The sequence below is a fragment of the Gastrolobium bilobum genome, unplaced genomic scaffold (assembly GCF_033153095.1).
Source record: "Gastrolobium bilobum isolate Gb01-03AN ecotype WA unplaced genomic scaffold, APGP_CSIRO_Gbil_v1 utg2182, whole genome shotgun sequence".
Classification (NCBI taxonomy): domain Eukaryota; kingdom Viridiplantae; phylum Streptophyta; class Magnoliopsida; order Fabales; family Fabaceae; genus Gastrolobium; species Gastrolobium bilobum.
In genome coordinates this window covers 600,362-666,292 of record NW_026899651.1, presented here as the reverse complement: position 1 = coordinate 666,292, position 65,931 = coordinate 600,362, and the positions used below count along the sequence as shown (strand labels likewise).

At 32.7% G+C, this 65,931-nt stretch overlaps 5 protein-coding genes across 7 annotated transcripts; 4 read left to right on the top strand and 1 right to left on the bottom strand.

Annotated features, from left to right (window-relative positions):
- Window positions 1–21,094: 21,094 nt before the first annotated feature.
- LOC133292260 (uncharacterized) lies at window positions 21,095–22,938 on the bottom strand. The gene is made up of 2 exons (XM_061490655.1): window positions 22,834–22,938; window positions 21,095–22,528 (listed from the first exon to the last, which is right to left on the bottom strand). Exons 1-2 carry the CDS (start codon window positions 22,936–22,938, stop codon window positions 21,095–21,097), a joined length of 1,539 nt encoding a protein of 512 aa, XP_061346639.1.
- Window positions 22,939–29,915: 6,977 nt separating this feature from the next.
- On the top strand, window positions 29,916–31,749 carry LOC133292276 (uncharacterized protein At5g01610-like). Its single transcript, XM_061490676.1, has 3 exons — window positions 29,916–30,027; window positions 30,856–30,910; window positions 31,249–31,749. The coding sequence occupies exons 1-3, from the start codon at window positions 29,941–29,943 to the stop codon at window positions 31,629–31,631; spliced, it is 525 nt and encodes a 174-aa protein (XP_061346660.1). The 5' UTR covers window positions 29,916–29,940; the 3' UTR covers window positions 31,632–31,749.
- A 2,048-nt stretch (window positions 31,750–33,797) lies between these two features.
- On the top strand, window positions 33,798–35,356 carry LOC133292208 (eukaryotic translation initiation factor 5A-2-like). Of its 2 annotated transcripts, none has more exons than XM_061490586.1 (5): window positions 33,798–34,135; window positions 34,411–34,533; window positions 34,627–34,683; window positions 34,803–34,877; window positions 34,977–35,356. In XM_061490586.1, the coding sequence occupies exons 1-5, from the start codon at window positions 34,013–34,015 to the stop codon at window positions 35,121–35,123; spliced, it is 525 nt and encodes a 174-aa protein (XP_061346570.1). In that variant the 5' UTR covers window positions 33,798–34,012; the 3' UTR covers window positions 35,124–35,356. The 2 variants fall into 2 exon arrangements, with proteins under 2 accessions (XP_061346570.1, XP_061346571.1); XM_061490587.1 differs by having other exon boundaries at window positions 33,815–34,135; window positions 35,019–35,355.
- Window positions 35,357–37,813: 2,457 nt separating this feature from the next.
- LOC133292244 (uncharacterized) lies at window positions 37,814–40,287 on the top strand. 2 transcript variants are annotated; one of them, XM_061490638.1, is made up of 3 exons: window positions 37,814–38,139; window positions 38,627–38,749; window positions 39,873–40,287. In XM_061490638.1, the coding sequence occupies exons 1-3, from the start codon at window positions 37,902–37,904 to the stop codon at window positions 40,013–40,015; spliced, it is 504 nt and encodes a 167-aa protein (XP_061346622.1). In that variant the 5' UTR covers window positions 37,814–37,901; the 3' UTR covers window positions 40,016–40,287. The 2 variants fall into 2 exon arrangements, with proteins under 2 accessions (XP_061346622.1, XP_061346623.1); XM_061490639.1 differs by having other exon boundaries at window positions 37,827–38,139; window positions 39,876–40,287.
- A 12,422-nt stretch (window positions 40,288–52,709) lies between these two features.
- Window positions 52,710–57,686, top strand: LOC133292277 (protein IMPAIRED IN BABA-INDUCED STERILITY 1-like). Its single transcript, XM_061490677.1, has 9 exons — window positions 52,710–53,231; window positions 53,457–53,741; window positions 53,937–54,254; window positions 54,864–55,091; window positions 55,342–55,439; window positions 55,733–55,820; window positions 55,928–56,452; window positions 57,010–57,142; window positions 57,321–57,686. Exons 1-9 carry the CDS (start codon window positions 52,920–52,922, stop codon window positions 57,338–57,340), a joined length of 2,007 nt encoding a protein of 668 aa, XP_061346661.1. The 5' UTR covers window positions 52,710–52,919; the 3' UTR covers window positions 57,341–57,686.
- Window positions 57,687–65,931: the final 8,245 nt, after the last annotated feature.

Here is a 65,931-nt window from a genome sequence, read left to right as displayed (position 1 = left end):
CCGGTGTAAGTTGATCCTATCCCATATATATATATATATATATATATATATATATATATATATATATTATAGTTTACTAATGCTTTTGTATTTAATTTTTTTTTTTTACAAAGCCAATATATATAAAAGATGTTATTTGCACAATAATCATGAAATAAAATTTTAGGATTTTCAAAAACCAAAAATCTATCCAATCCAAATCGAAAAAAATTGGATTGGATCGGATCGAATTTGAAAAAAAATCCAAACCGAATAGAGGATTATATAATCAAACCGAAGGGATTGGATCCGATGATTTTTGCTTCTAAAACTGATCCAATTCAGACCTCGAACACCCCTAATATATACCTAAAAATATTAAATGTGGAGAATCATAACTATACACCTGTCATTGTTATATATCAAACAACTATAGAAATGATTATATATATATATATATGGCTTTAATGTTTCTAAAGTGAATGTAGATAAGTTATCTACATTCGCTTCCACAACAACGTCGTTTTGGATTGAAAATTAAAAAATTATAATGAAAAAGACTATTATAATCCTGAAATAAATTATAATTACAAAAATACCTTGATTTTCGCCTCAAAAGACGTCGTATTGGGCTCACTGTAGATAAGTTATAACCGTTATATTTATGAAATCAATGATTAAGATTTGATGTCAATTTTTTTAATTTGATATTGATGTCAAAGGATCTGATATATATATATATATATATATATATATATATATATATATATATAATAATAATTTTTTATTAAAATATGTGACTTACTGAACTTGAGTTTTATTGTTAAAACCTAATTGTTTTTTCATTTTAACTTGACTTTTTTTAAATTTGATAGATTATCAAAGTTGATTATTATTTTTTTTATCTCCCTTAAATGTTTTCTGAATCTGTCTCTAATTAAATATATTATAGTCTTTAAGTGAGAAACAAAATTACAAATCTTTGGTCTATTCATAATTCATGTTAACGTGAACATTTCTATATAATTCCTTTTATAAACGTTGCACATATAAATGGTTTCAGTGAGCAATATTGCGTTCTTACAAGGGCAAAACCAACTATGCTTTAGAATAATCCACATATTCACCTTATTTTTCTTTTTTTGAAAAAAAAAATCATGTAATACTTCTCACAAAATGTTGATGTACGTAGCATACACAATAAGCTTCCGTACGTGGATAATATCATTATTATCTTTTGCGGTTTTTCTTTTTTATTATTGCAATGTTAAGTGGTGAAAGAAATTGATGTCTGCTTCAGAGTTGTTAGATTACTTCTTCGTAATGTTTTCTCCTCCTCGTGGGCGTGGTCCAATAAATCATTGGTTTTAAAATCATAAATAAAATGGTCATTTTCAGCATCACGTTTCAAGAGGTTAATGAAATTCAGATTTGACAATGAAGCCATCATTGAACAAAGACCATTACTTATCAATGGTTGGTGGCTAACGACAAACGTGCCGGCCTCATCCGTCACACTCTTGGATTTGGCTTTACGGCAAAGTTTATTATATGCATCAATGGAGTGAGAGGGAGGACTATCTAATATCTGTGCGAGAATATAATTTTTCATATGTTACATGATATAAATTATTTTATGCACACATAGAAAAAAATTAAGATTCACTTTTTTTCACTTTTTTTTTAATGGATCTGATCCACTTTTTTGTGTGTGTATTGTCTTATACAATATGAAAAACTATATTCTCTATCTAGTAGTGTTAAAAATACAAGTGTGATAAATGGGGAGTCAAGATTTATTTATTTATTTTTGCTAGATAATATGTATTTAAAAATTTATAATTATAAATAATATAAAATATTCACAATATATAAATTATATTACATAAATCATATTATAATATAGCATAATATAAATAAAAATATTTGAATTAAATGGATTGACCATAAAATAAAATTACTTTTATTTATTATATGTTAACATTAATATTTAGATAAATATCAAGTATATTTGAGATTAATTAGAATATAAAAAAAATTATTATGTTTAAATTTATTTTGTATTCAATTTTTAAATTCTAATTCTATTATTTTTATCTTATTTACTTATTTATCATATATTAATATTTAGATAGATATCAAATCTATGTGAGATTGGTTAGAAAACAAAATCAATTTTATCATATTTAAATTTATTTTTTATCCCATTTTTATATTTTAACTCAACTTTTATTTAATTAGTATACATTGATATTTATATATACATTAAATATACTTGAGATTGACAAGAAAATAAAATCAAATAAATATATTTTTTGCCCAAGTTTACTTCTTCTATATTTTTCTAATATGTTTCAAATTTTATATCTGTAAAAAATAAAAGAACATAGAGATTTATCGTGGTTCAGTCATTAGGCCTATATCCACACTGATGACATTTCTCCCCTTCTCAGATATATATATATATATCTGGAGGGAGGTTTCCTTCAATATAAATAATAGGTGATACAATAATTGGGCCAAATTATTTTGCCCACAATCAAAGAAATCACATGATTTGTTTCCCTCTTTACGGGTTGTATTTGATACATGATTATAATCAATCAAATCCCCTAATTTATCTCCTCTGATATCTCTAACACTCCCCCTCTAAGTTGAGGCGAAGATGTCAATCAAGCCTAACTTGGTAATGATGTTTTGAAAGGAGCTCTCAGGGAGAGCTTTTGCGAACATGTCCGCAAGCTGATCTTCACTTCAGATATATGGTGTCTCGATTATCTTAGCTTGAACTTTTTCTCGAACAAAATGGCAATCCACTTCAATGTGTTTAGTTCTCTCGTGAAACACAGGATTAGATGTGATATGAATAGCTGCTTGGTTATCGCAGTACAACTTAATAGGGAACTCCATTTTCTTCAAGGTGAGGCGAATAGGAGATCTTTGAGCCAAATAAGCTCACTGGTGGCTGAGGCCATAACACAATATTCTGCTTCTGCACTGGAATGAGCTACTACACTCTGTTTTTACTTTTCCAAGTAACAAGGTTGCCTCCCACAAAGGTGCAGAAACCTGACGTGGATCGTCTGTCACAAGGGCTACCAGCCCAATCAGCATCAGCATACCCAATAATATCAGTGTGGTTGTTCTTTTTTAACCATATGCCTTTTCCTGGACATGACTTCAAGTAATTAAGTATCCGATATGCTAGATTCATGTGATCTTGTGTTGGTTTGTGTAGGAATTGACTAACGTAGCTCACCGGATAAGAGATATTTGGTCTGGTTATGGTGAGATAGATTTACTTGCCAATAAGTCTCTGAAATTGTCTTGCGTCAGATATAGGAGTGGAGTCATTTTCAAACTTCCCTTTGTATTCCATAGGAGTATCAATCGGTTTGGATGCCAACTTACTGGTCTCCTTCAAGAGATCCAATACATATTTTCTTTGTGAGATGAATAAGCCTTTATTAGATTCAGCAATTTCAATACGAGGAAATACTTTAAATGCAAGTCTTTAATGTCAAATGTCATATTGAGATGTTTCTTCAATTTATCTATCTCGATCATATTATTTTCGAAAATAATTATATCATCTACATAAATAAGGACCACAATAGTATTTCCAGCTCAGTGTTTGATAAATAAGGTATAGTTCGACTTACTTCTGAAGAACCCGAAAGCAGTGAGTGATTTGCTCAACTTTCCATACCAGGCGCGAGGAGATTGCTTTAGACCATATATTGCTCGCTTTAGTTTGCACACCTTACCAGGTTGAGATTCAAGAAGGTGACCTAGAGGTAGATCCATGTAGACCTCCTCTTCAAGTTCTCCATGCAAGAAGGCATTTTTAACATCCATTTGGAACAATGGCCATCCGTGATTGACAGCAACTGACTTAAGGACCCCCACAGTGTTCATTTTTGCTACTGGTGCAAAGGTCTCTGTGTAATCTACACCATAAGTCTGAGTGTACCCTTTAATGACACGCCGAGCTTTGTGTCGCTCAATGGACCCATCACTTTGATATTTGATTTTATAAGTCCACCTGCAACCAGCAGTATGTTTTCCTCTGGGAAGAGAAACAATTTCCCAAGTGTGGTTTTTATCGAGAGCAACAAGTTCATCGTTCATAGCTGCTTGCCATTCTGGAATTAGCTTTGCTTCTTTAAAGGTGGCAGGTTCATGATGCTTGTCAATGGCAGTCAGGAAGGCCTTATGTCCATTAGAAACATGGTCAAGACAAACATAATCTTGAATAGGGTAAGTGACAGCCGTAGAGACATAGTCCTTCAATTTAGTTGATGGTCTGATGGTTCTGGTTAACCTACACACGGACTGATCTTGCATTACTGGTGGATTAAAGGTGGATATCTCGGCTTCAGGAAAATCAAGAAGGGGTGGTGCTACATCTGGTACAACATCTGCTAGTGGTACTTCATCTGATACCACATTTCTAGTGGGACAACGTTTGGTGCCATATTTGTTGGTGGTATTGCATCAACTATATCTATTATTTCATAATAAGTTGGTCTGGGAGAAAAATCAAGTTGAGTTACAATTCCAATCTCCCCCTGATTTTTGTCCCTGGAAGAGAAGTACATGGACCTTTCATCGAAATAAACATTGCGAGAAATATATAACTTCCTGGCAACAAAATGATAACACTTGTAGCCCCTTTTGATAGGCGAGTACCCTAAGAAAATGTACTTAGTGGCACAAGGCTCGAGTTTGTGGGTATTTTACAGGTGAACAAAGCACACACAACCAAAGACTCGTAGATGAGAGAAATTAGTATCTCGACCATAGAGTACTGTCAATGGAGATTTGTACTGAAGTAGTTTACTGGGTGTTCGATTGATGAGGTAACAACTTATGAGTACTGCATAAGACCAACAATTAGAGGGAATATTGCCATGAAAAAGCAAGGACCGAGTGACCTCTAGTAGATGTCGATTCTTTCTCTCGGCAATGCCATTTTGCTGAGGGGTACCGACACAGGATAATTGATGAACAATTCCCATGGATTTAAGAAACGTCTACATGGAGTGCTTAACATATTCAGTACCATTGTCACTACGCAAAATTTTAATACTCACCCCAAATTGATTTTTAATCATTTGATAAAATTCCTGAAAAATATCACACACTTCAGACTTGGAGCGCAATAAGTAAAGCCACATGCAGCGAGATTTGTCATCAATAAAAGTAATAAACATTTGAAAACCATCACAAGAGTCAGCCGGGGTAGGCCCTCATACATCAGAGTGAACAAGTTCAAAACTAGTAGAAGAAACATGATCACTACTACCAAAGGGCAATCTATGAACTATAGAAAAACGACATGTATCACAATTCACTAGTGCTGGAATCAAGGAAAAATTTAGAATCAACATGATTCAAAATCTTATCAGAAGGGTGACCCATACGCCAATGCCATAGTTGGGATTCCCCCGCCATACAAGCAGCTGAAAGGCCCAAAGTTGACGTGGGGAGTAGGTAGAGACCATTCTGACAAAGACCTTCACCAATCTTCCTCCCGATGCGAGCATCCTGAAATATCACCTTTTTTGCAGAAAATATAACATTGCAATGCAGATCTTGTGTAAGTTTAGCAACTGATAGTAAATTAGCAGATAAAGATAGAACAAACAGTGTATCTGATCATTTGTCAAATAGATTAATTTTTCCCAAACTCATAACCGGGACTTTATTTCCATTTGCAACAGTTATAGGAGAAATGCGATCAGTATTAGATATATCATATAATAAGGAAGAATCATGGCACATATGCTCTGTAGCACCTGAATCAATAATAAAGGATCGAGGAAAATAACTAGTAAATGCAGAGGACATACCACTATGGACAAAGTGACTAGCATCAGAAGGTTTTCCAGTGGTGCCAAGGTTAAGGTATTCCTGTAGATGAACAACAAGTTTTCCCAATGTAGATTGGAGATCGCCAGGTAATTCCACTGAAGATGATTATGATATAGTACTATTTGCACCAATAATGTGCTCTCTTTTTAGGTGTGGGTGTAGTAGCCAGCATCGTTCACGGGAGTGACCATCTTTGTTGTAGTGATCACAGTGGTATCTGTTGCTACCACACCCTTTCCTTTTCCTTTTAGGACCTAAATGTCACATATGACATGTAGGTGTAGAAGTAGAAGTAGAGAAAGAGGAAGTACCTGCATTGGGTAACAAAATCTCCTGGGAAGGCAAGTGGTGAGCAGAATGGTCGATGCGATCACTGGTAGCGGGGGACATCAGCTTCATGGCACGACAATGTGTCTCTTCTTAATGAATGATGTTGCAAACAGATGAGAAGGAAGGAAAGGGAGAAGTCATTAAAATCTGACGCATGAGAGACTCATATTCTGGTCGGATGCCAGCTTGGAGAGTAAATACTCGATCTTGCTCTTCTCGGGTCACATAGTCAGTCACTGCCGCGGGACGATACTGTCGAAGCTCATCCCATTTTTTTTAATTGGCCAAGGTAATCAGTGAATGACTGGGAAGGGAGCTGGTGGGTCGTGTGGATTTCTTGTTGGAGCTCATAAATGCGAGAGGCGTTGTGTTCATGCCTGAAGTGTTGTGCCACCGACTCCCACAGATCCTTGGCAGTATCAAAATATGCAAAGAGTTCATAAACATCAAGCTCCATTGAGTTGAACAACCAAGTTAGTACTTGGTTGTCAGATGCTTTCCAAACCGTGTAGGAGACATCTATCTTGGTTGGAGCTCGATCAGTCAGGTGGGATTCTTTAGATCGTGCACCAAGTGCAATTGTGACAGCACGCTTCCATGGCATATAATCCCGGCCATTAAGAAGGATGACATTGAGTCGTCCGGTATCAGTAGTACTGGTCTTGTCGGAAGCAGCCATGAAACCAAACACAGACCAGAAAAATAAACCACCAAAGGAAAAAATAAAATCCAAATAAAATAGGAACCTGGTATGGTCACAAGGAAAAAAAAATACAAAATGACAGATAATGTTGATCCTCGTCAAACACAGAACTTTTCACATAGAACTCGGATCTAGGTCTGCTGGTAATCACCACCAGCATTGGTAGATCACAAGTACAAAGAACAACACTCCATGGCAGAGACAACCACGAACAGGTGCAATAGGGAACAAGCAGCACACGGGCGGCGGCCAACAAGGTGACGGCGCGACGGTAGGACTGTGGTCGACGACAGCACGCGCTTGAAGATGGCAATGAACAGGCGATTATGGCGGTGAGTTAAAATATGCTGCCTTTCTCTCGCAAGATGGCTTGGAGATTAAAAAAAAGAAAAGAAAAAAAATTAAAAGTCAAGTAACAGGGGAGAGGGAAGACACGTAGTGGAGCGGTGATACAAATTCGAGAATGGGAAAAGATTGTTACAGGGAAGGGAAGGGAAGGAATAAATCTTTGGTACTACTGCTGTACCAAAAATTCAATGTATCTCACTAATGAAAATATTACATGTCAGTTAAAATTCCTTTTTTTTTGTCAAATTTTTCTCTCTCCTTTGATGTGTAATGTTCTCATTGATGGGATACATTGAATCTAGATACAGCAGTAGTACCAAAGATTTATTCGTAGGGAAGGGTTTTTTTGTTTTTGAAACAAATTCTCTCTCTCTTTTTTTTTAAACAAAGAAAAAGTTTTGGGAAGGATTTTAACCCGCTCTTGATACCATGTATACCATGTAAAAAAGAAAAGAACACAGAGATTTATCGTGGTTCAGCCATTAGGCCTACATCCACACCGATGACATTTCTCCTTCTCTCAGATATATATCTGGAGGGAGGTTTCCTTCAATATAAATAATGGGAAAAAAGTTTCCGGTGTTACTTTAGATAACTTTATCTAATGTTCATCGAAACGACGTCGTTTTAGGGTTGAAAAATTAAAAAATTAGAGTGATAAAGACTATTATAACCCTGAAATAAATTAAAATTACAAAAACACCATGATTTCCGTCCCAAAACGACATCGTTTTGATGAAAATTAGATAAAGTTATCTAAAGTAACATCAGAAAAAACAAACCCATAAATAATAGGTGATACAATAATTGGGCCAAATTATTTTGCCCATAATCAAAGAAATCACATGATTTGTTTCCCTCTTTACGGACTGTATTTGATACATGATTACAATCAATCAAATCCCCTAATTTATCTCGTCTGATATCTCTGACAATATATTTTAAATTAATTCAAACAACATCACTTTTTATCAAAATAAGTGCAAAATAAGCCAATAAAAAACAAAAAATAGAGGAAAACATTGTTGGGTATGGCTCATACTTCGCATGCTGATGAGGACTCTTGTTGTGGGGTCAGCACCCCCAGGCCCGTAAAGGTTGGGGACTATTGTGAGCCTCTGATCTATTGTAATTTTTTCTTAGTAGTTTGAGCTTGGGCCTATGAAAGTTGCTATTAGGTTTTTTTTTCTAATCCTATTTATATTCTCTTTGTAAATCGAGTGACTTGTAACGAGTGGCGGTGAGGTGAATATAATACAGACAAGCTGGACGTAGCCTAAATTGAGTGAACCAGGATAAATCACTATGTCTATTCTCTCTCTTTCTCTTTTCGTTTGCGATTTGTGTGATTGTCGATTTTCAATATACATAACAAATAGCTCTTGTAAGAGCATGATGGATGGTGTTAAAGCAATATACATGCAATATTAATAAGTGAAAAACTATTCTCATGCTACATGATATAAGTTTTCCTTCCTACACAGCCATTGATAATCGTGCCACCTTTTTTTTTCTTTTTTATTTTTTATTTTTTCAGGTGGGGGAGCTCACAAATTTATCGTTATGACATAAGATAATTTATCTCCTTTAACATGAGATTAATAAAACCTATTAATAATAGTCGGTTTTGAAAAGTAAAGAGAGCAATCACCCTCTAGTCCTCTCTCGCTTCACCACTAAATATGAGAGATAAGTAATTAGGTTTTATATAATTTAAGAATATACTAATTATCATATAAATGAAAAGACTTAAAAATTTGGAAGGTTTCGAATTAAAATACCGTGTGAATCCCATTTATTATGATTTTAGTTTCCTACTTAATTCATTGGGTTTTATAACAGTTATGTTAGGAAAAATGATTGCGTAATGTTATAGAGATTCGTTTTGCGTGCCGTGTTTTTTTTTTTTTGCTTCAAAAAGTGTGCGCCCCACAAAATATTGTGTGTGTAGGAAACTTTTTTATATCATGTTAAATGATAAATGCAAATCCCTAATCCATTATAGATAATCTACCATGTTTGGCTCCCCACTCTCTGCTAGCCGCTAGCTTACGGAAAATTATATGAATTATTATATATGGATGCCAGGTCATGTTATGTTGGATTGTTCTTGTCATTATGATGCTTATGCTAAGATCATCTTGCCCAAGTTTTTTGGCAAAAGAAAGAAAGAAAAAATTAAGCGGAGTCAAACTACATGTTATTAATATCTCTAAAAATGATGAACTATTTGTTAATTGCCATTACGTGATCTTTTAAACTTGCATTAGAAATACTCAAAAGTTAATGATATGGACATGCAAGTTTATTTCCCAAAGATACTTCCGGTGAGCTAGGTTATAGAATAGAATGTTGATGATTATGTTACAGGTGTAATTTTCAGATCATATATATATATATATATATATAGGTAAAATCATTTCTGCAGCCGCTTTACATACAGCAGCAACATGTGTATGGTTATGATTCTCCACATTTAATGATTTCATCCTTTGAATGATATGATTTCTCACATTTAATGCTTTCAAGTATATATATGACAAGCATTTGATTGCTGCACATACAGCAGCTGCAGAAATGTAAACCCTATATATATATATATATGGAGAGAGATAATTTGACTCCAGAGTAAGACTTATATATAGATAAGTCTTACTCCCCATCTTAACCGTTGATTTTTGTCCATCCAACGATTATAGTTTAGGAAGTTATAATAATTAATTAATTATTAATTACACTATAAATGACAACTGTTGATTTTCATCTATCAACAGCTGAGATAGGAAATAAGACTTAAAAATCTTACTCTTGAGTCAAAAGAATCCTCTCCTGGCCATATATATATATATATATATGAAGGCATATGTCAACTTTTTCCCCCTTATAAGAAATCTTTCTTACTTTAAAAAAAAGAGAAAAATAAAGGATACGTGTCTGGGGAACAAATTTTTAGTGTAACAGTGATATTATAATTATATTTTCTGTGGAGTACATAGTTATAATATTAAAGTTATTTTTTTTTTCTTTCTATAGAAACTTGTCTACTATTGTGTAGAGAGAAAGAATAAATTTAATACTATAATTATGTATTCTTCGAAGTATATAATTATAAGTACTCAGTGCAACGATTGCACTAAAAATTTGTTCTATCTGGGGGAGGTGGGGATCAATTTGGTGTATGTTTCTTTGACATTTTTATTAATAATATGAATTTAATCGATTCGACCATTAAATCATGTGATATTATCTTAATAATCATGCATATCAACAAATTAAAAATTTAAGAGGATGTCATAAGCCTGCAATTAAGGATAGATAATTGGATTTGAATTCTCTCATGTGAAAATTCACATGACCATGTCATGTGCGAAATCATAACCATACAAAAGTGGATCAATGGTAATAAAGGAGGAGAGAAAAAAAATGCTAAAATAAATAGTTACAAAATCATAACCGTTGATTTACCTTTGAATGGTTGTGATCTTCCACCTTTGTAACTATGGCATAACTATGTCATAACCATGTCATAACTATAAAATTAAAATGAATAAAACTAAAACTAAAACGAATTAATTTATAAGCCAGCCAATTAAGCAAGAAATTAAGTGCGCCCAGTGGCTAACATCCAACTAATGTTTAAGCAAACCAATGCATAAAGTGAAGATTAGTCTTGCATTTAGGTTTGGAAACAAGTCAGCTCAGATCGGAATTTGGACTATTTTCTAAACACAAGGCTTATACAGAGCACATTTATCTGATATAGGTTTTTTTTTTATTTTCGATCATATATATAAAACCATTAATGCAGCTTCACCCAACAGCTTAAGCTTTTTGGTTGAATTGATTGTTTACATGGTATCAGAGCCTCAATGTATCGGGTTCGATCCTTACCGCCCCCACTTTCTTTCTAGTGAAATTTCTTTCTTCGCACAGGTAGGTGGGTCTGTGCATTGTCCATCCTTCAAGCTTAATGGACTCTCATGTGAGGGGGTGTGTTGAGATATTTATATATATATATATATATATATATATATATATATATATATATATATATATAACAACTTAAGTTTTGGGTTGAATTAGTTCTTTATAATTTTATTTTAGTATATCAACCTTAAGTACCTCATTAAGGAGAATCGGCTTCATAAATATGTCCACAAGCTTCAATTTTTTGAACTGATTATGAAACTAATTTCGAATTAAAAGTGATATGAGCTTTTTAAAAAGACATAGTTTAGCTTTTTTAAAAGTCTAACATGTTATGAAAACCTATTTGAAAGTCTATTTTGTAATGTGGTCATTAAACTTTTGAACAGGCCAATGAACTTTTAAATAAGTAACATGCCAAGATTTTAAAATAAGCTAACAAGTGATATATTTTTTTATTATTATTATTATTTAACTAACTAGGCTAGTCTGTTAGGTTTAGAAAAGCATTTTTTTGGCTTGCAGCATTATTTTTTTAATTAAATAATTGTTTTTTTAAGTTTATCTGACGTATTTATTAAATGGATTAAGTATAATATGAGCGACGTCGTAGGCACCTAAGAATCACCTAATATCTATTTATTTACATAGATACCGGAAACACCGCACTCTTACTTAAAAGAGTAAAATAAAATAAATTTGTCCTATTCCTTTTTATTCTTTAGGTCATTTTCTTTTTCTTGTAGTTTGTTTTAATAGGGCAGTGCACGCAAGTAACCCTCATCTCAATCCAACCAACTTTTCACAATTTATAAAATGCTAAATTATTTTTGCTACATGTTCATTTTGTCCTCTTCTTGATTAAAGAATTTCTGGTTTTTACCCAAAATCATAAGACAAGCGTTGAAAATTATTTGAGTAAATTGTATTAAGCTATGTGTTTAATTCATACCAATATATCCAAAAACATCCAATGACCTAACAGTTGATACGTATTCCTAACCATAACCCCCTAAATATATATCATAATCATGGAAACTAACAGCCATAGCAATCCTGACATAGCATTCAATTACTTAATTAGTTCATTTTCGTATGTCTCTCATGTTTTAAATAAACAAAAATTCACCCATTTCATCATAAACTTGTGCAAATTTTTAAAAGGTTTATTGTAAAGATTATATTAATAATTTGATATTATATTTCTCTAATATATTTTCTCATATAAGAATTCATTGATTTTGAATCGTCAACAATACATATGTTTATCTACTTATGTTAAAAAAAATTAATTAATTATTAATAGAATTGGATGATAAGTTTAAACTCATAATTATTTGACTATATTAATAATTTTATATAAAAAATTTAAATCAGAGAAGCAAAATCTGATTTGTTCACCTCGAGGTAGGGCAACCATAATTTGCATGATCAAATTTTCGTAGCACTAAACCAGGAGCTTTATTCCTGTGGGCTATGTATAATCTCAAATAGATTTGTGCACGTGTTCTTCCAATTTATAGATAATTGAATTACGTGTTAACTCACTACAACATAAATGCTTTTTAGCCACGATAAAGATCATGGCAAAATATGAATAAAACCGTGGCTAAAATTTTTTTCCACTGTTTGCAAAACCGTGGCTAAAATGGGCGTTGCATTATTTTAACCACGGTGTTTTTTGCATGTAAGCACGGGCAAAACGAGCGTGATAACATTGAATTAGCCACGGTTTCACTTATGTTAGCCACGTTATTTCGTGGCTAAATGATTTAGATCCCAATGATAAAAAGTTTTATTTTGCCACAAACAAAACCGTGGCTAAATATAAGGAATTTTTTTTAAATAAAAAATATTACAAATTATCCTTATCATATAAAAAACAAATAATAAAAATTGCATTTGATGCAAGAACCAAATTAAGGGAAGTAATCAAATAATAAAGTGGAGTACACAATTTAACAAAATACATTTTACAATATAGCCAAGGGTGTAAGCTTATAGATATTTGGTGGATCTTAAAGGACAGTATATGTATATAATTACAAAAGAGGTCTGTAATTAATTAAATAGATCCGTATTTATTGCTTGAATTCCTCTCAGTGTTACAATGTCAGTTACAAGGACATCATCCCAATAAAAAGTCAAAAAAGGTGAAGGAAAACTCGAAGATTAGAGGGGGAAGGGACACAGATTTTATAAGGCCATCGACATAATACAATAAAAGCCTAAAACAACTAAATGTGACAAAGGTTGTAACATTTTTTCAACCTGTCATTTTAGTAATCACAATTATTAAGGTGAACTCCAATACAAGTTGTGAACCATGATTTACGCAAGAAACATCTGAAGTGGTCAGTGGTCTATGATTCTACTAAATTTTGCTGAATGTGAGAATCTTTTATCTTGTAATTCCAGGCAACTTCCATTGTCCATCATACCTTGTTCAATCAGATCTAATTGGATTGCTAAACCTGAATTAATCCAAACTGAGATTCATGAACTTGAATCAGTAACATTCTTTAAATAAACAGAACAAAAACAACTTGACTAGGGGTTACAAGACTAACATTCTCATAATATTCATTATAGCAACACTAACTTATATTACTTTAGGTGATTAAAACATATTTCTAAAGTATAAGAGACCTGGGCTTCTGGTATTATCTTCAGTTTGTAGCCATTTGGAACTTCAAACACATGATTTTCCTGCATAGGTAAAACAACAACAAATATAAGCTTGTTAGTCGTTAGTTTATATGTATGAAATATCCACCAGAATTAACAAGTAAAATTATTTTATTTTATTTTTTAGGCTACATAATTAAAGGAGCGATTAACATCTTTGTTATGAGACTCTGCTGCTTTTCAAGATTCTATTTCAAATGACTACTGGGTTAGTTTGATGGTTAAGAATCTGCAACCATTGAAGAACTTCGAAGGAATTTTTAAGTCATAACTCAAGAAAATAAAGTGTACCAAAGAAAAAAAAGATAATAATGTTTTGGAACAATAGTAGTGGATGGGGAGGGGGAGAGGGGTCCATGAAGGGAATAAATCTACTGTGTTAAGCAATGCCAGGACGTTTTGGCCATCTTACCATCCACGTCCCTATCGTATATCAACTGGTCAATTGATTTGGGTCTATCACGAATCAATTATCTTAAAAATTTAAACTGATAGGTAACACGAACAATTTTATATTACATATGTTTTGGAGGTAAGATAAGGAGGGTACAAGATCACGACAGTTCTTATTGGTACATGCATTATAGTACCTTTGCCCATAATGTAGTATGGATTCTCCTTTCTCATTAATCTTCATTGAGCCAACTCATTATAGAATCATTCTCCGCTTTAAGGTGTCTCCAACCCCGACTTTAGGCCAACTCAAGTCCCTTGATGATCCTCACCAACTCTGTCATTAGAGAAAAACAATGGCCAATTCGATAAGAAAACCCTGCTAATTAACCAGCTGTCATTCTAATCTGTAATTATCCCACCACACTCAACTAGACTTGGGTTACCCATAGCAGCGTCATTTGTATTGAGCTTAGTCCTTCCCGGTATTATTACCATTCTAGTACGCTTCATACATATCCAATTCACCAACTTCGTTATTGCCTCAATTTTTTGTTATTCGTTCGTATTTTGGTTCTTATGTATTGCCACATTACTCCAACCCCAAGCATGCCAGCAGATCATGACCATGAACAACGTAGACCAAGGTGCGACATAAGGTCCAGATATCAAGATAATTTTTTATTTAACAAATAAGTTTAGACATTTCAAGAGAATTTTTTATTTAAATAGGCTATAGCATAAGCATTTACAAAACTCTAACTAACTCGTGAATGCGACATATTTATTTATTATTTATGTTTTAAAGGCTCTTGTGCTGTTAAAATATCAGAAAGTTTCAAGACCTGTTCAAGGTACACCTGAAGTAGAAAGAGTTATAGGCTTGGCATCTGCACCAGGACCATCAAACTGAAGTGGACCTGGATTTCTATAAATATCGTCCATAATTGCATTTAGTTTCAACATGCTGCAAACAAGATCATGAATTAGAGCATGCCCTGAATTTACAACCAATAAATGAGACCAAACAAGCTGAGGTAAAAAAACAAAATGTGTATATAAATAGTGAGAGGAAAGGAGTAAGTACATATACACATACCTGACCAAGAAGAGTACAAATGAAAATCTCTAGTTATATTTTATATCCATGTGCACGCATATACACATACATCATACAACATGACAAAAAGTCTTACTCATGCTTTTCCTCTCAAGTCAACAATAGCTGGATGAATAGCAGGTTTTCCAATTGATGTGGATCCTGGATTTTGAGACCAGCGCTTCACTGTCATCATAGCATGAAGTTCATAATAGACAGACAAAACACTGAACATTCTCTACCATGAAAAGCATTGATATATAATACAAAAGCATAATAAATAACCATTAAACATGGGTTTCAAGCAAAAACATGAAAAAAAAAACATAGACATACTGCAATTGGAGCAGCCCCTCATCGCCACTTGTTTACAGGATTCTTCAGGTTAGTTGCAGTTGCCAAGTATCCATTTAAAATATCTAAAATATTTTAGAAGGAAAATATATTTAACTCACAAAAAAAACGTCCCAACGAATTACAAGCTACCAAAATTTGATTAAAATAAAATAAAGAAGAAAAAAACACTTTGGAAATGCTAAGTGAACCAAGTAATGACTAATGAAGTACAAGCTAGTACAATTCAATATACCAGAAACCAAACGAACGAGGAAAAATATATACTGTAAACAAAACTTTTAATTGATTATTTTTTTATTTTGTAAAATTAATCTTGTTCATTTTACAATTTATTTATTTTTTTGTAAATTATTTTATAGAGAATATTGATATCTTGTGAAATTAATACCTGTAATAATATTATATTTTTAATTCTTTCCTAAATACTCATACTCTTTATCAACCAATGCGCTTTACATGTTTTTAAATCAAGCTTATTGATTTTCCGAGCTGTTACTACTTGCTACCTATGTAGCACCGATACGACACGCGACACGTGACACGACACGACACGACACTCCGACACGTCAATCCTAAAAATTTATGGATTTCGACACGTTGGGACACGTTTTAATATTAAATAATATTTTTAATTTATATAGTGTATATTTCATTTAATATTTAATAATTTAACAAAAAAAATGAAACTAAATTAATAATACCCATCAACACGTTATAAAGATGGAAGCTTTAATAAAAAAAATAAGAATTGGGATAAGAGAGAGATATAATATCAGATAGAGAGATCAAATCATATTAGAGAGAGATCAGAGAGAAGAAGATACAACAAGAGCGTGATAGGAATTGACAACAATGATGCTGAGATGATCTCTTATCTACTTAAAGGGAAAAAAGAAAAAAAGAAAAAATTGATCAGGTGGAAGCTTTATTAATATATTTTAACTTTTAAAAAAAATTAAAAAAAATTAAAAAAAAAATTAAAAAAAAATTAAAAAAAAAATAAAAAAAATTACGAAAATGCCATTTGACCGTGTCAGACACGATCAAATTCGCGTGTCGGAATGGTCAACGTATCGGAAAAAGTCAACCGCGTGTCCGACACCGTGTCGGAGCGTGTCGCCGTGTCGGAGCGTGTCGGACCCGACTCTTCCTGTTTTTACAAGTGTCCGTGCTTCCTTGCTTGCTACAACAGAAAAATAAATTAGCCATTCAATACTGACCTTGTAACCGCAGCCAGATACACAAGCATAGAAACGTTCCATTAAAGGAAGGGATTAATCATCATTAACATGTAAAGACAACCATTTCATAATTAAGCTATTTAAAAAGCTACAAGCATATTGCAATTAATTGCCATTCTTCCCCAACATTGTCTTCATTTCAGAACTAACACTACATTTCTCTGACAACAACTCAACATATAGAAACCTTTCCTTTAAGGTCGCAGAATCAAACATTAAAGTAATTAAGAGAGAGAAATCATTAGAAAATAACTTTAATGTTAGAATAAATCAGACCATCATCAAGTTAAGTTGCAGATTGCAATCACTAATATGGTGAGTAAAAGAAGCAAGGGCGATAATGAAAATACCTCTGAATAACTGGCAGCTCCAGGAGAACGATCAATATAAGCACTCCACTGTTGATCCTTTATTACAAGATCCTTGTAGCATATGTGCTTGCAGTCCTCCAAACCTGGTTAACCAATGCTCTATCATTTGTAAATCAGAATCGTGTTCAGTCAACTAGCAACCCAACTTTTACAATCACATTTTTTTCCTTTCTTTTTTCTCATAATGTGCCAAGAAGAATTAACATACTAATTTATCAAGATAAACAATGTCTCAACACAATCACCAGAAGTACCAAAGTAACCAACAAGTGTCCAATTCTATTAACCTTTTGTCAAACACTTAACAGGCATTTTCAGATAAGAACACAATTTCACCAGCTGAAGCTAAATCAATTTGAATTAAGAACAGAAATTTCACTAGTTAAAGCTAAATCAGTGATAATCCAAAATTACAAACCAAAAGAAATCCCTACCTTCGATTCATGCGACTCCGATGATGAGATTCTTAGCAAAACTAGAAGCAAGAATAGCAAAACGCAGAGTAGGAGCTTGAGATCACAACATTAATTAACCGAAGCAGTTGTGTGGACAGGGATGATGTAGTGAAGCAACTAAGACAAATGGAAGACGAAGCGCTAATTAACTAATGTTGTATTATCAAATAGATCAATAAGATTAACATAAAATCACAGCTCAATTTATAGAGCTACGCCTTATATTGATTAAATTCAAAAAGAGAGAGATGATAGGGGAAAGAGAAAGCAAACCTTCTAAATTAAAAAATATTTTCAAATAGATGGAACGATAAGTGATCGAAATGTATTTGGGTATTTAGACATCCAGGAAAATCGGGGTAGTGAGTGGGAAGTCAGTGGCAGTGATGGCCAGCAGTTTAAACGGGTCTACGCGCTAACTAATTGCAACGTGCTTTACGCATTGCTAAATTGCCGTGGTGAAATGTCATTTCTGTTGTAGTGACTGTTAACTAATTTAAGAGCAGTTTCACGTGTTCAATTGTTCTTACTTTTTACAGTAGTGTTTGTGTTTCCTACTAATTATTTTATAAAATTAAGTAACCCCCACTCTACACTTGAAACATTATCAAAGACAGATTTTTTTGGTCAAAATTCTCGGTGGAACATTGGTACATGAGCATTCTCATTCTTTCTTTCTTTCAATACAATTTTGGTTGGCACACGTGCACAAAAATTTAGACCAACTGGATTCCATGTAGAAAAAAATGTACCATACCTTTGAGGTTCAATTGCTCCGAAAGAGATAAATGCCTTTGATTGGAAGATAACTCTTATCCCCCACACGTGTAGTGTAATATTTAATGCCTTAAATTGTTGACCTTCCAAATGAAACAAAACATGCTTACAGCTACACCTCAATTTGATTTAAACCATGTCACATCCTAACGTGTAATAGTCTTGTTTTTCCTTTGAAAACAATGCATACAGACCTAATGAGTATTGCCAAAAAAAAGTTTGAAAAAATATATTATATAGAGGCAAGATCCTTTGATACTGGTGCCAAATTTAAAGTTTGACATCTCATCTGAGAGTCGTTGAATCAAAAAAGATCAACGACTCTGATTTGTAAATCATTAATCTTTTCTGATCTAACGGCTCTCAGATGAGGTGTCAAATTTCAAATTTGACACCGGTGTCAAAGTATCCTGCCTCTATATATATATATATAATAGAGGCAGGATACTTTGACACCTCATCTGAGAGCCGTTAGATCAAAAAAGATCAATGGTGTCACATGCTTACAAATCACAGTCGTTGATCTTTTTTGATCTAACGGCTCTCAGATGAGGTGTCAAATTGTAAATTTGACACCGGTGTCAAAGGATCCTACCTCATATATATATATATATATATATATATATATATATATATATATATATATAGGGGGAAAACACTATTCTCATGCTACATGAGATAAATTTTTTCTCCTACACATCCTTCGATAACTGTGTCATTTTTTTTTTCAGATGATGAAGCCCACAAGTTTGTCTCTATGACCTGAGATAACTTATCTCCTTTAACATGAGATTAATAATACTCATATATATATATATATATATAGGGCTTAGCGGATGTATAATGATCGGATCTAAGTTTTGGTACGGTCAAAAAATTATAATTATGTATTACGGATAGTACATAGTTATAATATTAAAGTTATATTTTTTTTCTCTTTTCAGAAATTTAACTATGTACTATAGGTAGTACATAGTTATAATATTAAAACTATTTTTTCTCTCCTCAGTAACTTTTATACAGTTGTCGGGCGACGTAGGAGAGAAAAAAAAATAACTTTAATATTATAACTGTAAAGAATCACTTCAACACAAAATCTTAAGATGTTAAATGAGGACGTTTTTAATGATTTATATCAATTTCTAACAATAACTATGTATTACTTGTAGTAAATAGTTAAATTTTTGAAGAAAAAAAAAACATAATTTTAATATTAGAACAATATACTACCTAGTACGTAGTTATAAGTTTTTGACCACACCAAACCTTAGATCCAGTCACATGACAAATTATTTTGCCATATATATTTATACGATTTAATGTCTCTCGTATTATAGAAAATAAAATTATGTCTTACACACACATAAAATAAAAGTGTGTGAAATCCATATTTTATACTCCCACACACTTTTATGAGAGTATAACAACATGAGAAATATAATCTCATATATATAATACTAAGTATTTGCGCATACAATTTGTTAATAGACAAATGTTGACTTCAAGATTCCCACCCTTTCTTTATGTGACAATCTGCCGTGAAGCAAAATCTGAAATGTCACAAGTGTTTTCGAGGACAAGACCCATAAGAATAGATGGGCGAGTAAATTGGTTAAATTGGTCTATTTTTAACAATTGACCAGCACACCCTTCTGGAAATTTGAAAACAAAAAATGCATGTTGTGCAATCCACCCATTAACTTGCCCACACCGGAAGGTATATTTTGCCTGCCAAATGGGGACCAAAGACTAAGAATACAAGTTGTGTGTCTGACTCGCTAAACATATTTGTCATGATTGAAGATGAAGACTCAGCCTCACAAATATGTTCAGGTTACCTAAATTTATTTTATTTTATCATCGGGCCAACTAAACCAAGTTCAAGCATTAATACTCTTATGTTTCTAAACCACCAGAAGAATTTGGACTTCATAGCCTCTAGAAGCCCATTGGGATACTAGAGTAGAAATAACAATGAACAGAACTGATTAAACAAAATTTGTATATATGGAATCTTACACTAGCCAAAATCATGTATAAATAATCAGATTTGAGTATATTTTCTCCGCTTATAAATAAGTATACATGCTTAAATTACTTAATTTCAATATTTATTGTAAAATTTGTACTAACCACTTATCAATAGAATTAACAAATTACTTTTCACCGCATATAATCTTCGAGAATCACAAATCGAGTGCATGCATCTTCCAATGTGTTAGAAGTCAGGCTCAAGTTGCAAATAAAGTGGTTCGTGCATAAACATTTACTGTTTCCAGATCAGATACAGATATATGCAATACAAAATAAGTCCAAATAGGTGACCCTATTTGCGAGATACAACAAATATTGCTGGGAATACTAAAACTAATTGTAATTGACAAGTGACAACTCACATAATCAAATGTTTGGTCCAGTTTAAATTTTGAGAAATAATTATTTTTTTTCAAAAATTCTCTCAAAAAGTTATTTAAAAATAAAAATAAAAAAACTATTTTCTTGAGTTGAACCAAGCATTGACCAAGTAAAGTAATGATGTGAGTTAGACTTTACAACTTCATATTTAGAACCTTACCTAATGGCTGGTATGATCCAGGTGTTGTTCCATTTGATGTGGAAGGACTAAATTGTTTAGGGGTAGATTCCTCCCTAAGAGCATCTAGAGCAGCCCTTCTTTTCTGCTTATGTTCCTTGTGTCTCCTTATTTTGTCCTCTAAAGCTGCTTTAGCATTCTCAGCTGACTCAGCCCTGCTAAGAGCCTGTTCTGCACGTGCCCTCAGCTGTGCTATTTTCACTGATGCACTTTCCACTTCCTTTTTCATCAATGCTAACTCTGAATGGCTTCCAACTTCATTTGTTTTCTCAGCCTCTTTAACCAAGTATTTGTATTCTTCCAAAGAGATTGTGATATGCTCATTTTTATTATCACTAATATTTCTCACTTCAGTTTGGGGAACTTGTATATCCTGTGAAGGATTAATCTTAGGTTGGATGTCAGTAACATATCCATTCTTCTGAAGCTGAGATTTCAGCAATGCAATCTCCACCTGTGCTTCAATATCTTCCTCCTTATTCATGTTCAAATCTGCTTTAGCCATCTGCAACTCACTTGTGAGTGATTCAATAGTAATATTTAAGCCATTTATTTCTTCCTTTGCACTTGTAAGCTCTTGTTTGAACTGATTCAATTCCATTTCTAATGTCTCAATGTAGACAGATTGATCCATGATCTTTCTTTCCTTTAGTTCCATGTCAATGTGAAACTGGTTTGAGTCAGATAAAATGAATGCTTCATTAGCTTGTGTAAGTTCCAATGGAAGAGAATCAACCAATGTAGACATATCCATCGGTTGATTAAGTAAACCCTCTAGCATTTCTATATGCTTTCTCATATCTTCTAGCTCTTGTGCTTGAGCAGTTGCTTTTGTAGCTAACTCAATTTTCTCTTCTTTCTCAGACAACATAGCAATCTTCTCTTTCTCAGCTTTAATAGCGGCAAGTTTTGACCTATGAATGACTTCTTCAAGCTCATTCACTTGTTGCATGAGTTCTTCTTTCTGTTCCTTTTCAATCTTCAAGGCATTTTCCAAATGTTCCACTTTTGTCAAAGCGTTCAGTTCTGAATCTTTAGCAGCAACAAGTTCTGTTTCCTTGTTAAGAAGCTCCCTTTGTGTGGCCTTCAATTCACTCAATACATGTGAAAGCTGGTCCCGGACCTTTACAGTTTCCAAGTTCTGATCAGCCCTCTCTTTCATCTCGTATTCAAGCTCTTCTTTGCGAGCTTTTCCCTCTGAAGATGCATTTGTGTACCTGTTTCTTTCAACATCAGACTTCTTCAGCAGGGAAGACAATTCATGAGTCATCTTTTGGTTGTGTTCCAGCTTAAGAAGTGCTTGCATATGTGCTGCATGCTTTGCTTCTAATTGTACCTTGCAGTTGGCTAATTCCTTTTTCAACTCCTCAAACTCTATTTCACAATCACACTGGCCAACAAATAAAGCAAAACAATGACAGTTAAATCATTAATGAGATCTATTTATCTCATGTAGCATGATAATATCTCACGTGACATGATATAATTATTTTCCATCATTAATCTCTGATGACCACTACACGGATATCCATGCATGCACAAACAACATTCAATTAATAATTGGATCAAATCTACACGAGTGAAAGAGACTAATAATTGAACGTCATAATATTAAGTGTGTGTTATGATAAATTCTATCATCTACAGAAGTCATGATTTGAAAGGTTTGAACTCAGGCCTGTGTTCCTTAGTTACCTTACTCTTGGTAGGCTGATATTTCTTCTGATGGTCTTTATCTCCAAACAAAGAGAGGGCATTTCGGACTGGTTCAATTGATTTAGTATCAATCTCACTACCCATGATTTTGCATAAAAAAATCTATGTCCACCAGTGTCAAAAGAAAGTCAAAAACCCCAAAATCTCCAGGTTATAATCTGAAAACATTAGAAAAACAACACAAAAACTGATATTAATTAAAATACACAGACATGTTACACATATGCCATCAAAGCACGGTAAAGAGAGCATCAAAGACAGAGAGTTTTCGCACAGTTAGTTAATTAACAATTAAGAAATTAAACATGAACTCAAAAGAACTTAATTGCATGTCTATACTTCATATGAAGACGTGTAAAAAATCAGCTACTGGTTTAAAAGTCATATACGTCAAACAAAAAGATCATGTCATGTCATGAGGAAAAATCTAAGGTACCATTATCAAGAATAAAAGAACTAAATATCAGAGAGGATAAAAAGATACCTGTAACTTGGGGATTGAAGGTGAGATTGCGAGGAAAAAGCAGAGAAAATAGGAAGAACAAAGACAAAAATATGAAAGTTCTCGTGAAATAGGTTTGTTTTGGAAGTTGTATTATAATGAGTTTTCCATTGCGGACAACACGATGCTGTAAAGTTGTCGTGGAGTATAGCCGTAGAAGAATTATTCTTGTTTGGTTCTTCTACCTTGAAATTGTCGGGGTAGAAGGGAAAAACCGCTGGTGTATAATGTATGCTGTAACACAAGGGAACATGTACACACTGAATTTCTTCATTTCCATGGAAATACTCTTCACTTATTTTATTTTTATTTTTTATCGTCTCTCCATGTGATGTGGTATTTGTATATATCCTTACTTTTAACATTTTATTTGAAAAGTTAATTAAGGGAATATATAAATCGATACAAAGTAATTTTTTACATTATATTTAGGTGAATTAATTATGAGTTTTACATTTATCATTTAACATGACACAAAAAAGTTTCCTACACACACAATATTTTGTGGGGCCCACACTTTTTGAAGCAAAAATAAAATAAAATAAATAAAGCACGCAAATTAAAACGAATCTCTATAACATTATACCATCATTTTTCTTATAACATAGCTCTTATAAAACCCAATAATTATTCTAAGCAGGATCAATTTTAAAAACTACGATTTCTATATATCATCTCATATCATATTATAGATTTTTATGATACCATATAATGAAAAAGTATTTCTGTAGTTGTGACAAAAATATTTTATCTCACAAAATTATCAGATATGACGTCGGAACCTAATAAAATTTTAAAAAAATAAAAATTAGCGGATCCGTTTTTTGTCTCAGAGACAGAAACTATTTTTCTGCCGTTGCTGCGTAAAAGTAATACCCATCATATAATATGGTTTGAGGTATACAAATTTTTTTTAAAATAATTTACAGTTTATCCCTGCGTGGTTTGACTCACAGTTTGTCGAGGCTTGTTATTGTTATTACATAGTTACCTTGTGATAATTTTCATTTTTTTTTTTTAATATTTCAATCGGATAATTTACATGTTATTTTTTACTATAGTGATTGCCTATTTTCTGATCCACCGCGAATATCAAACAAATTCAATTAGGTATTTGGGAGAATCATGTACTACATTCTTTCGGAATTCGGATACAACAAAGGGCTATCGGATGTTTTTTTTTTTTTCCTTTTGGAAGATACAGTCAATGCAAGATCCTTTGAATTGATTTAGATACATGAATATAAGAAATGACGAGAATTCTTATCAACCAGGATTTTTTAAAACATTTTTGGTAATTTAATATGTATGTTTAATAAAGAAATAGAAAATATCATACTAAGACTTTGTAATAAGAGAGTAAACTATATGAGAGCAAAGTGTCAAATTAACACAAAGAATGAAGTGTTTTTGGAGAGGGTAAAGTGTACGTACCCTATCACCTATAAGTTGACATGAGTTAGGGGTTGTTCTAATTTAATCAATGATCTCAAATTCAAAAATATTGTGTTAAAAATTTAGTAAAAAATATTTAAACCGGGTGCAATCAAATAAAAAAAATGTAAATACCCTTTAGAAACAAAATTAAACCATATTATTTTTTTCGAGTTTTAATGTACCCTGATGAAATTATACACAAAGTAAATTACCAAATAGTTTTTTTTGTACAAACCAAATATTTATTATTGACGGTTGATAGTTAGTTTCACAATAAATATTCAAAGGAAATTACTTTTCTCATGTTACATAAACAAAATATTATCTCCTACACTCACATTTCTCAAATGGGTCCCACAAGATTTTTTTCTCTCCCCTTTAACTCTTTTCTTTCTCCTACTTTTTGTTTGAGTATGAGATAGTACTTTTCGTATACAACATAAGAGAAGTATTATCCATATTCAAAATTCTACTAAATATAAAAATAATAATAAAATTAATTGATGAACCGGTGGAAAATTCTAAAAAATAAATTAACACATTAAAAATAATAATTACATAAGTAATCTCACAATTTTTGGTTTGATTCATGCTCAAACCACTATTTATCAATATTTTATTTCTATTGACACATTATCAAATTTAAAGTTAATATATTCAAATATATTTTTAATAAAGTACTAAAGGAGAACAATAACAATTACAATGCTTTAACAAAGCTCAATATAAATACCTTAATTTCGAATTTTTTAATCTATAAAATAAAAATGGTTCAAGATTATGTTTGATATATCGATTTTATTTTATTTTTTCGAGAAAATGACCGGTTATCTAGGAACAAAAACAGGGTCGGAGCAGATAATCCAATGATTGTCATTTTGTCATATACATCTAAGAAAATAGATTAAATATTAAAACTGAAAATTTAAAAATTAAATAAATATCAATTAATACCATTTATTAGTTTGGTCAAGAAGGATAAATTGCAACTAAAGTAGAAAGCAAGTAATGGAAAAATAATTATGTGATCCAGGCCCACTTAATTATTTGGTGATCCCTCTCACATGAGTGATTTTTTTTTTTCATTTTTGTTCCTCCTATTTTTTTCTTCTCCAATTTTGCCCCTATTTTGAGAGAAGGAGCACCCCAAATTTTATGGGCCAAGAGCACTACATTTTCTCTCCAAGTAATGAGAGATTTAAGTAATTTATATTATGTTATGTGTTTAATTTTATTTGTATCCAAAAAAACAATTAAGGTATCAGAAGTTTTTTTTTATATATATATAGAATGGAAATTAAACATATATCCTAATATAAATTATCCAAATATTACACCGGATCAATCCTAGTAGCTTAGGGATCAGAAGTTTAGGAGCCGTTAGGTAGTAGCCATTTTTTAGGATTTTGGAAAAACTGAGAGTGATAATTATATTTAACCATGTTTGGTACAAGTTTTTTAAAATTTTCTCAGGAATCTGATTTTCTCGAGATTTTATTTTGTGTGTAAATTTTTTTGAAAATACCATCCAGAATTACCATCCAAGGGTGGTATTCTAAGATTTCTATGTCAAAAGAAAATTTAGTACAACTAAACATAACATTAAGAAAATTAACCCAATCTTCTAGGAATATTTTAGTCTACCAAACACCTCTGTGGTAACATTCTCAGAAAACTCATATTTTTATCATATTCCTTGAAATCGTGATTCCCAGATAAAAAAAAAAATTCTTCTCTACCAAATTTTCTAAGAAGACAAAAATACAGTCAGAGAAGAAATAACTTTATGTCCACGGTTGGCTCAAACGTCGGTAAACAACACTTATATACCAATAAATGGAGCATCTCTTTTTTTTTTCTTTTTTTTCGAGATAAAAATGGAGCATTTCTCGTCACCAATTATAGCCGAACCAGCAATAAATGACAGTAAAGCATTTAACAACATTCAAAAAAATGCTACTAATCGACAATCCTGAAGTGTGGTTAAACTAATTTTTTTTGTATTGATGTGCCCGTAAGTCACATGTTAGGTTTGTCCTATTATAGACCTGTGTGCATCTTTCCTCCACCTACAATGGCGGGAGCTTCCATTTTCATTCTTTTTTTTTCTATTGTGAGGGAGAGTTTTGTCGTGGACGTGGTTATGATCAGATTAGTCGATTAAATGATAAATTGGTAGAAAAATCTTCAAAAAAATAAATAAAAAATTCCGATAAAAAAAATCCACGCAGAGTATTAACTGTTAACTTCCTCCCTCAAGGATTCAAGTCTTAGTTTGTCGATACGCATTAAATATATATTTGATTTCTCTTAAACAAGATCTTAGGTTGAAGTCATTGTGAATGAAAAATTTTTCCTTTGGTGCAAGGCTCAAGGTGACACACATTTGAGTGGCTCAATATTGTCTCCTTGTCTCTTCATGATCTAGAATCTTCTCTCTCTTATATATGTTTCGTAAAGGATTGGAGGAGTTTAGAATGTGAGTTGGATGAAAATACTTCTAAAGAGAAGATTGAGAATTAGACCTCTTTACGAAAGTTTGAGTACCATCATTGTAGATAAGGTTTAAATGAACCACCTTTTATTCATGAATTTTGATTTCTTGTATTCCATTATTTTTAAAGCGGAAGTTTGATTATGAACTAATATTTCATGATTTTTACTTCTTCATATTGAAGAAGGTTTTCTACGTTAAAATTTGATTGTGTTTTTCTTTGTCTCTCTCTTTTGTGTTTTTCATTTTCGCTGCGCAAGGCCGACCTGGTGGCTATAGACCGACTTGTGATTGCCAAACTCCGAGCTCGAAGTGCCAACTTGCAAATGCTTCCGCGCCGACTTTGAGGGACTATCATGTCCCAACAGGAGGATACTTATAGTTTATCCAAAAAAAGATATAGAAGTATAAACCAAAGCTCTTCCAGGAGTCATCGTAGGAGATTAGGAGATAAGGAATGTGTAAGGAGACGGTGAATCTATATTCTAGGGTATCAACTCATGAAAGTTATGGATATCATATGCCTCTTCGATTGATGATGACAGGTATATATATATATATATATATATATATATATATATATATATATATATATATATATATATATATATATATATATAGGGAAAACATTTCTGCAGCCACTTTAGATAAGCTTTTCTACAACTATCCTTTTTTCACTAAGTAAGACCGGTCATACATTAAAATTGCATTTTCTCTCTCCGTCACGTCAGCCGACAATGTCTGAGGGAAGAGAAAAAAAGAACAGCTTTATTGTTATCACTAAGTACGACCGGTCGTACTTAGTGAAAAAGGGTAGATGTAGACAACTTTATCTAGAGTGGCTGTAGAAATACTTTTCTCATATATATATATATATATATATATATATATATATATATATATATATATATATATATATATATATATATATATATATATAAAGAGAGAGAGGAAATGATCCATTTACAATTTGGGTAAAGTATGTGTCATTTTAAAAGATGTAAAGTTGTGTTATTTTAAAAGAGAGAAAGAGATAGATAAAGGAGAAGAGAGAGTTGACATAAAAAATAAAGGTGTGGATCCCACCTCTTTGTGAGAGTGAAATGATATAAGTTGTGTCATTTAAAAGGATAAACACTTTTCTCTTACAATTTTTTTTACAAATTACACTAAGTATGAATGGTCATACACTCTTTTTTACAAATTACACTAAGTATGACCGATCATATACTTTTAATTAAATTATGACCGATCATACTTAATATAGTTTGTAAGAGTTTGTAACGAGAGAGATGAGTCATAATTATTTTGTCCATTACATTTACCGTTATGACTTATGAGTGAGGGAATACATCACCTATGCGTACTATGGTGAGTTAAGAGTGAAAGATCATTTACAATGAGATCTATGTACTCAGTAGGACATTAGGTGTGATGCTGGTACGGAACACCATCAAAGTCAGCTTATACATCTCATAATCTATAAATATTTTAATTTGAGATTGTATTATAAATTTATTCTAATTAATATATTTTTCTCATAAAGAAGCTTGTAAAAATACTCGTTATTTACTGATAATCTTTTAATATAAAATTTTCTTTTGTTGTTGGGTAATATTTTTTAAATTGATTTTTTCTAGGGTTATATTTTTAATATTGATTTAAGTTGGCGTGGTATCATTGCTTGTCATGTTTGAAGGCATAATGAAGCTCGCAAGATCGCATCTCATCACGTTAACGACCGATTGAATGTGAAACATCACCGACCTCTACAAAAGTTGTAATCATACATTCACTGGAATTGCTGTTAATTTAGATTACAAGACAAGCTAAGTAACTAACTATATAATATATCACATTCAAGCAGTAGCCAAAACTAAAATTCTCTTATTATTTTTTGTTTTCCAGTGTTCAGGTCAGGCAAAATGTATACATCCGCTTGCTTACACCTTCATTGGTATGTATGGATGGATGAAAATTAGCATCAACAAATTATAACTCAAATTAAATATGAAACTAAGTCTTCTGCTTAAGTCCTGTTTTTCCATTTTAACCTTAAAATCCAAATTAAAGAGAGAAAAAAAGAGTCTGTTTGGATCCTCTTATTTTTAAGCTAGAAATTACTTATAAGCTAAAGCTAAAAAAAAAAACTTAAAAAAAGAAGCTAAAAGCTGTTGGAAAATTACATAAAAGTTTTAGCTTAAAAATATTTCAAAAAAATTATCTCTCTCTATCTTTATCACTCTTCATTAAAAAAAAAAGCACACATTTCAAGAAAAACATATAAGAGTTTTTAGTTTTCAATTTTTTCTTCATTATAAAAACAAGAGCTTTTATTTATAAGAACTTTTTCCAAAATCTGTTTGGCGTAGCTTATGCTTAGAAGAAGTTCTACCGGTGAGAGAGGATCCAAACATAAACAGTACATCCTTACACAGTGCCGTTTTCACTTTCAGTATTTTCTGCTTTCCATTTGTTCTTTTGCATTAATATATCTGAGTTTTTATTGGAAAATTCTTCACCATTTTACTTTCATGCAGCGTCCTGAGTTGTCTCACTTACCATCCAAGATAAAGACATGTTCTAAGTGTTTAAACACGATATTTCCTTTCTTTCTTTAAGAGAAACTGAGAATTGGTAAAGTAGAAGGAAAATGGATAAAGCTCTCACTAAACTGGGAGGATTTTGGATCTCCAAGAAAGCCAAGAAAGAGATTTCCAATATTACGGACGACCTATCTGTATGTCTCTTTGTTAGAAAAATTTTATTTGTTTACCTTCAAATCTTAAATCTCTGGTTGCTTTTGTGTTATCTTTATTTAGGATGAATGACTTAATAGAAAAATTCTAGAACTAAAAGATTTGACACAAAAAATACTTGCAACTCTTTCCAAGACTCTCATACTCATACCTTTTGATATTGAATGTGAAAGCCATGATTTTTGTATTATGGTGTCGAGAATAGGCTATTATGTGCCTCTGTGTGCATCCTATTCGCCCCATTGTTCTTGCAATTGTGATGTTTACCTTATTAGTAGATATTCTTTCTGCTTTTTGTATGTCTTATCTCGCAGGCAAGATCTGAGAATCTTCAAAGAAGAGGGGATAAAAGTAAAACCACAAAAAAGGATAGATAAAAGTGTGGAACAGAAGTAGCCACATCTGAAATTTGAAATTCATAGTTAATTGATGACTATGAAACTTTGGGGAAATGAATTTGAGTCTATTTGTTCTTTTGAAAATAAATGATTGAATCTACTTCACCTATATTTTTAGTTGATAGTAGGATTAATCATGCTATCAGATTAATTTTCTGAAGAGTCTTGCAATGTTACGGGAATTAGAGAGGTATTTGTTCTTTTGTTATTTCAAAATTTTGTTCGGAATATATGATCATTATGAACAGTGAACCAGAGTGAAGTGTTTGATGATCAAGGTAAAATAGGAGGGGAAAATTGCAATTCAGAAGAGTGCCTCTTAGCTTTTTGTTCTTTCTGTCTATGTAAATTGATTTGTTGCAGTGCATACTTTTATGTAAGAGAATGCTTATTCCGTGCTTGCAATTTCAGTCTTTCTCAAATACTGTTGAAGAGAAGGCAAAACTTTTCATCAACAAACTTAAAGGTACCTAGTATTTTTAATTTTTTACAACAATTTTGCACTTGTGGTTCGAGTATTAACATGCTATGACTTGTTCCCGCTTAAACTGCTTTAAGAGTTTAATCTAAATTTTAATTGTTAAGATCCATAGTTCTGCTAGGGAGACAGTAATACTTAAGACAAATGATTTTCCAAAAGTTAAAAGTTTATTCAGGACACACATCATATGTTAAGTTTTTAAAATGTTCAACTTATATAAAGTTTATTCAGGACAAATATCACTGTGGCAAAAATAATAATGAAAAATGATAATGACAATCATAATAACATTTGACACCCGGTTTTGTTCTGTTTTCTATTAGGTAAATCCATGAAAGCTTTACCAGATCTCCTTCGAGAGTACAACCTTCCTTCCGGTCTGTTTCCCCGCAACATAACATGCTATGAGTTTGATGAATCAAAAGGAAAGTTGATAGTGTACATGTCCTCCCCCTGTGAGGTGTGCTTCAAGGACTCATCCATTATAAGATATGCAAATCGGGTCAAAGGGACATTGTCAAAGGGGAAGCTCATTGTTACAGATGGAATGAAGACTAAGGTTTTGGTGTGGGTCAAGGTCACTAGTGTTGCTGTTGAGAGTTACAAGTCTGACAAATTATGGTTTACTACTGCTAGTGTGAAGAAATCAAGGCCCAAAGATGCCTATGAAATGCCTCGTGAAGCTATTAACGTGGAAGAATTTTGAGGCACTTTATATCCTACTTATACTGAGTCATGATAGTACACTTGGAAATATACATTTGACATTGTGAACTATGATGTTAAATAGCTCACGTTATGGATTTGCAATATCAATAATATTACAATGGTGATTAGTATGTAAGATCTAATTGTACTTGGTGTGTTCTGCTCTAATGATTGTAGTTTGTGAATAGAAAGGTCCCAACTTTATTTTGCTTATAGGAACAAGGAGAAGAGTCCATGAACGAATAACGAGCGCCACATTGAGAATTTTCTGATCAAGGCAGTTCTTTCTTTTAACATAAGCTTGTTTGATGGAAAGTAGTGGCCATTGACTATACAAAAAAAAAAAAAAAAAAAAAAAAAAAAAAGTATTTGCCATTGGCCAATTAGGTTATAAATTTAAAATAAGATGATGATGGCCTGTAATTTTAATTTAATAATTTAAACTTTTATTCTTTAAATAATATTTGTTCGACGCAAAGAACTTATAATTCCTGTCTTTTTTTCTGTGCCTAAGTTGTTTAGATTTAAGAAATATTTTTATGTATTTTCCCTTTTTCAATTAAACTCAGTTGTTGGACTTTCATACTTTGGTGGATATTTTTTTAAGGGATAGGATATTGTGACACACAAATAATGTTACGCACAATGTTACGACCATATCTTAACCGTTGATTTCCGCCAATCAACGGTTATCATTTTTCAAATCAAACTCATTAATTAATTATTAATTCGCAATAAATGATAATCGTTGAATGGCGAAAATCAACGGTTAAGATGTGGTCGTAACATTGTGCGTAACATTATTTGTGTGTCACAATATCTTATCCTTTTTTTAATACTAAGGTGTACCGAACTCGATATATGGGTTAAAGTAAAAAAAAAAAATTTAACTCATTTTAATAACGGTAAACTTTTTGTTATATAACAGGAAAGTGGATTTTTTTTCCTGCACTAACATAGGCAATTATGCCTCATTTTTTTCTTATTTTTTATTTTATAAAATAGCGAGACCCATTATTTCTTTGTGTGAGCAGAAAATTTGACAATTTTTATGTAAAAGGAGAAAAGAAAATCCCTTTTAATAAATGGATGTACCAAATTTAATACATCGGATGTACCAAAAATTTACTCTTTGGTAACACATTTTCTCTCCTTCTCTTTTTGCTGCGCCCGAAAGGAAAAGAAAAAATACTCTCACAAAGATAAAGAAAAACTTTGTAAGATCACACAAACATATAAGTTCACTGTTCACATTTAAATTTATTAGAAAGCAACTTTCTTTTTTAATCAAGGAAGTTACAAATTAGAAAAGATATATCAGATTTTTGAAAGAGAAAAAAAGATAATCTATATATTGAATTAACCAACAATACATAATTATACATTTTTTGGTGAAAAAATAAAAATCAACACAATTTTTTTTTACTTATTGAGACTAATGGGATTAACGTCACATATTGATTGTACGGGACAAATTTTACACTACAACCATGAGAGATTTAGTGTCAGCGTGAAAGTCTTATATGGCAAATATATCAAACTAGTCTAGTATTCCTTTCGTGCGAGACTTAGAAAAAGGAATGAAAGAAGGAAATGAAGAAATTTGTGTTTTTCAGACTTAAATATGCATACGTCCTGTATGAGCAATACAAGACTAGTCTTATATGTTTGTAATGTAAAATTTAAAGAGTTCCATACGTTTGTCGTGTGATACTTTCACGCTGACAGTAAACCTCACGTACAGAAGCTATCCCATATTGTCAAAGTGCGGAAATGATCGCATTAATATGGATATTTGTTCCAAAAATAAATTAAATAAGTATTTTTTTTCTAGTTTTTCTTATTGTTTTATATTTTTCCATATAAAATTATATTATTTATAGTTTGTGGGATGAAATAATTTGGATTAAATAGTAAACTTTTATCTCTTCTAAAATTAGAAAGTGAACGTATTTTGTTAATGCACTCCAATCTATTTCTAATTACTTAAGCAATTAAAAAAAAAATTACAGTAAGAAAATCCCGTTTAACTAAAATAAATAAAATAAAAAATAATTAACTAATAATAACTATATATTTCCAAGATCGAAGGAGCATTTTGTGTTTTGTCGGGCCAAAGCCCAAAAATATTAGCGTCCACCTCACGCAGATAGTCGAGATCCAACGGCGAGTGATAGACTGAATCCAACGGTCAGAAACAAAGAGAGAGGAAGATCTGGGATGCACAGATGAAAAACCAAACCCTAGTTAGATAGGTTCAGTCAGTTACCAATCGGTGGTGGCAAAGGAATATAAATTAATTGCAACATATCTTTGGTGTGTTTGTTCACTACGCTCTTCTCCGCCATTACTGAACCATTCAAGTTTTAATCAAAAACGATGTCGGACGAGGAGCATCACTTCGAGTCAAAGGCTGATGCTGGAGCCTCCAAAACATACCCTCAACAAGCCGGCACTATCCGCAAAAACGGTTACATCGTTATCAAGGGACGCCCCTGCAAGGTCAATTTTCCTTCTTCTTTTTTGTTTAAAAAAAAAATCTTTTTAAATTTATTGCTCTTTTTTTTTTTTTTTTTATAAGTTAATGGTAAAAATTGATTTGATTTTGTCTTTTAGATCCAACCTATCTGATTCATTTTTTTTTTATGTTACTGCTGAAATCTATTGAAGGAAATGATGAAATCTTAATATCGTTTTTGAAATTGTGTATATATTTATGGATGTTGATTTCCTCCATTATTATTATTATTATTATTTGTTAATTATTTTGTGAACAGGTTGTTGAAGTTTCAACTTCCAAGACTGGGAAGCATGGTCATGCTAAGTGCCACTTTGTTGGAATTGATATCTTCACTGCAAAGAAGCTTGAAGATATTGTGCCCTCTTCTCACAATTGTGATGTATATATGCCAGTCACTTATTATGTTTTATTTTTTTTTCTCACAATAATTTTTTTTTTCTGTAATGTTATTGCAATTTTTTTTTCTTGTCAGGTTCCTCATGTGAATCGTACTGATTACCAGCTTATTGATATTTCTGAGGATGGATTTGTGAGTTGATATTTCTGTTAACAATTTCCTTAGATTCACCCATTAATGTTTTGTTAATCTTGCTTCTGTATTCTGAAATCTGAATGCATGCTTGCAATTATTAAATAATGTTGTGGTAGGTGAGCTTGCTTACTGAAAATGGGAACACCAAGGATGACCTCAAGCTTCCTACCGATGAGAGTCTTCTCTCTCAGGTTTTTACATATCTTATTTTTTTGGGTGTGTTGGATTCACAAGCTGCAAGGCTTGTGTGCAATTCCTTTGTTCTGTTCATCTGTTTATTGTTTGTTTAGATTTTCTCTAATTGGGTCTGTATCATTGATTGCTCTCTGCAGATAAAGGATGGATTTGGTGATGGTAAGGACCTTGTTGTTTCTGTCATGTCTGCTATGGGTGAGGAACAGATTTGTGCCCTGAAGGATATTGGGCCAAAGAACTAGCTTCAACTACTGGCAGTTTGTTGTTTCCATTTAAGCAAAGATATTTTTGTAAGCCTTTATATCCTTTTTGTTCAAGACTTGGCTCATAGATTCTAGTCAGACCAGTCTTACCAATGGTGTTTGTGGATGTGGTGACAGAAACTATTATCACATTTTTTCGTTTTTATCTATTGTCCCGTGACTTTCTTATAAAGGAGGATGAGTATATTATGAGAAGTTGTCTTTTTTTCTTATCGGTATGATATCAGAAGTTATCTTCTTCTTCTTTTTTGCTGCAGTGATGAAAACTTATATATTAATAGCAAATGACAGAGGATTTATCACACTAGATGCAAATAAACCAATGGAAAAAGTGTTTGTTATTTTAAATGACACAAAGTTATGTCATTTTAAGAGAGAGATAGACTTAAAATAAATTTTTTTTATTTAAAATTTAAATTAAAAAAAATCACTCACTTTTTTTCTCTCATGATTTCTATTTTTTGTATTTATTTCTCTCTTAAAACACCAAACTCATAAACCAATTATGGGACTACGTTGAGTGCAAGATTCTTAGTATTTTGTGTAAACATAACTATGGTTTGCTGTGTATAAAGCTTTTCTCCAAACTGTCATGAGTTAGTTCTTTATCTAGTCCTTTTAGTGCATGCTTGGTATCCAGTTTACACCCTCCAAATCATGTTTTGACGGATTGAGTTTTACTTTACCCAAAAACATGTTTGCTGAAATTGCTTTGGACTTATCTACGACTGGGTTTTAACGTCTTACGCCTTTGTTAAAAGAAGTGATAACATTTTACTTTTCTGATTAATTACACTCATTTATAGGTATTCAAACTCACTTTTCAGACGATAATTTTTAAACATTAATTGCTTTAAATCTTTTAGTCAAAATCCATCTTGCAGAGTATAATGCAAACGCACTTAGTTGTACATATTCGGTTTTAGTCGACGAATACTTTTTTTCTGACGGATTGGCGGGTTGGATTATATATTTTATGTCAATCACTCCTGATTAGTCGTGGGTCAAATTGCAACGGGTCAGGACACATTGGGCCGCAAGTTAATTTTTTATTTTTTTTTACTATTAAGTAGTGTTTTATTTGTTAGTAAATTTTTGTGATATAATTTTTTTTACTTTAGTATTCCCTAGAAAAAATAAAGAAGAAAATTTTTATTTATGATAAAAGTTATTCATATATAAAGGCAAAAATAAAGTTTTAAAAAATGTCTGATTGAATATTAGTTTATAGGGACCGGATTTGTTTACAAATTTTTTTTGCAATTACACTAATGTAAGATCGGTCGTACACTGTGTGATTAATGTAGGATCGGTCCTACATAGTGTAGTTTGTAAGAGTTTGTATACAAAAAAATTTGCAAATATAACCGGTCCCTAGTTTATATTTAGATTTGAGATCGAAAAAAAAAAAAAGAAAGTGGATGTGAAATGAATATAAGTAATATTATAATATTAATAAAATATAATTTTATTTTTATTTTCATGCCAATTGACTTGCCAACCCATCATAAAATGGGATGGGTTGGATTGGGTTTTTCAACCCATATTTAAAAATTGTGGCAAGGCAGATCAACTTATTTTTGGCTGATTAGTGGTGGGTTGGGGGCAAGCCGACTCATTTTACCATCTCTAACTTGCTCATAAAAAGCACTACGGTGAATCTTAACCATTATATGGACATAGAAAAAATATTTTTTTTCCAGAAAAAAAACACGTTTTTAAGTATTAGTTAATACATTTATATGGAGGTTCTATTTTGTATAAATATAAGGAAAAAATATTTATTATGTGATAAAATTATCTCAAATAACTTCAAAATTATATCATTTTTAAAAAAAAATGCTAAAATTTAAATTTTTATTAAAATATTCTGTATTTTTTTAAGGGAAAAGTGTTTGTCATTTTAAATGACATAACACTATGTCCTTTTAAGAGAGAGACAGACACAAAAAAACAAATTTCATTTAAATTTTAAATTAAAAAAAACCTTCAACTTTCTCTCTCCCATGATTTTTATTTTTCTGTGTCTATCTCTCTCTTAAAATGACATAACGTATGTCATTTAAAATAACAAACACCAAACTTTTTTTTAAAGCCCAAAACGAAGAAATAACTTTATGTTGTATTGTTGGAGAAAAATTAATTCCAAAATAAATGTAGTTTAGTAACTTTCCTTTTTGTTTTAAAAGAAAGAAATAGAAAGTGAATTATGGGATACTACGAGGGGTTAGGAGAGCGCTTGGAGCAATGGTTACAGTAAAATTATTTTAGAAAGTAATTCGCTTTTGGCAATTATTGTGTTCACCAAAAGTGGTGCAGCAGTCCGTGAGGTGCAATTGGTTTCTCGTATACGGACGTAGATTGGAAAAGATTGACAGATTTTTCTTTGTCACAATTTCAGGAAAGGTAACTCGTGTACAGACTGGTTAGCTAATTTTATATTGGATTTTACTGAGCAAGCTGATTAGTGCTTTTTTAGTCAACCTCCGCTTGGTGTGCATAAGTTATATCTGGTGATCTTGCTTCGGTAGGTAGGAAGGGAGCTTGCTGTGGCACTTCGCGGGTAGTTTCTTTTTGGTTTTCTTTGTTTTTTTTTTGCTTTTAGCCCTTTTGTCTATTAAAAAAAAAAAAAATTAATAAAAAGAGAATTTTTTATGCGTGATGTTTTCAAAGCAAATCCAATAAAAAATGGCCACGTCAGCTAAATTAAATTCTCCTTTTTCACTCTCTCGACTGTTCTCTAATCAGTAAGCAAGGATGAGTTCCTCGCCACAACGTTCTCGCGCCGGCGAGGGCAACGGCAACGGCGAGAACAGACCGAGATCCTTCGACGCAAAAACAAAGAGTATCTGTTGGTCGAAGGCTGATATTGTGCCCGACCGTCATCCAGAGAGGTGGCGCAAAGACGCTGCCGGTAACATTGTTTGCAAGCGTTTCTTCAACTGCCTAGGCTGCCTCTGCTATGAGTACGATCACATCGTTCCTTTTTCCAAAGGTTCCATTTTTCTCCCTCCCTTTTACCTTCAATTTCATATTAATCCATTCATTTCTTCTGGGTCGTTCTCAATTTTTATTTTCTTTTGGGGTGATTTGCTAAGGGTATTACTGTTTTCCTTGGAAAAAATTGTGGCTTCTTCAGGTCCATTAGCGTCTACAGTTTTGTTTTTTGTCCAGCTTCGACATCATATTTTGGGTAATGAGAAGTAACAATGGGGGATTACTGAAGATGGAGCTGAATACTAATGAAGTGGAATATCACGTTTTTAAATTGTTTTAATTGCATGGTTCATGGATAAATAGGGAACCATTATTTTTAGTGGCAAAAAGTAGAAATTATAGATTGAAAAGAAGATAATGAATGAGGATAAAAACTTGTGTTTTTCATTTTTATTTTAAGGTTTATCATCAATTGAGCATACAATACGGATTGATATTTGTTATTTTGTTCATTAATCTATTTGACATGTGAGGTTGTGTTGCAGGTGGTGAATCCACGGCAGATAATTGTCAAATACTTCAATCAAGAGTGAACAGATTAAAATCAGACAAATATCAGATTGATTCCGATCGATTGAAAGGTTACTCTTGTGATATTAATTTTACTGGTATGCGTGCTTCTTTATTTGTCTTTCTTTGCATTGAACTTTCCTTTCACTTATTATTGTGCATTTCACCCATCCTTGGCTTCTGGGAGTTGTTAGATACCAACTAATACCAGAAATGTAATGAAGAAACAAGAAACATATTCTGATATTGATTTAGCAGATTCAACAGAGTTCTGCTAAAAAATTACAAACACCAATTTCTAGGAATGAGAAAGACCAGAGTAACCTTTAGGGGTGCCTTATCAGGAGTCCTTTATTCAACCCTGTTTATCATAGGGGGAAATTTTTTTAGTATTATTTAGTAACTAGAAATTGTGCCCGTCCTTCCTTCTCTTAATAAGATTAGGCTCTTAAGCCTCTTAGTCAGAGAACCCTAAATCCAAAATGTTACAGATAAAAATCATAATTTATTTCTATTGCAGTTTATAGATTGCAATATTGAAGAGCATATGAAAAAAAATAAAAAATTGTGTGTCTTCCTTTCTCAGATTGGAGGGATTTACTAAATGCTTTACAAATTCGTATGCTTCAATTGCAGCTTTAGGTGTTTTCACTCTAGAGATACTCTAGCTAGTTGCTCCTTTTCTCTCTCTCTCTCTCTCTCTCTCTCGTCCTGTTTCCTTTATTTACAATGATTATGAATAATGAATATACTTCGTATGAATATGCTCATAGGTGGATTTAATTTTTGGCTGGGAATATATGTTCCTATAGATCCAGGAAGGCTATGTTTAAAACCAATACTTATTTTAATTGAATCCATTAAGAACAACATGTTGTTCTGGTTATAGTAAATTGCTGCCCCTGATTGTGAGAATCTTCAAAATTAGCTGGCAATATTTTTTAGGATGAATCTTAAGGGGATTGATTGACAGCCACTCTCCCGGACTTTTATTTTTGTTCCCTGTGTTCAGTTAGAAGAATTTCGTTGTAAAACTTAGGATTTTGTTCTATTATATGCTGAGAGGTGATCCATTATTGACTTGTTTGTTTAAGTCATATATCTGCTACACAATTACTTTTAGGTAGAATGTTGTAGGAAAGTGTGATAGTGCTCATATTTCTCCCAATTCATGAGGTCTGTCATGCTTCTAATCGCATAATCTTAGTTTTGATCTATCAGCAGATAAGGAGCTTGATATAATTGAGATGGCTGTTTATGGCGATGTGATCCGGCCAGGAAACCAGTGTCGTTGCAGAACTATTGCTGAAAAGCTTGGAAATTACAAGTCAAAAGACAACGCAGATGCGTGCCAGTTGCCATAGGAGGATGAATCTTAGCTGTAGCAAACAACTTTACTAGATATGAATATTTTTTATTTATTTTGGCTTATGAGGTTTTCTCACACCCTTCTGTTGTGAGACTAATCCCAGTTAAGGAAATTGAGGTTTTCTATCCCTACAAATGCTTTCTGTAGGTTCAAACTTCTGATACTGTAGGGAGTGGGGACTTCAACTGTTAAGCTTAAGTTTACTTACTACTTGAGCTACCTCTCGTATGTTCGAGTAATGATATTTGAATTCTTTTTGCATGTTTATTTTGTTATCACCAATCTTTCAGGAGTTAAAGTTGATTTTATGCAAATGTAAGAAGTAATGCAAGACACTTAACTTTACTAACTGAAGATATTTGAATTTTAATGTAAGTTATGTATTTACTATGGGTAAAGGCCATAATATGAGCTAACCCCTACCAAAACCTTTGTCCCAAAGGGTTAATGTGGATTACCATGTCTTAATGAACAAAAGGCATTGCAGCCAGTCAACACCTAATAGCCCATTAGTGATTGCCAATAGCCAATAGCCACTAGGCAAATTTATTGGTATTTTTATAACATCTAAAGAAAAGTGAACCTTTTTAAATAATTGGAATAAGGTTCAGCATGCTGATCCTTTGCCCTTGTGCCTTGCTTGGGTTTGTGATGGACGCCCCAAGCAGCCAGCACCACCTACTAAAGCCCTAACCCATCTATTATGGGCCTTTTCTTATGATAGGTCGAGTAAAAAAAAAAACTCACTATTAGTATTATGTGGGTGGTTGTTATGTTAACGCAACCATATCATTTACAGGGAATCAGGGATATGGACTTGTGTGTAATGATCTGTAGCTTTTGTGGACGATGTTTGACTCCAAAATCACCGGGTACAAGGTCGCCAAGGGACATTGATTAATCTGAATTTTAATACAATTGTATATACAAGATTCAAATTCGAGAGTACTAACTAAATTGGGATAACATTTCTATTAGTTGATCCACGTGTTTGGTGATAATGTAGCCTTTTATGGTCTCCTCTTTTATCTTTCCACTTAAAAGTTGTTCACTCAGTTAAAATATCACATTATTCTTTTTGTAACGTAACTGAGTTAATCATCCCTTCGTCAACCCTAATAAATATTGCAGCACTGCTTCTTTGAATAATTTTGGTTGCCACACCAGCACCGCTTTCTCATTGAAGAATTTCAAGGCTGAACTGCTTCATAAGAACAATTTGTCGAGGCTTGTGGGCCCATCGTTGAATTTCGAAGGATTATGGCTTTTTGTAATTTGTAGTGTTCGTGACTTTTTTCAGATGGGTTTGTAATTATTCTAATGGAGATTAAGTTGTGTTTTTATTTTTATTTTTATTCTAGTTAAATATTTTAATGAGTTTCTTGCATGTGTTCTACACTAGTATTAGTAACATTAGTTACGTAAACTTCTGTTCGGCAACTTGTTTAGGACAACTACAACAATAGTACGATAGATTTCAACTACAACCCTAATAGATATAACAACAACATAATCTTATGATGTCATATATTAAACCTTAACCTTCTTGAATTGTTCTCCATAGAAATAAATGTTTCCATAACCAAGTTGGGAGTATTTAACAAAAATGAATTAATATTTTTTTTTGGAAACTGATCCTAATTATCTCTTTGAGGCGAATCAGAACTCACCGGTATCCTCACGGGTTCGACTCTTTGAGTCGCCTATGGGACTAATCCAGAGTTCGGGTGCGAGTCCAAGGATTACGGTACTTATGTCCCTCCCCAAATGGTGTTGGTGGAATTCGAACCGAGGTCCTCTCCCACCACTCAGTCCCCATGCTACCAACTGAGCCACCACACTTGGGTAAAAAAAGGAATTAATATTATTACTAGGTTGGTTTTCTTATACTCGGTCTTCCATGCCATCTTTTTAGACTGTATGGACTTTGGACAAACAATATGAGATGGATAGACACATTTGATCCCATAACATTAAACATTTCAACTATCTCTTTGAGAAAATACATTAAGGATTCATAATAGTATATTTATGTAAGAATCATGTGCTTAAATCGCAGTAATTTCATTATGCTAAAGAGTCTAATAACGATCATGTAAATACTAAATATTAATGATGATGACAGATACAAATTATCTGTTTTTAGATTTCTAGATCATACTACATCGACAGAAGTTCTAACAAGAGGCAGTGCATAATTTTCATTGGATTAACTTTAAAAAACTTGAAGAATTAGCTTCTCCTTGAGTAATATGCTTAACTTGTGGATAATATTTAGAAAAATACTAAATATATTCTTGCATACTCTTTTTAACATATTTTTTTACTATGGGATGAATTTTGTGTTTCAAAAGAAAAAGTTGAACTCGTTCCTTATTTAATGAGACCCAAATGAATGTGTTGTTAACATTTCTCTACTATTTGAGGGGGGAAACATAGACATGTTACCTGGCTTGGATGAACAAAAAGTAAAATAAAATAAATAAACCAAATATTGTTGTGTTGTGGTTCCCCTTGTCGTCCACGAAGCATATGTACATTCTCCCAACGACGTTGTTTCTGAGGGTGAGTCAATATTTGCACCAACTAAACCATATTTATAAAGCAGATCCTGACATCGTTCCCCACTTGTGATCAACCTTTGACCTACCACAACCACCTCCTTTTGTTCTTCATTTGATTACTCTTTATTCTTTTTTATTACTACTCCCGGATTTAAGTTTACTTTACATCTTTCCTGAGGAGAATTGGGAGATGCTTTCTCCACCAAGTATCAAATGAATTGAAAAAATAATCACAAGAGTTCAATTCACATGTTCTGTTCAACTTCACATTTATTCACTTGTTTCATTTTTGTTGTACATTTACTCACTTGCTTGAATTTTTTGCTTATATAGAAATTAATATATTTTTTTGGTATCCTTATATAGAAATTAATATTATTAGTATTAAAGTTGAAGAAGAAAGAAAGGAGAAAGAAGAAGCAAGAGGAAACAAGGAAATATGCAAACTGAATAGTATTTTCATTGAAGGTAAAACGTGTCAAGTATCAGCTTATATACATCAACTAGTAGCTGATACGTGTAAAGAAAGTAACTGCAAGAAAGAAATAACAGAATGAACCAACTAACAACTAACACCAAGTCTTAAAACTAAAAGGGTCGTGGCTGCTTCCATTTCACTGGTAATAGCCCCCCTCAAGGTGGGAGATGAAGATCAAACATCCCCAGCTTGGAAATAACCTCTTTGAAAGGAGAAGGATGCAGTGATTTGGTAAACACATCAGCTAGTTGGTGATGAGTAGAAATGGGAAGCAATCGAATGAGACTTGAATTAATTTTCTCCCTAGTGATGTGGCAATCAATTTCAATGTGCTTACTCCTTTCATGGAAGCTAGGATTATGAGCAAGATACATGGCAGCTTGATTGTCACAGTAGATCGAAACCGGATTGGTTAAAGGAAGATGCAGATCCTTGAAGAGATAAGCCATCCATTGAACTTCACAAGTTACAAAGGCAAGTGCTCGATATTCAGCTTCAGATGAGCTGCGAGAAACTGTGCTTTGTTTCTTAGATCTCCATGAGATCAATGAATTGCCTAAGAAAATGCATGAGCCCGTGACAGATTTGCGTGTATCTGGGCAGCATGCCCAGTCACTGTCAGAAAAGGCAGAGAGTTGAAGAGAGTTAGAAACTGGAAATAGAAGACCCTTGCCAGGTGAGCCTTTTAAGTAACGCAGAATATGACAAGCAGCAGTGTGGTGTTCATCCATGGGATTAGAAACAAATTGACTCAGCTGATGAACAGCATGAGTGATGTCAGGTCGGGTTGTTGTTAAGTAAAGGAGCCTACCAACAAGTCTTCTGTAGGCAGAAGGATCACAATAGGGAGTACCTTGATTCTGCTGTAGTTTAACAGAAGCATTGAGAGGAGTGGCAACTGGCTTGGCTCCTAGAAGACCAGAATCTGTTAATAACTCCAAGGTATATTTCCTCTGATTAAGAACTAATCCGTGAGAAGATCTTGCAACTTCCAAACCCAAAAAAAATCTGAGGGGACCAAGATCTTTAATTCGGAATTGATTGTGAAGAGCAGTTTTTACTCGTGTAATTTCTGTTGCATCATTACCAGCCAGAACTACATCATCAACATAAACAAGTAGTGCTGTAAAAGAATGAGAAGACTGTCGAACAAACAAGGAATGGTCTGCAATGGATTGACTGTATCCCAATAATTGAAGTGATTGAGTAAGTTTAACATTCCATTGCATGCTTGCTTGCTTCAATCCATAGAGGGATTTTTGAAGTTTGCAAGTGGCATTAGGAACTATAGACTGGATACCAGGTGGAAGAGACATAAAAACCTCTTCATGAAGTTCACCATGTAGAAAAGCATTATCTACATCTAATTGTTCCAAGTGCCAATCCTTTGCTACAGCTATAGCCAGTAAAGTACGAACTGTGGTCATCTTTGCAACCGGTGAAAAGGTTTGAAAATAATCAATTCCTTCACATTGTGTGTAGCCTTTAGCAACAAGGCGTGCTTTATATCTATCAACAGATCCATCTGGCTTTCTTTTAATCTTGTAAACCCACTTGCAGCCTATAGGTTTCTTATGAGGAGGTAGCTCAACTATGGACCAGGTGTTATTCCTCTCCAATGCTCGTATTTCATTCTGCATAGCCTCTTGCCAATGAGGAAGAAGAGCTGCTTGTTTATAGGTGGCTGGTTCTGTTTCACTGGTAATATTGCTACAGAAGCTTGTGTAAAAGGGTGAGCACTTAGCATAAGAAAGAACATTGGATAAAGGGTGAGGAGAACCAGAAATCAAACCTGAGGATGCATTGGCACTTGTTATACTTGACAAACCACAATGAAATTCTGTTAAGTAGTGAGGCTTGGACTTTGTTCTTGTGGATCTTCGAAGACTAGGTTCAACTGGAATACAATTTGTATGTGGAGCCTGATCATGTATAGTGTGATCAGCAGAGACTATGGAAGATGGGTGAGGTGGATGAGAAGAATCAATAGACACAGGAGTTGTGTCAAGAATGCCATCATAATTAATATCAGATGACTGAATGGAGAAGGGAACATAACTCTCAAAATTATTTGACTCTTTAAAAGGAAAATGAGACTCATAAAAAATAACATTTCGAGAGGTGGAAATGTTATTTGACTCCATATCAAGAACAACATACCCTTTTGTACCTGGTTTGTAACCAAGAAAAGTACACTTCTTGGCACGAGCTGCAAATTTTGAACGATTGTGAGTAAGTGTGGAAACAAAACATAGGGAACCAAATACTTTAAGATGAAGAAGTGAAGGTACAGTGCCATATAGACATTCATAAGGGGATTTATTGGTGAGGACAGGAGTAATAAGCCGATTAATAATATATGCAGCATGAGTTATGCAATAACACCAGTAGATTTTTGGTACATTAGATTCAAAGAATAATGCTCGAGCTGTGTTTAACAAGTGTTGGTGTTTTCGTTCTACAATGCCATTTTGTTGAGGACACTCAACACATGATGTTTGATGAATTATGCCTTTTGAATTGTAAAAATCTTTCAAAAGAAATTCAGGACCATTATCTGTTCGAATTACTTTAATACTGGCATGAAATTGAGTCTCAACATAGGAAACAAAGTTGTGTATATGTGATCGAGTAGCAGCTTTATTTTTCATTGGCATTGCCCAAGTGAATCGAGAATGATCATCTACAATTGTCAAAAAATATTTGTGATCATGAATTGAGGTAACAGCATGAGGACCCCATATATCCATGTGTATGATATCAAAAGATGACTTAGAAACAGAAGTACTTAAAGGAAAAGACAAACGTTTCTGTTTGGAGTAATGACAAATGTCACAAACATCAGTTTGGAAATTACAAGAAATGAAAGGAAAAATCTTTGACATGCTATGTAATGTTGAAGAAGAACAATGTCCAAAGCGTCTATGCCAGATAGTTGAATCAGTTGCTGTGTTATTGCAGCTTTTATTCTGGTTTTCTTTAACAGAATTGTCATTTGGTAGTGTAAGTATGAACAAGTTGTTACATTGGCTAGCAATGCCAATCATCCTCCCAGTTGTATTCTGTATAATGGAACATGTTAGTGATCTGAAAATGACATGGCAGTTTGAATCATGAAGCAATTTGGTAATGGAAACAAGGTTAACAAAGAACTTTGGAACATATAAGACATTTGATAGCACAAGTAAGGATGATAAGTATATGCTACCAGAATGTGTGGCAAAGACTTGATCACCATTAGGTAGGCTAATTGGGATAGGATTGATTTGTTGGGGGCAAGAAAGCAACTCAAAACAGTGGGTTGTGTGATCAGTAGCTCCTATATCAAGGATCCATTGGAATTTATTTTTACCTGTGTTTGAAGATACTGCATTGGTTTGGACAACATGAGCAGAATGATTTCCATCTTCTTGTGGCAATTGAAGCAGACCTAGCAGACTGTGATATTGGTCTTTGGTAAAATGAAAAGATTCATTGGATTGCTTTCTGTCTTCATCCAAGTTTCCACGATTTTCAAAGAATTCATCAGAATCATAGACAGCCAAATTTGCTCTTCTGTTTATTCTATCTCTATAGCCTGGAGGGTAACCATGTTTTTCAAAACAGGTTTCAATTGTGTGGTTTGTCCTTCCACAATGGGTACACACCTTTCCCGGCACTGATCTTCCTCTCCCATAGCTTGGGTAACCTCTTCCTCTATACGAGCCTTGACCACGAGTGGGTGGTCGCTCATTTCTATTCAAGAATCCTTGACCATGAGCTTATGCTTGTTCATTTGTGTTCAAGAAGACTTCGACATCTTCTTTTGCTTCAACATTAATCTGTCTTTCCTGTTGAACAATTAGAGAAAAAACTCTATTTATATTTGGAAAAGGATCCATTAACATCACCTGAGATCGAACACCAGCAAACTGATCATTAAGACCACGTAGAAAACGAATGATGTGATCTTTTTCTCTGTTGTTTCTTGCATGTGTCTGCATCATCAAGCCACATGCACAATTGGGAATGCACTTGCACTTTGGTAACGGTTGTAGTGTATCCAACTCGTCCCAAAATGTCTTGAGCTTGGTAAAAAATTGAGTAACTGTATCAGCTCCTTGATTCAGCTTATACATATCTTCTTGAATGTCTGCAATTCGAAATGCATCAGATTGGGAAAAACGTTCAGCAAGATCTTTCCACACATCTGACGCAACCTCCATCCATACAATCGAATGGATTATTGACTCTCCAATAGAACGATGCAACCAAGATAGCACCATGGTATTACATCTGTCCCATGCCAAGAACAGAGGATTAGATTCCTCTAATGGGGATGAAAAGGTTCCGTCTACAAAACCCAACTTGTTCTTCGACTTCAAGGCCATCTTCATCGATCTTGCCCATGTATGATAGTTTCTGCCATCAAAGACTGGGGATACCAACACCAGTGATGGGTTTTCATTTGCATGCAAGAAATATGGGTTTATCTGGTTTGTTTGAAAGTCAGAAAAAGAACCAGATGATCGAGAGGAAGGTGCGGTTTGTAAGGAAGGATCCATTTACAATAACAGAGATTTCTTGTGCGGAAGCTAGTGGTTACCAGAGCCCGAAATGTGCTCTGATACCATATTAAAGTTGAAGAAGAAAGAAAGGAGAAAGAAGAAGCAAGAGGAAACAAGGAAATATGCAAACTGAATAGTATTTTCATTGAAGGTAAAACGTGTCAAGTATCAGCTTATATACATCATCAACTAGTAGCTGATACGTGTAAAGAAAGTAACTGCAAGAAAGAAATAACAGAATGAACCAACTAACAACTAACACCAAGTCTTAAAACTAAAAGGGTCGTGGCTGCTTCCATTTCACTGGTAATAATTAGTTTAATCTTGTTTAAGTGCACACCCTTTTTCGTTTCGATCTTGTAATTTTTCTCAAGCTGCAATTTAAAACACTATATTAATACAAGTCCCACTGTGTCACCACTCACCAAGAGCTTTTATCATTATTATCAAGCCAACCTTTTTTTTTTTATAATCATTATCAAGCTAACTTTGTCAAAATGTCTGCAGTATTTCACAAGTACATGAAAGAAGGGAAAAAGTTTATTTTCTCTGATAAATTATACATTAAAAAATGGAAATGTACTTTTTATGTTGTTATAAATTTTTCTTTTGCAGCAACCGATTATAACTATGTATTTCTGGGAATAGATAATTATCATCGTAAAACTGTTTTTTTTTTCTCTCCATGCATTAGCAGAAAACTTCTGAAGAGAAAAAAAATAATTAAGATTATAATTATGTATTTCCGTAAATTTATAGTTATAATTGGTTGAGATGTTTATTTATTCGGAGAGATGGATAAGATATACTGGCATAGTGTCGTCTTGATACCACCTGGAACGGTAAAAAAAATTATTCTAAAGAAGTAACATAAATGAGAAATTCAATGTATGTCCAATAGATCACAACGACTAAGAAAAAATCTTTTGTTTTGGTTCAACTGTTCCCTGGAACTGGCTTTGGACTTTTACTGAGTCATCAATGAGATACCACTCTGGAAGAGTTAGAATTCTAACCTTGTGCGAGGGCTTACGAGCCAAGGGACATTGTTTGCTGTAAGACGTAGGACGGCAAAAAAAGTAATTAATTGCATTTTAAATAAAAAATTCTGAGGTTATTGCTGTTTTGAAATTATTTAAGCGTATATTGCAGTGTGTCATGTTCGGATTGGGCGTCACCAGACACACTTAAGTTAGGCGTCACCCACGAGGGAGTCACGCCTAAGATAGGCGTCACTCATATGGTGTTGACATGTGTCAAAAAAAATTAACAAATTAACGTAAAACTTCTAAAGGTCATAACTTTTGACTTGGGTATCCGAATCAGGTAAAAAATTTTTTGATTCCACATAACTTTTCGAGATCTACGCAATAAGATCTCATTTGACATATTTTATCTCTCACAAACACAATTCGAATTTGCAACAATGGTACTATAAGAGCATTTAAACCCAGAAGCCTCAGAGTTATTTTGAAATCAACATCAAACACAATCTTCTTTTTAAAAAGAGTAAATACTTTTTTTCGTCCTCAAGAAAAAACACAGGGTCATTTTAAGGTAAAGGATATTGTAACAACCATTTAGTGTTACTACCAATCAATTTCACCGTTAGATTGATTATGTTGATCCAACGGTTATATTTATTTCCATCTTTGTATGGTTATGATTCCCCATATTTAATATTTTATATTTATTTCAACCTTTGTATGATTATGATTTCCCATATATAATGCTTTCACATTAAATATGAGAAATCATAACCATACAAAGATGGAAATAAGTATAACCGTTAGATCAACATAATCGATCAAACGGGAAAATTGATTAGTAGTTAAACTAATTGGTTGTTACAATATCCTATCCCCTATTTTAATCCATTAAAAAAAAGTTGACTTGTGATCCTTCGAAAATTCAAAATAAACTCAATTAATTGAAATCGTAGTCCTTCAAAAATTCAAAGAAGACCTATTTAATTTTTTTGGCTTGGAAGTCCAAAGCAGGTGATTTTTTTATTCCACATAACTTTTCGATATCTACGCACTGGAAAATTTTTGGAGAATTATTTCTTAATGCTGGAAAGTAAAAATTTAAATAACATCATTCACAAAGATGAAATATGCCAAAGGGGCATCCAATTACAGGCTTTTCATGAAACATGCTTTGATAAGAAGGTTTGAGGTGCTATATATGTTTGTAATAATGCATAAGAACATTTTTTTTAATGCAATATATCAAAAGTTTTGCATTTTTTAATGCAACTCAAAGAACATTATATTCTCACCAATCTCTTTCACACTTTTATATTGTGACACTTTCTTTTCTCACAATATTATACACTATTTTTTTTTCAAACATTTGGTAGAAAATATATATTTTACTATGATATTAAGTATTCTTATTTATAGATGGACTAATCCACTTTGATTCCATCATTAATTTCAGACCACGACTTACAAGATAAAGTCTCATTGTTGCAAATTTAAATTGTGTCTGTGAGAGATAAAATATAGCAAATGAGGTGTCATTGTGTAGATCTCGAAAAGTTATCTGGAATCAAAAAAAAATTACCTGATTTGGATACCCGAGTCAAAAGTTATGGCCTTTAGAAGTTTTACGTTTAGAATGTTAATTTTTTGTAACACGTGTTAACGCCCATACGAGTGACGCCTAACTTAGGTATGACTGGTAACGCCCAATTTGAGCGTAATATTATACAATAAATGCGTAATTATTTTCAAGACTATAATAAATTCATAATTTTTATTTAAAATACAATATATTTTTTTCCCCGACGTAGAGCCCTTAAAAAATTGTGGACTTTTGCTGTTTTGTTTTTGGGGAAAAGGATTATCATGTAACATGATATAAGATTTTTTACCTATTGACTCATTGGTTTTTGCACCATCATTTTTTACATTTTATTTTTATTACATGTATGGGCCCCACATGCATTTTTGTTTGAGTAGGAAAGTTTGTTTAAATTATGTTACATGAGGGTAGCTTTACCCTTTGTTTTTACCCCGGAATGCACCGCTTGTAAAAGATAAAACTTTTGCCTGTTTTAGCTTTGCGATTTACCACTTTTCAATGGCCCCCCACCGTCTCTTTAAAGTGTAAGTTTACTAAATGCTTTTATGGACATTTATTTACATTGATTTAATCAAAGGGGTTTCTTTCATAGTTTCATCTATAAATTTATTTGTTAGTTATAACCGTTGTATTGTTTATTTATATGATTGCTTCTGAGTGCTCCCCATGCTTTGAGGGAGATCTTGATTAGATCACGGGAGGCACGAGGCAGCAATTATGGCTTATTATTATCAGAGTCATTCTTTTTTTCTTGGGGAGAGGGTAAGGTGAAGAAGGCATTGTTAAAGAGGCTTGCAAATATCAGTGATGACAAAGACACACCATACGTATAGAACTGATAAAGAGGAAGCCTATAACTTTATACCAAAGCAAAAGAAAAATCGAATTTTGTGTATATTCTGTTCTCCAATCCATTACAACCTTCAATATCTCACCTCTGAGCTTTATTTCCTCAAATTTTGATTTCCTAGTATGGTCTGAACAAACCATGATTTAGGTGAATAGCAAGACTTGCAAAAACAGGAAAAATTATTCACTTATTATTCTACTTTATCCTATTCCTAACTGTTACTCTAGGATTCCAAAGTGCTTGTAAACTATATATATTTGTAATGATAATGATGAAAATAATTGCCCTTCCTTTTCTCAGCGAGAAAAAGAAAAAAGAAAAAACAGATAGTGGAGCTACGCATTACAAACTTTTCCCTCTCTCTAGGCTATTGCTTATTGGAAAAACAGCACACTGAAAATAAGGTGGGCATATTAATAAGGGCAGACAGGGGTTTAGACATCAAATCATTATGCTATCCTTCTTTCACTCGATTCAGCTTTGAATACACCATCCCTAATCATTGTACTAAATTCCTGAATGCATTAGCAAAATAAATCATTTACTAAAACTCAAGTTTTCTTCTTGTGTTAATTGAATCTAATGTTGGTTTTCCTTTCCTTATCTTCTGTACATATAAAGAAACGTTGAATTTTAGGAAATTAGCTGCTACCAGCTAAATTGTTGAAGTATTTAGAGCCTTGGTTGTTAAATAGTTTTATCTCAATAATAAAAATATGGTCCTACTCCTACTCAAGTCAGCCCTAACCTAATCAGCACGCTTTGTACCCACTCAAAAATATCCAACATTCCAAAGCGTTATCTCTAAGAAAGTGAGAACTGTGGTCAATATCTCTAAGAAAATTTTGTTGCATAGAGATAGAGGTGGTGCCTGCCCCATTATTATTTCAACCTTTCAACGACGAGTGCGCTTCAAGTCTATTATCTATAACTGATAAAAGTAAAGATGAAAATGTCAGACATGGGAGAACTGTAAACACAGTTAAAGTAACCAACTTTTTTACATGCATTACTACTGTTATTACAAAATTATATATATATATTTTTTTAAAAAAAATTAAATTACCCAAGTGCATATTAAAAATCAAAATCCCCCTTTATTGCGCTGTCCCCACGAAAGTGAAGTGGTGCATGGAATCTGAATAAAAATATATATATATGCAAACCTTAAATTCAAAGAAAGTGGAAATGTGAAAGCAAATAGAGATTACAGAGACAGAGACCCATTAATCAACACAACAAACAACGACCCAATACCCATTACGAGTGTGGAAGCAATACTGATTGATAATAATTGTGAAAAATGGAATATATCTCTTACACACAATACAAGCTCCCATTGCCACACGCGCTCTTCCATTAGTTTAGTCCCAATCCAATCCAATCCCATGCAAAATTCAGTTGCTTTCTAGTTTCCCATTCAGCCATGGCACACGCACAAACAAACCTATAACAACGACGCAAAACAAAACCAGTATTTTTGCACTTTCTCCCTTTGTTCTCATTCAGAAGGCAAATACACACTACACAACACAACACAACACAACAAAACTTGATCTTTCCGCTGATCACGGTGTTCTGTTTTTGTGAGCCTCATTAAGATCCCAATACCCACCATCTCTCCGCAATTGCCGCAGGAACAAAAAAAACAAAGTGAGAAAGTGAATGAAACATAGTTCTCTGTCATGTTTTCGTGTTATACGGTGTAGCCATGGTTTAAAAAACCAAACCCCATTTTTCCTTGTTTCCTTAAACAGTTGTTGATGCTAGTCTTTATCCTCTGCAGTTCCCAAATGAGCTAACTTGACCCCAAGAACCGGACCAAGTTGACCGGTTGCGTTCTGGGTATGGTGAGGTGAGTGAGAGTGATCATGGGGTGCGTCTTTGTGAAGCAGGCTGTGACGGTGACGCCTGCTATCGATCACTCGGTTGAGTCAGAGAGGAACAAGAAGAAGAAGAAGACTGAGTCAGTGGGAGCGAGTCGGAGCGAGGTGGGTGAGTCAGGGAGGGCGAGTTCCAATGGTGGAAGTGAGTCTCTGAGCTTCAGATTAGGGAACCTGAACAAGTATTTGGAGGGGGAGCAAGCGGCGGCGGGTTGGCCGGCTTGGCTCAGCGCCGTCGCTTGTGAAGCCATTCACGGTTGGGTGCCTCTCCGAGCTGATGCATTTGAGAAACTTGATAAGGTTTGATAACATAAGTACAATACAACCATATCATCATATCAAATTATCAATATTTTTATTTCAAGTCTTTTTTTTTTAATTTTATGATTTAATTAACTATATATACATGGGAATGGATCAATTGACACCAATATATAAAATTCTGATTTTTCTACTAATTCTGGTTATTCTGACAATTGGCATTTTTTTTTTTTTTTTTTTGTAATTTGCAAATTGCATGGATAGATTGGGCAGGGTACATATAGTAGTGTTTTCCGAGCAAAGGAACTTGAGACTGGGAAGATAGTGGCACTGAAGAAGGTGAGATTTGACAATTTTGAGCCAGAAAGTGTTAGGTTTATGGCACGAGAAATAATGATTCTCAGAAGGCTTGATCATCCAAACATCATTAAACTGGAGGGCTTGATTACTTCCAGATTGTCTTGTAGCATATACCTTGTATTTGAGTATATGGAGCACGACATCACAGGCCTCTTGTCTAGACCAGAAATCAAGTTTAGTGAACCACAGGTACTTTAGCTTTCCCGGTATTATGAATATTGCATGCTTGTTGCTTTTGTTTCTCATAGAGCATGAGATAAAGAATAATTATTCATGTTGCAAAGCTATCACAATAAGTACCAACTGATTTGTTTGGGCAGGAACTTTTCAGGCAAAGAAAAAAGAGATAAAATTGTTGTGATGCATTCTTGTGTTGTTGTGCAGATGAAATGCTACATGAAGCAGTTGTTATGTGGTCTTGAGCATTGTCACTCACGGGGTGTGATGCACCGGGACATCAAGGGATCAAATCTTCTGGTGAATAATGAAGGGATATTAAAGGTGGCAGATTTTGGATTGGCAAACTTCTCTAATTCTGGGAACAAGCAACCCCTCACCAGTCGTGTTGTCACCTTATGGTACCGCCCTCCGGAGCTTTTGCTTGGTTCAACAGAATATGGTCCATCCGTGGATCTCTGGAGTGTTGGCTGTGTATTTGCAGAGCTACTAGTTGGGAAGCCTATACTTCAAGGGAGAACAGAGGTAGCAACCTTTTCACAATGTATGGATATTTTTTCTTTTCCCATTTGATATTTTGTGTTCAGATTCCCCTCTGATGATGCAAGTTAGTGTAAGTTTGAAAATTGAATAAGATCTTATCAGACAAATATTAAACCACTTTTCTTTTAGAAGGTTTCATTAGATTTGTTGATGTAAAGAATTGGGTCAGATGCTTAAGTGGCCTGTAAGTTGTGCCATCCTTATCACAACCAAGACTTTAAATGCATTCTACCTGGATATCAGTCTCAACTCTTTGTTCTCCCTCTCTAAGAAAGTGATGCACTCATGCCTACAAACTGATTTGAGCTTTATTCGTTTATTCTGTTATATTACTATATTTTGATAGCTTTGTAAATTTCAAAATATATCCTATGGAACAATCAAACAGTAGAAATTTCAGTCCCATACCTATTGCCTGAGACTTTGTGGAAATCTTTCTATTGTCTATTTGACATTGATGCTATCGTTGTGTGTTCAGTTGCTTATAATATTAATGGAAGTTAAACTAATCATCTGGAAATGACAACTCCAATATTTTGTTTTAACTGTTCTTTTGAATCTCTTCTAAATTCATCCTTGTTATGCATACAGGTTGAACAATTGCATAAAATCTTCAAGCTCTGTGGCTCCCCACCCGATGAATACTGGAAAAAGACCAAACTTCCTCATGCAACTTTGTTCAAGCCACAGCAACCATATAGTAGTAGCCTCCGAGAGACATTTAAAGATTTTCCTGCATCCAGTGTAAATATGCTACAAACTCTTCTTTCTGTGGAACCAAACAAGCGTGGGACTGCCTCATCTGCTCTCACATTGGAGGTAAGTTAACTTTTCTGTGTTGATTTTGTATTTGTTGAAAATTACTTGAGGGTTCTTTTTGCAGTGATTAATCTCTGTTGCATAACATAGTCTGTTGATTGCGCCTTTGTCCATGGAAATCCTTTTTTTCCTGATATTAGTCCCAGGCACAAACCTGTCCATCATGCATCTTCAAACTTTATATGTGAAGCATTGATATATGGTTTTGGACTCTTCTAGTCTTCTGATACTACAATCTTACCACTTTCAGTATTTCAAAACAAAACCTTACGCATGTGACCCATCAAGCATACCAAATTACCCACCTAGCAAGGAGATTGATTCAAAAGACGAGGAGGAGTCAAGAAGGTGAAAATCATCTTCACTGTCTCTTTTATGCAGTTTTATTTGTTATGAAAAGGTTTAGATTGTCACATATCAATCGGTGTCTCTAGAAATGGATTACCTCTCATGTGGTATTGTGGTATACCAAATTTTAAGGGTATACCAAATTGGCTCTTAAGGCTGTAAAACTAAAAAGATGCTGTGAACCTTTCAATAGTATTGAGCATAATAAACAAAATTTATTCTTTAAAAATTTTCCATTTTTACAATCATTACTTGTTGCCTTTTCATGAAATCATATGGTGATGAAATTTCAGGAAAAAGATCTGTGGGCGAGTTTGTAGACCTGAAACAAGAAAAACGTCAAGAAAGCCACTAGGACTGAGTAAATTGGCCCCAGCAGAGGTTTATCTTGCTTTCTTTCTATTTATGTGCATGCACACTGATTTCTAGCAGTGGTTTAATTACCACAGATTAAGTCCCACCAAACATCTTATTCTTCTTTTGAACAGGATTTGACAAGTCAAACTTCCCAAAAGATCGATGATAGATATGTCCACATTCTTAAAGAAGAGATAACTAACACTGGTGAGGAGGCACCAAAGCCATCAAGTGATAAACCAGAAGATGCTTGCAATATGAAGAATGCATCTCAAGTAGATGTTCCCTTTCCTGGACCATTACAAGTTTCAAAATCAAGTGGCTTTGCATGGGCAAAAAGGCGGAAAGATGACACTTCAATTAGATCCCACACTCGATCTATTTCTAGAGGATATTTATTTAATTCGTTAGAAACTTCTACACTAAATTCAAGGGATAATTCTAACTCCAGAAACTATGAAAATAAGGAATTTTTTGGGGAACGCACTAACTCTAGGGGCCATGACGTACTTCAAATTTCTAAGCTTGCAATGCAAAATCAATGGAGTAAGTTTGATCGTCCAGATTCATTTGATACTTCTGAAGAGTACCATTCCCAAGAACTGTCTTCGGTACTTTATCATAGAGAAGACTCACTATCCAAGAGAAGTAACCTGGTAAGTTTGCCAGGTTCACTTATATGGTATTAATTAGATATCACCAGTTGAGGGATGAAACTTATGTGCTTATTGCTACATCTTCTTCTGTTTCTGTTTCTGTTTCTGTTTCCATATACGGAGATTGATAGAGGATGCTATTTGAAAGATGATATTTAGAACTTGTGATCATATAAGGAATTTTTTAAAAAGCAAAAAAAGGTATTCATTCTTTTGTTGAAATATTGATATTGGCATTGTATGAGAGTTGAGACAAGTGAATTGCAAAAAAAATAAAAAGAATTCTTCTTTAGATGACAATTCAGTTAACTAATCTCCTACTTAGTTAAATTAATTGATTTCTTAATTATTATTATTTTTTTTAAAAAAGGTTGAGGCCAATAGCAGAGAATAGAGACCCATTTGTATAGATAATCACATATTAATATTATCATTTTTTTGTAGTAATTACTTTAACTGACTTACCCTGGTTAATGATTTTATTGGACTAGAAGCCAAACTATACAATTTATGCATCATTGCTTAGACATGATTCTTATTTATGTCCCTCCTTACAGAGTTATCAGGATCAAGGAGAAAAGGTTGAATTTTCAGGGCCCTTACTATCTCAAATGCACACAGTTGACGAGCTCTTAGAAAGACAAGAGCGTCACATGCGGCGCAGTGTCAGAAGATCATGGTTTCAGAGAGGTATGACAGTAACATCAAGAATATTGTTACCATAAGAAGCAGCAATTGGTTCTGTTACTTACTATCCTATCTTTTCTCCTTCACTTTTTTGCCTATACTTGAAAAGTTGAAATCATTAAAGAATTATTAAGGAACTATGTTACTCCAATCTTCTTAAAGTGTGATCCCTGGATTCCAGATAAGAAGCATGGGAAGTAACTACAAGTATAATATTTATTCATGAAGGATACAGAACCTCGAATATGGGATCACAATGTCCTTATGAGAGGGCCATCTCCATTCTCCAAGCACACTGCTGTGACTGTGAGCAACAAATGAACATCAGCATGTACACAGTATCCAGCAGCATGATCTGTTACCTCCTAGATACTTGGAAAAAACATAACAATTTCAGGAATGTAGTCCTTTCAGCTTAGGAAAGAAAAAGTTTTTTTTTACCATGGATTATCAAATTTTGGTCAATTATAATAGATGAAAATTTATTTCTGTATGATCTAAACCTCCTCAATCCTCTCTCTAATAGTCTACTCACCATTTTTCACTGCTTTGTTAGACTTCAAAGGAAAGGAGTGTACTAGTAAGCAAAGAGCACATTTTTGCATGCTGCCACAATCTACAAATTTCTATACTATTTCATTTGTTGGTCTAGAGTTCAAAATTCTCACTTTTCATTCTTGTGATATCAGGTAATTGCTTTTCTGAATAATCACTATATTCACTCTAAGCATGCTAAACATCTAAGTGCATTTAGTTTGTAGAAATGTTGTGTTTTTCATTTTTCATTTTTTTTTACTAATAATTACAAAACTATGACATTGTTTTCATTTATCTTTTGTCATATTTATACATTTGTTTTATTACAATCTCAACCATTCATTTTTCAATTAACTATTGTAACTATTTAATTTTTTTTTATATGAACTCCTCACTTTAAAAGAATAAGTTTTTTTTTTTTTTAAATATAGATAGGAATCTTGCAAAATGTTGTTTTGATTACAGTTTCAAGAATTAAAATTTCTATATTAAATTTATTTATTTTGTTTTGAAGATGTCAGTATAAAATTAGACATGCACAAGTTCAAATACTTTACTATTTACATGATGGTGTGCTTTCGGCTTAACAATCCTGTTCCATTCTTCATGCTTGAGATGTATTCTCACGTATCCAAGTTCATTTTATTTTTATTTTTTTGGTACAATAAAATTTAGTATTCATCGTATATTATTCTGTTGTATGTAAATACAATTTAATATTTATATCGTATATGCACCACAACATCCTATCTCAAAAATAATAAACAGTCAATACCAGCTATGACAGACACAACATTAAATTTCATATGTTTACTTGGTATTACGATGAAAATATCTGAAAACATTAAACAATTAAAGTAAAATAAGAAGAAGATACTGGACCTATAAGTATAACAACCGAAGACTAAAGAAGACAGCAGCCCACCAACTGTCACAGTTGGACTCTCTCCCCTCCGAAGCTCCCAACAGTTCAGATCATAGAGGTTAGTTTATTTCTTTTTTTCTTTTCTAATGTTAGGGGACAAAATTGTGCAATTGTGAATAAGCCTCTTTCTCGAACAATTTTAAAGGTGCAACTCTCATTGACTTGGTATATTTAAAAGATAATAATTTTCTGGGTGTTCATTCAAATTAGATCCAAAGTTTAAATTCAACTAGTCAAAATATATAAAACTCTAAAAATATATTTCTTTAAGTTTGTATGGTTTTTATAATCGATTTATAATTTGACATACCTACTTTTTACACAATTATAATTTGATTTTGTGTGATAGATGTAAGAATAAAGGTGATGTACAATTAGTATTTTCCATGAATACTTCTTCTTACTTACTAAGCCAACCAGATGGAGATTTTAATACTTGAACTGATAAGCTTGACTAAAAAAAACAAGAAACTCTGACGCACGTTACATTTAGAACTCTTCCCGATGGAGGAAACAGATGTGTGCCGTAGTTTTTTTTTCTTCAAAAAGTGCGGGCTCCATAAAATGTTGTGTGTAGAAAATTTTCTTGTGCATCACACAATAAATTTTTCTACACTCACAAAATTTTGTGGAGCCCACACTTTTTGAAGAAAAAAGAAAAAAAAAAGAAATTATGGCACGCAAAACGAATCTCTATAACATTACACAATCACTCTTTCTACAACATAACTCTTATGAAACCCTAATTATATATATAAAAGTAATTGTGGTTAGTTTTTTTATTTACATGACTCTGTATCTACGTGAGTGTCACGTATTTTTATATATGTGAAAGATAATTTCATAAGAGAAAAATTAAATTTTTTTTTTTTTTGGTAAAATTAAACCCTTTACTAATTCATGATATCGGGTTTCCTATTCCCCATACTTCTTCTCTCCAGTTTTTTTTTTGTTTTTTTTATTGGGTTATTGTCACGTATATTCGCCCCCAAATAAAGTCAGAAAAAATCGATTGCCCTGTATTTGTGTAATAAATGCATATCACCTAAATCATCATGGAATTACTTAGACATAATCTTTGCCTTATAATGGTTTATTCTTCCTACACAGTAGTTTAATCGCAAGTCAAATTAAAAAAATCAAAGTCTAATTAAACTAACCACAAAGAATCACAGTCATATACTATATTCTAAAAGCTTAAAATGTTACGCGAAGATACGTAAATATTTGTATATTACTTTTCCAAAACATACTGAAACACAAGTGTGATTTTTGAACTTGAAGTAAGAACAATGCACAATTTCAATTATTTTGTGTTAAATTCTAACTATTTATTAAAAGAAAAAAAAACTACAACAAGAATCAAACTCTATTTCAATTGTCATAAAAACTTTAATATAATATAAATTATCAAGTAAGAGTATTAAGGCAAAAGAGGTAAGAATCTTGGAATGATTGTGTTTCTTTTAACAGAAAAATATTTGTGCAGTTAATGCAGATAAATTATCTACATTTATTTCTAAAATGATGTTATTTTAGAATTGAAAGATTAAAAAATTATAATTATAAAGACTATAATAACCCTGAAATAAATTAAAATTACAAAAATATCATGATTTCTGCTCCAAAACGACATCGTATTCAACTTACTCTAAACAAGTTATGTGCAGAGTAACCGTAGAAAAAGTGAATTTTTTTTAATTGTCAGTTTGTGATGAAAGTGATAGGGGAAAAAAATAACTGGGAGCCGTGGTATCATATAAGATTCTGGGTTTTAGCCTTAATGAGAGTTTTCTGCATTGCCTATTTCCCATATTGTTATTGTACAATATGCTGCTGCTGCCTGCTCTAAAAAACTGACTATCCAGTAATTATATAACCAAGCCCATAAATTTTAAAATACTAAATTATATAATTATTTATTTATAAAATATCATTAAATTTTTCACATTCAGTTTCATGGAGACAACAAAATGATTATAAAGTTTAATAATCTTCTAACATTAAATATTTGTGGGCTAAACCTATTTTTTATGATCCAAAGGGGTTTAGTCTTTCTTTTTGGCATCCACGTTGATTCAGTAATCCCTATGACCAACTACCTGCATGCCCATTTTGTAATTTAAAAGAAATGTTAATCTTCCTATGCAAACCAAGAAAGCATATTTAAGTAACTAAAAAAAAAAAGAAAACAACTTTAGTGAAATCGCTGGATTAAATAATCATTATTACAATTTCGAGAATTTAATCCAGAATTTTATACTTTCAGTATTTTCTTAAGAATTACTGTCTGTTGGCACTGTTATATGTTTATTGTCATTCTTATTTGATTAACAAAGAAAAATATAAGTTTTTTAGTTAAAAGAATAATTAAATAAAAATTATAATAAACAAGTGTACCCTTTTATTTTAAAGGAAAAAAAAAAAACACAACCTGTATATAAATCACATATGACCATAGTTAACAAATTCTACTTCTTTTTCAAGTAACTTACCGTGTTGATAACTTTTAAAATGGTAATCTTACTTTCAAATGAAAACAAAATAATAAGGACTAATTAGATATATGTCATGAAAAAAAATATAGAAATGATATAATAAAAAGTCTGAGAATTTAATATCATGGTTTCTTTTCGCATCTCTCTTTCTCGGTGGTTGGCTTCTTCTCCCTATTAAAGGACATACACATCTTTACTTTTTATTATTGATAATCCTTATCAGTCACCGTAGGCCACATTACTGATTTTAACAGCTATAGGATTGGACCACAGCGTGACTCCCTTTACCCAAATTGACGTCTCACACCATAAAATAATATATTAAACAAATAAAATATAAAATAAAATTAGGGGCTTTTGCTTTCACATGGAAGGTTTTGCATCAGAAATTGCGCAAAGCGAAAAACTTCTATGATAGGGAACCACAAATTAAAATTTTTGGTTTTTCTATTTATACACAAACTTAGATAAAATTGTATGAAAAATAATGTATATAACTGAAAAATCATAACCTTTCCGTTTAAATTTTATAAAAATAAAATAAAATAAAATAAAAAATCATGATATCAAAACAAGCGTATGATGAAAAAGGTCCAAAAAAGGAGAAAGTATTTTTGGGTGCTTCTCTGCAATTTGTCTGAAAGTGATGAGAAGGTCACACTACACTTCACTACACTCTTCCCATGTGAATCTAGAATTCCAAACACTCTTCTATGTACTCCCATCATCCTCCCCATTTGAGCATATACCTTTACTCAGACTATGTGGTCGCAATCATAGGCCTGTGATTCCTTGGACCATAAGGTACCTTTGATTGCAATGGAGATTGCTCAGCAACCCTCTGATTAAATTGGTCATCACAAGATTTCACATACCTCTCCACAAACCAACACTCTCATTAACTCACACACATTCTTGGTTGGATCCACGTCTATTAAAAAAATATTTATTGCACAAAAATCAAAAAATCATTGGAGAAAATAACTATCCAGCAACAAGAAAGTTGTTTCCCCTCACTATATATGCATTAGGGGCGTTTGATACATGAATTATTTTTGGATTTTAGAGAAATTGATATTGGAAATTCTATTTACTCATATTTGATAGAAAGTTTTTGAAAATTTTCTTGAAATTCTGATTTGTGAATAAATTGTATAGCAGAGTAACATCTAAGAATATCACCAGGAGGGTGGTATTCTTGGAATCCCGAATGTTGAAAAAATTTGATTTTTTCAATAATATTTAACAATCAACTAAATATAGAATCAGTAAACTTGAATCTATATTTCCAGCAATATATTTGCCTACTAAATAGCATTTTAGTCACATTATCACGAAATTATTTTTCAGCGTATTCTTGGTAATTATAATTTTCGGATAAAAAAAATGTCTCAACTGTGAAAGTTTGTTTTGCTGGCTTTCTTATTCCATGGACTATGCTATAACTCGTGATTGTAAATTTATTTATTTTATCTCGCATAAATTGAAGTGTAACAGTTCTTACCCTTTACTCCCCTTTTCCAACCCTGTGGCATTTCAGATTCCCAAGAAAAAATAAATTACAGAGGTATTTTAAAACTGTTATGATTTAGAAGATATTTGTCTAGTTGCAAACATATAATAGATTATATTTTTTTGAGATAATATAATAATCTAGGAGAAATATTTTTCTCATGTTGTATGAGATAATTTATCTTATTCAACACACAAAAAAGTATGTGAGACTCATTTTTTTTCTTTTTTTCTTCTCTTCTTAGTGAATCATACTTATTTTTGTATGTATGTGTTACATAAGATAAATTATCTGATGAGAAAAATATTTCCCATAGATTATATGATAACTTCATTAGTCACATTATCATATACATCCATGTACTAAGTAGTTGACCTTTCATTTCTGGAATAATATATCAGGTAAGCATTGGAGGCATCCGTTTCTGCTTGTATATGTATGATATTAATTATTATAGACAGGCAAGGTTATCTCGCTGTCAGATACTTGTGTTGTGTGTTTTTCCCAATTGACATATTAATTTCCAAACCTAATATAAAGGCACTGCACAATATCACGCAGCGATTGGTGCCTTCGAGAGATGCAATCAACCACTACCCCACCACTCAACCCTTCATTTAGCAGCCTGTAAAAAACTTTAAGTATGCCTTTTTTTATTTTTTTACAAAGTGGGGCATGCATCAATATTCTTAAATAGTTTCAGTAAATATTTTGTATAGTAAAAAAAAACCTCTGCTTATATTCAAAGAGATGATATATATATATATATATATATTCTAAAATTCTAAATTTTGTGCTATATAATTATCTTTACTTTACGGAAATGCAATCCCAAAAGTGGTTATGATTGATTATCAATATTATTGATACATTGTATATTGTTGTAACTTGTAAGCTCTCCATTGATGGCCATGAAGGAGAAACCATGGGCTTTGGCTCTGCCACTACTGTTTTATCATTTGTGGTCCTAAACCAAGTACCATGTGATAAGTCACGTGTGCAAACCACTGAAGCGCGCGTGAGGACAATGATGCCATTGCAGATTAGTCCCAAAGTCCAACGGCTAAAAGACAACTACTTCCACTGTTTACCTTATCCGAAGTTCCTAATGAAATGTGAAAATGACACTTAGCAAAGAATTTTTTTAAAAAAAAAAAAAAACAGTTCTTCCCCTTGAAAATTACAGTGCTCTTGATGACATTTTAATTTATAGTGTTGTGTAACATATTACATTATTCTACTTTTTATTCTTCTCTTCTCGTGGAGCTCCACTAATGTTTAAGAACATATATATTTCTTTTATTATAAAATCAGATATGCTTTTGTTAATTCATATAGTATTGTAAAGTGTTTATCTCTCTATTATTGTTCTCTTAAAATTATTTCTTGTATGTTATATAACAAAATGAAAATTCTGAATATGTTGTAGAAAACATGAATAATTGAATGTTCTTTGTTTGCAACAAAATAATTGTGGGACAATGACCATACTGCCACTTTTTAGGCAAAAATTTACCTGATTGTCACTTCTGAAAAAAAAATTGCCAAAATGCCACGCCTGAATCCCGCTGGTCTGACAAGCAGGAATGGACTTGACACGTGTCAGCGTCTAAATGGTCAACCATTCTCGCTGGGCTGCCCAGCTAGAATGACAGAATGCTGACACGTGACAAAAGCAAAGGCATTCTCTGGATGTCTGTACTTTTGCCACGTGTCAGCATTCTGTCATTCTAGCTGGGCAGCCCAGCGAGAATGGTTGACCATTCAGACGCTGACACGTGTCCATTCCATTCCCGCTTGTCAGACCAGCGGGATTCAGGCGTGATATTTTGACAAATTTTTTTTCAAAAATGACAATCAAATAAAATTTTATTAAAGGAGTGGCAATATAGTCAATGTCCCAATAATTGTTGGGTTAATGGAGCTGAAAAAGAAAAGTTGAAGTTGATTGGTATTTGTTGCCGATAATGGATGAGCTGAGCATGTCTTATGTCTCATCCACTGAAGTGATGTTGATTGGACCCAATGCTTTTTCTATTCTAGACTTTTCGGGATTACCAAACCTAAAAGACAAACACAACTCCCAAACGCTTCCAGATACAGCATTATACAAGGTCTCTCTCTCTCTCAAACACTACACAGCTGTTTATTTATTGTGTTATGTCTACTATTTTATTCTTTGAATCTTTTTTTCTTTTTTATGCTATATACTGTTTTCAGTGTAGGTTTACCTAACCTTTTAGAGTTACAATCTTATTATTACTATTATTACAATACAACAAGATATAGTTAGTATTCATAAAAGAATTAATTATTAACAATTTGAAAGTGCCTCAATAAATTTTTATACACTTCTATAATTTCACTTCAATTTTATAACCTTGAATTGATTTTTTTTTCTCGTGAGTATTTCGAACTAAATACATTTTCCTTAGCTCAACTTACGTAAAACTTAATGTATCTACAATGAATTAACTATGATGATAAGAAAATTATAATCTTTAGTGAAGATAATAGTTTGAGTTGTTAATATGTTATTTGTGGAGCGAGGATCGTAATGTTTTGTCCCTGAATAAAATTATTTTCACATCTAATTAATAAATATAAAAATATCTTAAGTAAAACGTAAAACTCAATGTCAAAATATTATTAAATGGACACTTGAAATGCAAACCAAACCAGCACCTACGAAATCTACTAGTTTATTGGCGTTGCCAAATATGGTCGAGCAAAGCTTTCCTATGAGTTCAAGTAATTTTAATGATATATATTTACTCAAAACAAAACCATTTAATGAACCTAACAAAAGCCTAACGCAAGGGTGCTTATTTGAGGAAAATAAAATAAAATCCAATTGAATGAGTATGTGTTTGGATTATAGTTTAAAAAATTTGTTTTGTTTCGGTATGTAATGAAATAATTTATATTTAGAATTTTTTATTTCAAAAGTGGGATAGTTGTAAAATTCACTATAAAATTCTCACAATTTTTTTTATCCTTTGTTTGTAAATATTTGAATAAAAATAAAAATGAGGATAAACCACACACTATCCGATGCTAATGCTATAATGCAGTTCCATTTTTTTTATTTTATTTCTTAATTATTATACTTTTAATAATTAATTTTTTTATTTTTATTATTTCTTTTACCAAATTTTAAAATATAAAATAAAATTAAAGATATACCTTTTTTTAGAAAATTTTCTAGCAAATATTTGTAAGGCACTAGTTAAGGAATAAAACATTTAATATCATTAAAACTCAAAAAGTATATCAAATGTTTAAGTAATTATAGGGAATAACAATTTTGTATATGTGA

Bases quoted from the DNA above. Each gene is read 5' to 3' on its own strand.
- LOC133292260 (XM_061490655.1), bottom strand. From the start codon at position 22,938: ATGGGTAGTGAGATTGATACTAAATCAATTGAACCAGTCCGAAATGCC. The intron at 22,529-22,833 runs GTAACTAAGGAA...TTTGTTGGCCAG, and splicing joins ATCAGCCTACCAAGAGTAAG to TGTGATTGTGAAATAGAGTT.
- LOC133292276 (XM_061490676.1), top strand. From the start codon at position 29,941: ATGGATAAAGCTCTCACTAAACTGGGAGGATTTTGGATCTCCAAGAAA. The intron at 30,028-30,855 runs GTATGTCTCTTT...TTGCAATTTCAG, and splicing joins ATATTACGGACGACCTATCT to TCTTTCTCAAATACTGTTGA. The intron at 30,911-31,248 runs GTACCTAGTATT...GTTTTCTATTAG, and splicing joins TTTCATCAACAAACTTAAAG to GTAAATCCATGAAAGCTTTA.
- LOC133292208 (XM_061490586.1), top strand. From the start codon at position 34,013: ATGTCGGACGAGGAGCATCACTTCGAGTCAAAGGCTGATGCTGGAGCC. The intron at 34,534-34,626 runs GTATATATGCCA...TTTTCTTGTCAG, and splicing joins CCTCTTCTCACAATTGTGAT to GTTCCTCATGTGAATCGTAC. The intron at 34,684-34,802 runs GTGAGTTGATAT...ATGTTGTGGTAG, and splicing joins ATATTTCTGAGGATGGATTT to GTGAGCTTGCTTACTGAAAA.
- LOC133292244 (XM_061490638.1), top strand. From the start codon at position 37,902: ATGAGTTCCTCGCCACAACGTTCTCGCGCCGGCGAGGGCAACGGCAAC. The intron at 38,140-38,626 runs GTTCCATTTTTC...GTTGTGTTGCAG, and splicing joins CATCGTTCCTTTTTCCAAAG to GTGGTGAATCCACGGCAGAT. The intron at 38,750-39,872 runs GTATGCGTGCTT...TTGATCTATCAG, and splicing joins TTGTGATATTAATTTTACTG to CAGATAAGGAGCTTGATATA.
- LOC133292277 (XM_061490677.1), top strand. From the start codon at position 52,920: ATGGGGTGCGTCTTTGTGAAGCAGGCTGTGACGGTGACGCCTGCTATC. The intron at 55,821-55,927 runs GTTTATCTTGCT...TCTTTTGAACAG, and splicing joins GTAAATTGGCCCCAGCAGAG to GATTTGACAAGTCAAACTTC. The intron at 56,453-57,009 runs GTAAGTTTGCCA...CCCTCCTTACAG, and splicing joins TATCCAAGAGAAGTAACCTG to AGTTATCAGGATCAAGGAGA.